Raw genomic sequence first — 72,089 nt, 5'->3', positions numbered from 1 at the left:
TATACCCCTACCATTTACTCTCAAATAATCAATTGCTTAGTTGTCGGTGACAAATCGGAGCCACGTGTACAAATCATCGCCTTAAGTTGTTTTAGGGCCAAGTTTTACGTGGGCTACAATAATAAAAGTCACACCTCTCGTTACGGAAATTAGCCCACAACACGAGGCCTAAAGCCCAATTCCAATATTAATATTTTAGTTTTTGACCCAAAAATTTATTTATTTTTAGGGAGAATTATTTATAAGTCCTATTTTGGAGGCTTATGGTACAATGGTCTTAAGTAAAAACTTATGTTCCCATAAGTATTATGGGAAGTTACTTGACACACTTACCTTTAATGGTAGTTGTTAATATCATAAATAATATAAAAACCATATATAAGAAATTGAATGTTACCATAGATCATATCCATATGAATATGAATTTGAAATTCAAAATACAGGTGATATGTGGAAATTATAGGTTCAGTTAGGCAAAATTTTAGGGAACAAAAAGAAGTAGATATGTTTTGTGGCTCTACGCTAATGTGAACGACTGATTCAGTTGATAACATTTTGAAACCCATCACGAATAGGAGAAAGGACGCGATTCGAACGACACGTTCGACGGGAAGGTGCTAACGAAATACCGTTTCCGGTAAACGAGGAGGAATAATGGCTCCAAAACGTAAGTGTGGATTTGCCCTCTGTTTTGCAATGTTCATTCATTTGATTTTGATTAACAATCCAGAACTAGGGTTTATGTGAATATGGGGTTTTTGATAATTTCGGTTAACTTCAGTCATAATATGTAATGTTAGTTGTATGTTTTGTGAGTTTTGTGAGGAATAAAGGATTTTATAGTTTCTGATTTTAAAATAATATGTATGCGGGGGTTAGATGGGGGTTCAGCGGGTTATCCAGTATGGGTGTTTTGTGCTTGATTCGTTGTTGTATTGCCTAGTATGTGGTCTATTTGTTTTTGTTTTTTTTCGAACCACACAAAGTATCGTGTTTTGTAGACTGTTTTTGGGGGTTTCTCGTTGTGGTAGGATGTCGTTTTGTTGTGCGCATTAACTTTAAAAAATAAGTTGTTAGATGTGAATGGTGCCACATCTTTGTGTTATGTGTTGTACAGTTAATGAATGTGATTGTGACCCAATGTTAAATTACTATTTAATGTGAGTGGAAGCACATGTAGGACTGTGTGTATAGTGCCACGTTGTGGTACAGTGTTGTTTGGTTGTTTTTATTTAGATATAAAATAAGTTGTCGAACGTAGCTGGTGCCACGTCCTATTTTGATGTACTTTAAGGTTTGTGAATGTGTCAAGATATTCGAGGGACAGTGTTTGTAAATTGTGACATGGAGATGAACAATGAAAGTAACATGATTTGAGGTGTGTAGTTGTCGTTTCATGTTAACATATGAAGAGGTCACGTTCGTGTTCGTAGTGGTTTTGGTTGTCAAGCTTCACATAGCACATTTTTGTTTATTTTTTGGTTCAGATTTTTGCATTAAGCGGTATACGTGACATTATTCATGGTTACGTCGAGTACTTCACAGTCACATTTGAAAGCATGTCCATGTATGTGGGTGCATAATTACTTCTAAATTTCTGAATTGTGTGACGGTAATTTTCGTTATAATGTCTATTGGAATTCGCGGGAAGAATATTACATGTTTGAATTGTGAATGTGCAACTGAATATTTAGGACAACGCTAATTGATTGTCACAGTTAGTCGAATAATGCGCATAACACAACATCGGGATGTGGTTATGGTTTCACTTGAACATTTTAAATTATCACGTTCGTGTTCGTGTTTGTAGTTTGTTGTACATCAATATTCACGTAGGTCAGTCTTGTTTACATTTTGACATTATTTAGCGAATTGGCATGTCTCCCATTATTGAAGTTCACGTTGTATACTATACTGGCTTTTTTGTGAACAGGTGTTTAGTTATGTGTTAAGGTATGAAATATTTGTTGGAGCAATTTCTATATCATCATAAGTTGGTGTTATGCGGGTCGAATAATATGCCTACGGGTTGTGGTTTGTGTTGGGTAGATTTGGTTCATGTTTGAATTTGAACATGTTGCATTGTCTCACACAACAACACATGCACAAAGTGGCACGCACATACACATGTCCTTTAAATGTTGTCACGTTCGTTTTCGGGGTGTGTTACATGGAAATTGACTCATTTCACACTATGGCTTTTATTGTGACATTAGTTGATAAAATGGCATGTGCCACGTTATGCTAGATATTGTGTTTTGGGCTGAAGACGTTAACCTCCATGTTTGTTATTTTTTAATTTGTTGTAATGAAACAACAGTGTTGTGGTGCTTTGAATCACAATGCTATTGTGTCATTTGGATTATGTTTACATAATTTATAAGTACATTCATACTAAAGAATGATGTGAATTAAATGGTGTCTACTCAGAAAAGACATGTTAAACTAACACAAGTGAAGCGTAATGGAATGTGAAAATGTTGTAATTAATTTTAGCGTTTATTGAATGAAGTAAACACAGTTGTTGAGGCATACGTAGAGAATGTTTTGGTCTTGACATGTTGTATTGTCATCCAATTAGAATGTTAATGTACGGTGTGGGTATGTGAATAGGTTTGAATTGAATACATGTACAACCACATGTTATTGTACCACATTTTAATATTCATGAGGAACATATTAACATATATTGTTACATATTGCTATTAATTTACATATTCATATAAGTTACTAGTGGGCACTTGTTTGTATACAAAATGTGAAATATTTGTGGCATGTTTTTCAGGAGGAACAATTAAAGGTACACCACAAAAGGGGTCCAAGGCGAAAGTGAACATCTGTGAAGGGACTACATCTGGTAAAAGACGACAGTGTCTAACTCCGTCACGGAATGTAGGACAAAGTAGTGTTCGAAAAGGAAAAAAGTTGAAATATGAGCCTCAATAACCACTGACCAAACAACCAAGATTTTGCTACCATTCCAACATCCCTGGAATTGTGAAGCTGGTGGCAACGTCAAATCTGAAAGATGAGCATTTGCATCATCTTCAGAAAACACCGTTTTGGTTTCTGTTGGATGCAATGTGCAAAACTGATCTAAACCAACATGAATTCCAAAAATGCGATGACATTATAATGAGGATCATTTAAACATTTGTTCCAAAGAGGTCTGCTTTCATGATTGGTGGTAAACACATTGAGTTGACGAGCATCGATATACAACTAATATTTGGAATTCATGGTGGGAAGAAGAGTTTAGATGTATCACATGGGCTAAGACTTCTGACTGACTTCATCCAATGAAGGTGTCCCAACATAGCACACATAAACTTGAAGACCATTAAAGAACTGTTAATGGATGCATTAATCGGGAACACTAGTCAAGACCACCAGGTTGTTGCAAAGTTACTGTGTTTGTACTTATGTGAAAAGTTATTCTTTGCCACTTCGGGCGAGACCGTGGGATGGGGGTTCGTCCGAGTTGTTGAGGATCTAGAGAACATGAAAGCATATGATTGGGTTAGAGCAATCTGCGCAACTTTGATAAAGTCAATTAAGGGATTTTACTCTAAGCCTGAGAAAGTTACTGGTTATGTAACTGCCCTACTTGTAAGTGCTCTGGTTTTTTGTTTTTCCCACATTATAATTTTGATTTTGTTTGGTAGCTTTGGTACGTGTATTTGTTTCGAATAAACTTGACAACTTATGTTTTTAACCCATGGTTACGTAGTTTTGGATATGTGAGCATACTAACTTGATACATACTGATCGTAGAGATGGATTTCCGAGGTTTATGAAATGGAATATCAGCAAGTTGGTCACAAAGATAAGAGCAGTGGACATCAATCAGCCGTATGATGTTGAAGTATGAATTTGTGTACTATTAGCATAAATATGAGATGTGGCAATTTCTATTTGTGATTTTTATTTTTTATTTTGTTTGTAGGTTGTGGTAGGAGAGCTGCACATGAGTCATTCTGAACGGAGTATCACGAAGGCGAAAGATGTTAAGGAAATTGGAGCAAATGCCGAATGTTCGTATCGCAGTGGAGTTGGTGGGAATATGGGCTCGACTATTAGGACAATTGTAGATGGCAGCATTTTGGGTTCAATTGATGGTATTCGTGTCTATGGACTGGACAACGTAAAGCAAAATGTACAAAATGAAAGAGATGTCAACAGAGGTGGTGCTGATAGTAATGGTCATTGTGGTCAGTGTGCGTCTACATCTGAAGAATACCAGAAAGCATTGGTAAAAATTGGTGTGCTCGAGATAGAACTCCACTGTAAATCTGATGTCATGTTTTCTTTAGAGACACAACTGTCAACAATGAGGACATTATATGAAGAAAATGTAGGAAGTTAGCACATGAAATCACACTGACCAATAACCAGAAAGAATATGACATTGAAAGGATGAAGCAGCTAGTGGATGAGATTAATGACAAAAACGCGAAGCTTGTAGAACAGTTGAAAGAGTACGCAGTGCATGAATACACGCAAGCAGCTGCTGGTGTACAGAAGATAATGCAAAGTAATCAGGACATGTACCATTGTGAGGCAAACATACTTGACATTATGCCATTGTCAACGTCATCTCCATCTGATGTGAATGAGAAGACAGAGTTACGAGGGGTGGATACTCATGTGACCCCGACCACCGACATTGGGCATGTGGCGTGTGATGTGGATATATTGCCTGGGATAAGTCAAAATACTAGAACAACAACTGCATTGTAGAACTCGCTTGTGAAAAACATTAAAAATAAAAATAGGAAAGAGCACAAACTGCTAGAGTATGAATACCCATTGGTTTTGGGGAGGTTGATGAAACCATCTAATAATGGTGTGGTCAATGGGGGTGAGTGTGCCGATAAACAAATAATACAAGATGAGATCGTAAAGGTTGAAGACCTTGCAGAGCCGAAGAGGACATTTTCTTGGTTCGATTGACTAATCGTTTGCCGATCTGGAAGTTATTATCAACGCAAGAGAAAGACAAGCTTAAAGAAGCGTACGAGAAAGGGGGGGACATGTAAGTTTCGCAACTTACTATTACTGTTTTGCATTTGTACATGAATTTAGTGTTCAACAAATGTCTTGTTTAACTGGTAGTGTGCAAGTCTGGACTGGGCAGAATGGTTCATATTCTGTCTTTCAATGACATACGGGCAATCGTTGAGGGGCTGACGTTACGAGGCAATGTAAGTATGGTATCCCTAATTATTCTTCAAAATTTTGAAGCTTCTTAACATGCGTATGCAATTTATGTAAATGTATACGAAGGAAGCAAAATCATAAATGTTTTATTTGTGCACGTAAGTGATTGATGTATACGCGAAAATGCTGATGTACGAGCAGCAGATCAAGGCGTCTGCATCCACGGATGAAGAAAAATCATACATTTTCAGCACGTTATGTTTGGTAAGACGTGGCCTTTGATGAATTGATTTTAGTCATTTTGTGTTTGTGCCAATGAACACAAAAATGAATGTGTGCAGCCTACGATTAGAGATGTGGGCAAAGATATATGTGACAGGTACGTGCGTGCCCCTCATGCCCTCAAGACCAGATATATTCAATTCTCAATCCACTTAGATAACCATTGTACACTAATGGTTTATGACACTGAGAAGGGGTTTTGGATGCATTACAACTCAATGAAACCAAGATGTGGGAGGGAAGACAAACATTACTGGGAAGCGTGGTTGCTAGTTAGTAAACGTGAATTAGTTAATTGCAGTGATCTTTGTATTTTATTTTGGACAACTAATAAGTTGGTAATATAAATTTGACAATGACGTAGAAGGGATACTTTGAGGATTACATAAAGCGGAGATTGAAGGTTGGCACAGTTGAAACACAAGCCTTGGTGAAGGAACTTTTAGTGATTGATTATTGTCCGTAACAAAAAGCAGACTCGTAAGTCTGTGTTACGTTTCTTTGCAATGTATGTCATTCATGCTTCCATACATTGCACGTGGTCTGTTTTGACGTTGTTACTAATGTCTTTAATTTTTCTAATAAGAATGATTGTGGAATTATAATATGCTTCATTATGAAGCAACTTGTGCGTCACCTAGATGTGGACAAGTCAATGGGAGGGGAGAGCTGCAAAACGATGCGAGCCGGTATGGTGAAGTCATTTGTGAATGACCGGAAAAGGTCATTTGTTGCTGCCAATTGACAATCTTCCAATGGTGGTAAATGGATGCATCGTTGATATTTTTAGTATAAATTCACGATTAATTAGTTTTTGAATGGTATAGTACGTTTGTCGGTAAACAAATTTTTGGAAGTTTTTGATGTTTTTGGTTGCATTGTCAATATGGATTGAGGATTCGTACATTTTGTTTTGGGAATATGTTACAATAGTTCATTCATTATTTTTTGTATGCACTTGGTTTTGGTAATGTGGCTTTATGTGTCATTCACTAATGTCAGTAGGAAGTTAAGGGCAGTAGGAATGTTGGGTACCTAAATGTGAATGTGATTGTGTAAATATGAATGTGAATATTAATGTGACTAAAAATGTGAAGGTGAATGTCAATGTCAATGCCAGAAATAATGTTGGTTGTTCATTTATAATACCTAGATTGTGATTGTGAATGTATGACAGTGTTTGGTACTTGTCTTAGGGAGTGGGAAAATGCAAATGTGAATGTGGTTGTGTAAATGTGAAGGTGTATGTTACTGTGATTGTGAATGTGAATGTGAATGTCAGAACGGATCTTGGTTGTCTACCTATAACACCCAGATTGTGATTGTGAACGTATGACAGTGTTTTGTACTTGTCTTAGGGGGTCGAAAAATACAAATGGTAATGTGGTTGTGTAAATGTTAATGCAAATGTTAATGTGATTGTGAATGTATAGGTGAATGTGAATGTGAAGGTCAGAAGGGCTCTTGATTATCCGTCTCTAATACGCAGATTGTGATGGTCAATGTATGACAGTGTTTGGTACTTGTCATAAGGAGATTGAAAATACAACTAAAAAGATTAAGGATTGATAACATGGCTTTTGTTGTCTACGTTGCTGAAATTGTTGCTTTGGACATTCACGTTACGTATCGATGGTGGATTGTTGTAACAAAATTTGACTTTCCATGTATACTTTAAATATTATGAAAGTGAATGTATTGGAGTGTTTACTACTTGTGATAGGTTGTTTAGGGTGGTGGGTTTGGTCAGATAGATATGGTTCAATTTTCATTTACCAAATGTCACTTTGTCTGTAGATGCCTTACATTTTGAAATTGTCATTCACTAAGTATGTATACTGGCACATTAACGTTGGGGTGTGCTTTGTCAATTTAATCTGTCAAGAATATGCTGCAATTTAAGATTGATGAACTAGTTACAGGATAACTATGTCACACTAAGAGAATAACACCAACGTGACCTGGCTTCAAAAACTGTGTCTTCTCACATACAAGGCCAGTGTGCAACGCGCTACCCAAACGTATTTTGTTAGTTTGAAAAATACAGTTGCATGAACAAATAAATAAACATGTAAACCTAACATATGAATGAATGCAGTGTGAAGGAAAAAGCTAGTTGAATGATCACTTACAAATAATGAGTTCACTTATTAACATTTGTCATCATTTTGTTTCGCTACATTCTACTACGACAATACAATGTTGCTATTCAAAACTGATTATAAAACTTTCCCACTAAATGTCTATTACTAAATTGGTTCTTTACATGTCTTTCGATTGTAGCTGCCCATGCGGCCATATCGACTGCACCTGATCTGACTTAATTTTTCTCCCCGGGATGGTATCTGATTCTTCTTCGATCGCCCTGGAGGACGTTTAACTGCCGGTGGATATATGATGAAGTCATCTTCCGAGAATGAGGGTTTGTCAATTGTTGGTATTAGCTGAATGTATCCGGAATAAGCTGCTTTGTACTGATCGACGATGAAAAATTGTTCAACGCATGTACTAAAATCCCTTCCACTGTTCTGTATTGCAACCATCGCATGTGCACATGGGAATCCATTTAATTGCCATTGGAAACATGAACATGAATGCTTGCCAATGTCTACTAACACCGTTGGAAATGAATTGACCTCATATATGTCTTCATTTTCCTAGCTAACAATCCATGTACAACCATTGGAGTACGCCTCCCTAACACAGCTTTCCATTTTTGGACAAAGTAACCCATTCCAATTAGTAGCTAATAATATACGCTCAGCCCTCATAGTCATTATTTGATTTCTGATTGTATCAACCAACCTTGTGATTGGGTAATTACGGACATCAAGTATCCATTTATTAAACGATTCTGCAGCGTTCAAGGTCATCTCCCAATACCATTTGCCCCTGTTGACATTATGAAAACATAATAAAAATGTTATCACATATTGGGAACTTTCAATGTTATCACATGTAAGTATCGTACAAACCTGAAATAGCATTGGCCCAATGGTTCAGTGGCATATCTTCCAAGAAATTATTTATTCCAAATCATCCTAATCCTTTTAGCTTGGTCAAATGGTGCTGAAACAAAGCCTCAGTTGGAGCATATGCACATTCACGCAATTTGGCCATTAAACCAAAATGGACACGGTTGTCAACCCATCGTAATTTGTCCCTCAAATTTGCTTGGATATGTTGTAACCAGTACGCATGGTGTGCAGATGGGAATATAGTAGGCAAGGATTCAAGCAACCCAGCATTATGATCAGATACGAAAGTTAATGTGCGAGCACTACTGACAACGTTTGTCAGATGGTGTAAAAACCAAGTCCAATTTGCAGTCGTTTTGGAGTCAACAATAGCAAAAGCTAATGGGAATAAACCTGGCAGATTGGACAAGTTTTACGTTAAATGTGTAATATTTTTAACAAAGTTTATGTTCACATTAACAATTGTTCACAATTCAAATCGCACCATACACAATGATATGAAAATAACATTAAATTGGAAACAATCTTGCCATTGGGGATCACCCACTGCTATAGTGGACTAATAGAAATTGTTTAGTGACAATGTGATGCGTTACTATATGGAATTTTGAAGTAATCATCATAAGACACGTACCTTTGTTGCCATCCTTTCCCGTCGTTGCAAGCAAATTGCCTTTAAATCTCCCTTTCAAAAAAATGTCATCAAAAAACAATAATGGACAGATATGGTTGAATTCGTCAATGCAAGATTTAAACGATATGAAGAACCGCTTAAATCGACCGATTGACTGCTTGAAATCCAAGTTGACATAACTCCCAGGGTTGTACTGCATAACCGTATCCGCGTACCATATAAGTTGATCAAATGAAACATGTTAGTCACCATACACTTCGCCTCTTGCCTTCTCCATACCTAACCAGGCTATGTGGTAACTAACATTCTGTCTGTACTCCTTTTGTAGGTCAAACACAACGTCAGTGGGATGTGTAAGCAGCTTATCACGTAACCGATCACCAATAACATTGCAAACCAATTCAGAGTTGAGTCTACTATTCTTCCCAGTGCGAACAACAGCACCACAATTATGCAAGTTGTTCAACCTCTTCAAGTAAAAGTATCCATTGCATGTTTGAACCCTTCCATGTATCAACCATGTACACCTTTTATGCTCTCGCAACGTGCACACAGCTGTGACCCGCACGGAATCGTTTTTCACGAATTTGAAGTCAAACCCACACTTAATAGCATATTTGGACAGAAACAAACGAAAAGCAGCAACACCCCTCTCGAAACATTGGCCTATGTGACTAATGTCGTGTGACCAATCAACTATCATCAACGTTTTCTCACTGTGGCGACAATAATTGGGCAACAAATCTACGTTAGTTTCGGGACTCGGTAATTGTTCAATGTTAGGATCCATTTGATTTGCAGATATAGTCCCATCGAATTGATTACCTCGAATCAAATAATCCACCTCATTTTGCGAGTCAATCGCAACGTTGATATGGGTAACACCAATGGACCTTGCAATGGAAAACATGTTTTCCATGTCCACATCATTACTCATCATGAATTGGTTCTCGTGACACGATTGTTTGTAAGATATGGAAATCGATGATAGTGTCACATCTGCCCACCTGTTACATCAATTTTCTACCAATTGTTTGAATGTCAATCCGTTAACACCCTTGATAGCAACAGTGGATGAACTGAAGGTGAAAAATAGCATGATGTCCATATCCTGCGCAACAAAATAAAAGAAACATTAACTATGTCACGACATTCTACAAAAAATCAAAAAAACAAGGCATGGAAGACATCTGATATGTAATCAAATGTGAGCACAGTAATATCGACATCGTACAACGTGGTTCAACCCACATTCAATCACAATCAATCATAAGAAATTTTACAGCTGAACAATAAAAACCCAAATTGAATAATATATAATGAAAAGTAAAAGTAACATTAAAATACATTCTAATACTTTCCATCAACCAACAACATTGTCACATTCAATTGGAAAAAATAGAAACCAAAGAGTTTGCGAAACGTAATGTGACACATACGTCCATAGTAAATACAACAATGGGACAACACAATACAAAAACCATGCTCATATCCATGTGTATGTGAGTTACATTCACATACATTCCAATACTTTCCACAAATAAGCAACATTGTGACATTGAAATGGAAAAAATAGAAACCTAATAAGTTTGTGATCTGTAATGTGAGACATATGTTTTCAAAAAGTACAACAATTGCAAAACACAAACTAAATACAAACGAACATAACACAGATCAAAAATGACAAACATCGCAAGTATGGTTTAACATTACAACCTAAACGTAACGGCCTTTGAGGCTAATGGAATTGTGCCAATGTATGGCTGTACCACTTCGCATAACCCAACAACATTCTCACATTCTTACTTTCTAATTTAATGAGCAAGCGTAATGTACTTTTACGAAACGTAATGTGACACGTATGTAAACATTACAATACAATAACGTTACCACAGAAGTTGATGCGTGATTACCATTACAAAGTGTGCCAATGGATGGCTATACAAGATTGCGAAATCCATATGATATATGAGGACATTGAAAACAAAACAATCGGGAAAAACACAGAGCAACACTCACCAATTGAAGAAGCAGACAACTTTATCTCCTTCCCTTAAACAATCTGAGTCCAGATCGACAAGATCAAACAACAAAAGCATCCAGACCAGTAACATTTTGAAAACCCACCAGCCTCCGCGATCATGGCACAGATCATGGCACCCAACAATTTGGAAACAATACGGTTAATAACTTATAACATGGAAACATATATAAAGGGTATAATAGTACACTGATACCATTTAAACACAATTTACAGGACCTTGTGGAACACTTTCTAATTTAAATAGGACTTCAAACTCTATAAGAAATTTCACAGGACTTTACATTACATAAGTTTCCCTAATAGAACTTATAAATAATTTTCCCTTATTTTTATATGTATTTATATTTTTTGCAGAAACAGAAATACCCCTATTGTTCTCTTGAATGAGATAATTTTCCTCAAATCTTCTTCAGATAAAACACAACCAAGTCCAAATCAATTCGAACACGTTTCCAAACCTAGAATCCTATGAATAAAGATTACACAAACTGAAACTCAAATGATCAGCTAGCGTTTGGTAACGTTTACATTTTTTGTTTATGTTTACAAAAATTTTATAAACTGATTTTTGTTTATTTTTAGAAAAATATAAACTACAAACGCGTTTGGTTTGAACGAAATGTTTGAAAAAATTTAAAAACATAAACTAAAAAAAAATATTTGTTCAGGCCTGTGAAAACCCATCTTTTAATTATTCTTTAAAGAAAATTTATTAATTAATTTTGTCTACAGTCTATCTGAATTATACATTAGTGTAAAAGTTAGTTTTAAATTGACTCAAATCAATCACTAACAAGACATTATTAAGAATAATAATTTTGTGGGTGTTCAATATTTGTTGTTTATAAATTATTTTAATTATGATTCAATATAATAACTATTCTTACTAAATACCTTAGTTAAAAATCTTAGTGTGTCAATTTTCAGAAACCCACACACAAAAAAAAAAAAAAAAATACAAACAAACAAACCATGGGCAAACAACCCACGGCTCCTACCGAACCCACCATCCTTTATAAAATTTAGGGAAGAACTTATAAAAATTAGAGAAAGTTTGCTATTAGAAATTGGAGAAAGGGAATGGAATGTTTTTGAGGAAATAAGAAAGAATGAGAGGGAGAGAGAGATGTCTTCAATATTTATATGCATGCAAGCCTTCCTTGTGCATGCAAGCATCCGGTGAGAAAGAAAAAAAAAAGAAGAGAGAAATCCCCAAAGCCACCAAGCTTGGTGTTAGGAGAGGAAGAAGAGTAGGAAATTAAAGAAGCCAAAATTCTCAACCATTTTGTCACTCTATTACTAAATAAGAAAACCCTTTCAACCCTCTCATTTTGTTTTTATATAATTGAAATTTTTCAGATTACGTACATTTGATACATTGTCTGAAACTGTGTTGAGAATAATCTGTCTTGAATCTACCAGCATGTTACCCGAATTTTTAGACAATTTTATACTCAGAATTTCGAGATGATTTCTTCTATAAAGTTGTTGATAATGATGTCTAGTTTATCCAGAATTTTTTGGAAATAATTTTTGAGCTTTCTACGAATTTATACAAATTTTTAACTAAATCTGAAACTGTGTTGAGAATAATCTGTCTTGAATCTGCCAGCATGTTACCCGAATTTGTAGACAATTTTATACTCAAAATTTCGAGATGATTTCTTCTACAAAGCTGTTGATAATGATGTCTAGTTTATCCAGAAATTTTTAGAAACAATTTTTGAGCTTTCTACGAATTTATACAAATTTTTAACTAAATCTGAAACTGTGTTGAGAATAATCTGTCTTGAATCTGCCAGCATGTTACCCGAATTTGTAGACAATTTTATACTCAAAATTTCGAGATGATTTCTTCTACAAAGCTGTTGATAATGATGTCTAGTTTATCCAGAAATTTTTAGAAACAATTTTTGAGCTTTCTACGAATTTATACAAATTTTTAACTAAATCTGAAACTGTGTTGAGAATAATCTGTCTTGAATCTGCCAGCATGTTACCCGAATTTTTAGACAATTTTATACTCAGAATTTCGAGATGATTTCTTCTATAAAGTTGTTGATAATGATGTCTAGTTTATCTATAAATTTTTGGAAATAATTTTTGAGCTTTCTATGAATTTATACAAATTTTTAACTAAATCTGAAACTGTGTTGAGAATAATCTGTCTTGAATCTGCCAGCATGTTACCCGAATTTTTAGACAATTTTATACTCAGAATTTCGAGATGATTTCTTCTACAAAGTTGTTGATAATGATGTCTAGTTTATCCAGAAATTTTTGGAAACAATTTTTGAGCTTTCTACGAATTTATACAAATTTCTAACTGAATCTGAAACTGTGAGACAGATTTTACCATGTATTTGAAAATTTATTTAAAATTCTATACTAAGCCAAATCTGGTAATTTCTGACTAGAAGATGAAATTTAAGAAGTCTAGTTTCATAATAAATCCTTAGATTATGGGTTTGATCTATAAATTTAAGCATGGAATTAAAATAAGGAAATGTGACAAATCTGTGTCATAAACACCCTTGGAATTTGTTTAGAATTATTTATAAGTTATTTTTGGGAAAAGCTTTCTGAAAAATAACCATAACATGTTTATTGAGTATCCTGTAGATTGATATGAATTTTAGAGTTGTATAAGTAATGTATTTATAATTTTATTTGCAAGATATATACTCTGAAAATTTTCTGGACAGAATAAAATCACCACTTTAATATTATGCTAGTCTAATTTTGTAAATCAAAAATTTGTGCATGTGTGTGTTTAGGGTTTAATTCTTGTATCTAAGTTATTATTTCATACCATGGTTTAAATAAATTGTTTATTTAAATTCTGTACTTTTATTTAGTATTGTGTGACACATGCAATATTTTATGATTGGAAATTTTAATGAGTTGGTATAACATTATTTGTAATTAAAAATTTGGAGTTATTTGTGATTAATATCAAAATTAACTGAAATGATTAACGACATATACAAAGTTAACAATTGACGGTTAATACCAGTTGTTCGGAGTGAGTCTTGGTTTAAAGACTATACGGAATTAAGAGTTGACAGTTAACACCGGTTGTTCAGGGTGAGCCCTGGTTTTGAGAATTCTCACGTAAATTGTGTTGCGAAACTCTAAGATGGCACGGGACTTATTTGAACCCTTTTCGGTATTCGGTTTTGGAATAAGGGTGGATGTGCAGGTGGCACACAGGGAGGTTGCTTACCCCTGGCAGACCGTTTCCTTGGGGCAGACCACGGATGCCACTACTTGGGTATATAACTCCGGGCGTGGGCATCCTTGGTAGTTACGGTTGGTAACACTTAAATATTTGACCAAGGGAGGGTTTCAAATTAACCGTTGCCATGCTTAGTGGTTGGTGAGTTAAATCTCTTTGGTGAGATTTCGAGTGTCACCTAAATTATTAAAATTACTGAAACTATTCTAATGGTTGTAATTTCTGTGTATAATTATATTGTTATCTCATGTTTAGAATATTATTATTTGTCTCTTAAAAAGAATGGTAGGTTGGTTACGTTTTCTTACTGTGTTGCAAAACTCATGGCATATATTTTGTTGCCCTGGCGTTTCATGCCAGATTATGTTGAAGAAGGGACTGAGGCTGAAATTGGAGCTGCTGCCAATATCGAACCTTGGCTGACTTAGAGTCAATATTTTGTCAGAATAAAATCCTGTTATCCCTTGTATTAGGATTAAACTATGTTGTGACGTTGTGTGTGAACTTGTAGTTTTATTCTGTCGTTGGACTTTGGCTTTGTAAGAACTTAAAAGTTCCTAACTAGTAGTTAAAATTTTCTCTAGCAAGTTATTGTTATTTAAAATCTTATGACGTTTCAAAAAAAAAAAAAAAAAAAAAAAAAAAAAAATTGGGGCATCACAAGGCCTAAAATATTTATATTTATTTTTATTATTTATGACAATGTAATCATACACATTATAATTGAAAAAAATAATTGAAAAAATTATTTGAAAAAATTATTATTTGGAAAAAAAATTTAATTGAAAAAAAAAATAATTAAAAAAATTATTTGAAAAAAAGATTAATTGAAAAAAAAATGTTAATCAAATTTTTAAATTTCTGTTTAAAAACCAACGTAAAGTCATTTTTTTAATTTACGTTTTTTCCTCAAATTTATAAACTGAGACAACTATTTATAAACCAAAAAAATTATAAAACAAGTTTTTATGACAGTTTTTAAAATTTTTATAAATATAAACTAAAAATTAAAAATAAAATGATTACTAAACAGGCCCTTAGTATTTAAATTACATGTATTAGCCAATGAAAAAAGAGAGGTTAAAAAAAATAAGGAAAATTTTCAATTTATCATCCTGTGAATTAATGCTAGAGCAGTTTACCTTCCTTACTTTTAAAAATAGTCAAAAAACCGTTTTGCAACTTGCGTCATTGCTGTTAGTAGTTCAGTTAGCTTTGATAGAATTTGAGATACACTCGCCAAAAAGTAGAGTTGACATAAAAGAAAATAATTTTAAAGTCAAAAAATAATATCAAGTCATATTTTCCCTTAGTTCTTCGTCCCCAATATATAATCCTAAATTTTAAAGCCCTAACCATAACCACACCCTCTTACAGGGGTGAAAATTTGGCATGTAACTCGTTACCATGACTCAATCCTACACATAATTAGAGGGTTAGGATTAATTATTTTTTTATTTGAACTTGGATATGATATAACCCGAAAATGGGAATATTAAATAAGTCATGTTTGAGTTGAACATACGAAACCCGAAATGGGCATGTTTGACCCATGTAAAAATTCGTGTTGACACATTGACATGAACCTACTCTTGACTCGCATGTAACTCGAATACAACTTGAATATAGTAATCATAAGATATTGAGTAATTCATTCTCATCTATTAGATTGAAACTTAAATCTCTATATAATATATATACTTAATAAAGTGCAACCTTAATTAGTGATAAATCGACTGGCGGTTGTGATTTGATAAATTGTTTGCCTCCCCAAAATCTTGAAGAACTCTCTAATCAAGTAAAAGTCATAAAACTTTTTTTTTTTTTCTTGGCATACAAGTTACAACGGTGAGACAATGTAATTGATAATTATAATATCTTTTGTTAGTTTATTAATATTTTTTGTGTTATAATTTTTATTCACTTCGTTTAATTTAGTTAATTTATAATATTTTTTTGTGTTATAATTATTACTCACTATGTTTGATTTAGTTTTTAAAATTGTTCTTTGAATTTTTTTACAAACTATAAATTAAATTAGTTTGATAAAATATAAATAAAAAAAAATATTCACCTCAAAAAATAATAATATAAAAATAATTAGTATTTGTTTTTCGAGCAAACTAATTTTTATGTTTAATTAATTTTTATCAAAAGAAAAAAAGATTTTAAAAACCAAAACATCATATTTTTCAGATTTTTTTTTTATTGTATTAAGCGTGTTATGTTAGGGTTAACACGATTACAAATAAGTTACGCCAATGTCAAGATAATTGATTAATTAAACAGATCATGATAGTGTTGGATTGTTTTAAATATTTAACTTGATATGAAACGACACGAAAACTTTACGACACAATTCTCATCTCTACTCCTACCTCCAGCCACCTCTCTGGCATTACCCACCTCTACTACTACTTGTCATTCCTCTCCGTCCATCCCCTGTGACCATTGCAGTCCCCCTCTCGCTACCTCAATACCGTTGCACTTCCTCTTCCCTTAACCACAGGGACAGAACCAAGATTTTATCATTAGAGAGGTCAACAGACAAATAATATTTTTTCACCCTATATATGAAACACACATGTATGTACAATACGATATTCAAATTATATATATACACATAAAAAATAAAAATTTAAAAAAAATATCAAAGAAACAATCTCTAATAAGATGGAGAAATTTTTTAATAAAAAATAAAAAGAAAATGCAAAATGAGAAAAGAACGAGATATATATATATATATATATATCTTTTTATACTAATAAACCATTTTATTTATGAAATAATATATATTTTTAGATGTGCTATGACAAACAGAATTTCTCATAGAAATAGAGAAATTATGGCCCCATATAATCTTCTCTTAGTTCTATGCTTACACATACAACCCCTCACCAGCTCCCATCATCCACACCCTTTGCCTGGGACCAAATTTATTCATGTTCATGTAAAATGATGCTTTTGGACTGGAATAATACTATATGCACTAATTATTATACTAATTAGTGTATTAATTGATGATGTGAAATAATTTAAGAGATTTTTAATATTTATAATTTGTATAATGAGAGGTCAATAATAATGTCATAACTAATGTTAGTACACTAGTTAATATACTAATTGGTACATATAACAAAACCGTTTGGACTTGGATGGATTCTTATAAGATGGAAACTTGATCCAAATACCCACGATTTGGAATTTGGACGGCGATAACTTATTCCAATCAATGCCCAATCTGCAAAATGTATAATAGTTATACCACTACAAGAAAATACATTTTTGGCGATCATTTTTGGCGACTAAAAAAAAATTAGTCGCCAAAAGTATAGGAATTGGCTACCAAAATAATATTAGTTGGCAAAAGTCAAATATTTAGCTACTAATTTTTTTTGGTCGGAGAATATTGATTATTGGTGACTAAAAAAAATTTAGTAGCTAAAAATATTACAATTGGCGACTAAAAAAGCTAAAAAATATCACAATTGGCGACTAAAAGAAATTTTAGTAGCTGTAGAGCTAGTTTTAGCTACTAAAATTGTTTAGTAGCCGAATGAAAAGAAAAAAATTATTTTTATCTTTGGCGACCAAAAATTTGGTCGCCAAAAGTATATTTTCAACGATAAAAGAATATTTTTGTCACCGTACAATTAGTTTTAGCTACTAAAATTGTTTAGTAGCCGAATGAAAAGAAAAAAAAATAGTTTTATCTTTGGCGACCAAAAGTTTGGTCGCCAAAATTATATTTATAGCGACAAAAGAATATTTTAGCCGCCAAAAACCTAAAATATGTGGAGGGAGATTTCAAATTTCAAACGGATTAAAAAAATAATTATTAATTATATATGTATTCTGTTTTCAACCCAAACCGTGGGTAAATCAATTCCCCCATCTCCTCTCTCTCTAGCGAGAAGAGAGACCTACTGTCTTCTCACTTCTCTCATTGACCTCCAATTCCACCCACCAATGGCGCGGCTGCGGCCACAGGTCACCACCACCACTACTGTCTTGATCCTATTTCTCGTGGCCAAGGTCATTTCCTCTGGCGAAGCAACCACCATCGTCCTTCAACCACCCCACGGCGGCAGCAATCGCCACACCATATTCCTTCCCCTCTTTCTCTCTTCTCCTCCTAGCAGCTCTTCCGGCAACTCCTCTCCCTCTGTCCGCCACCAGATTTAGGGGTCCGACCCTCTCCACCCTAACGCTCGCATGCTCCTCTATGACGATCTCTTTCTCAACGGGTAATAAATCTTCACATCTTCTCCGATCTCTTTCATATGTAATTCAATGGAATTAAAACTTGGTGTTGTTGCAATTCCCTGCTCTACATGTGAACAGTATACTTTTCCGATCTTTTCGATTTATGCTCACCATGTGTATGTAAAAATGTCATAGAGAGATTTTGAGGACTGGTATGTTGGTTCAGTAATTAAGTTGACTACATGCTTTATTGTTAGTTGTAGAACGATTTTTTGTCCCCTAGAAATATAGGGTATCATGTTTTGATTATCTGATCAATTTTTCAATGTGACTAGAATTGTATCTTTATGTGATTGTAGAAATGCACAAAGGCTGAGGTCAAATCTTTAAAGGATGTTGCGAACAGTTCATATGCACCTAAGTATGACATCTCTGGGATTACAGATCCTTTCCTCCATATCAGATTACTCAGGTTTTTACGCATATTGGGTCACAGAGATGCAGATGCTAGCGATTGCATGAACGACATTCTTGCTCAAGTCAGCTGCTATTTGTACTCCCCCGCCCCTGCAATCAATTCATGCTATATTAGTTGAAAAAGTGTATAAAACTATTGATAATTTCTTGTATGTTATTATTTACTATTTATTATTACTGTGTGATTATTTATATATTTATTTTTTAACCAGAAATTCATTTGTGGTTGAATTGGCAATTCGCTATGATGCTACTTTTGGTGAATGAAATCTAGGTTATTTTTTTACTATTTTCTTTTATTGCTTATTTTTCAACATATTATCTAGATTTGTAACTATCCAAATGATTTACATGCATTCTTGCCTGTTTTCTCAACCGCTCAGTACCTTGGTCTGCAATTACACATACTCAATGAGATATATTACCTAAATGGCAATCTTCTCTGTTTTGTGTTCTTGCATACTTGTTTTGTTTATGCTCCATGTGATTGATGACTACTGTTTCTTTTGATCTGATAATGCATGATTGTGCTCTTGCATGCTCGATAAAATAAATTATCCTGTGGTCTTGCAAAGATGTGCATTCGTATGTTTTTTTATGCTTCACATGATTGATGAATACTCTCTCTCTCTTTTGACTTGATGATGCATGCTCTAATCAGTTATATGTAACATTTTTCTATGGCAATGATATTTATACTACACTTTAAGCTTACCACACTCCTTTGTTTGTGCTTTGCCTCTCCCAAGTGGAGGGTGAGGCTAAAAGTGGAGTGTGAATATCATTATTTTTCTATTGTTTCTCTTACAATCTCAAAGTAGATGAGCATATTTATCTTGAACATGAATGCAGAGAATGTACCTTGTTCATAGGACAAAGTCTGATGGTACTAGTGACATTGTTGTATTCTTTTTCCAGGTTGCAACAAAAACTAAGTCGAACAAAAATGCTGGGAATGCCATTTTATATGAATGTGTTGAAACAATTATGAGCATTGAAGATAACAGCGGCTTGCGGATGCTTGCCATCAATATTTTGGGAAGATTCCTGTCAAACCGTGACAACAATATGAGCATTAAATTTATGCATACCCCTTGACTGTGGTGCATTCTTGTTATCTTGACTTTGCTTATATATTTTTCAGGATTCAAATGGTTCTATTCGGAAAAGGGCCCTTGAACTTGTGTATCTTTTTGTAAATGAAAGCAATGTAAAGTCTCTAAAAAAAGAGCTTATTGAATATCTGGAAGTAAGTGATCAAGATTTCAAAGGAGATCTTACTGCCAAAATTTGCTCCATTGTTGAAAAGTAAGTAGTATAAATGTTTCATTGAAAATTTTGAACCTCTTTCTTGTTGAAACCTTGCAGAGTGGTATGAACTTATTTCTGTAATGTAATCTTAACATGTAATGTATGGTTGGGCTTCGATCAAGTAGGACAAATTGCAACCTAAGATTTATCAATATGATTGGCTAAGAATCATAAGTAATTAAAGTATATTAGTTTTCTCGTCTAAGATGCTTCACTTATTTGTTATGAGATTTATTGACTTGTATTGTTTGAACAGATAGGTTAGAATGAAAATTAAACCTGTCTGATTCGCTAATGTAACAGCCTAAGAATTTGAGCCAAGTTTTTCAAATGTGTTGAACAACTAATCTTTGAGCCAAGTTAGTGTTAATCACATTGAAGAAGAGGAGAATAGAGGTACAAGATAAACAAAGATGATGTGGTATTATTGAGTCACATTATGGAAAATTATGCCTAGGTAACAGCTAAAGTGGCCATTGTTATCATGAATCGACCATTTATGAACATTGCTAATATAGTTAAAGCAAAGTCGATGAAGTGGAGAAATTCATTTAGCGTAGTGTGTGAATGATAAATATGTTCTGAATTGCATGGAAATTTCATATAATAGGTAGACACTGCTCATACTTTATAGAATAGTGCGCTAGAGAATTCTGGAATTGATAGGTAGACGCTACTCACGCTTTTATGTCTGAACTAAAATGGAATATTTTACAATTCTTTAAGTTTAAAGAATTTAGTACATTTTACAATTCTTAAAAACTGATGTAATGAGTAAGTTTCTGCTTCGCGATCTGTAAATTATCAATGTGTATCTGTTTTAGGCTCCTTTTCCTTATATCTATGGCATACACTTGACTATACTAGTTTCATATCTTTGTGTTGCTATTAAACCTTAAAATCCAATTATTCAAAGTTTTGGGATGCATTTGTAATGCTGCTTGGTTCATGATTTATGGAATGCCAATAGAGAGTAGCACATATGGGTTTGTAGTATGTTTTTTTTTAACTGATGTTTCAGTTATTATGGGTTCTTGAAGGACTAATATGTATATATTAATCTATGTTGTATGTACTCAAATTGAACATCAAATAGAGCAACTAGATTCAAGTGTTTGAATTTCCAGTTATTATTAGGATTACTTTTATAGCAACATCAATTTATTAGCAACATCAAATAAAACAACTAGATTCATATGTTGTATGTACTCAGATTGAACATCAAAAATTTTATTTCATATATATTCGAGTATGCAAAACTAATGATTAATTTGAAATGATTACTTAATTTCAAGTTTTGTATGTTTTTTTTATAATTTTATATTAGCCAATATTTAGTCAATACTAATGATTTTTTTTTTTTTTTTGCAGATGGTTTTTGACGTACAAATGTGGATATGACTTTTTTTGACAAGTACAGAAGGGCATTATTTTTATATCATCGTCCATATATATAGTGGTTCATACAAATTAGTTTTTTAGCGTGGTAAATATCCAAAATTTGGCCCGATAGAAATTAGCATTGGACGTGGTACAAATTAGTTTTTGGGGCGGTACAGAATAAATTTTTGGTGCGGTATAGATTTTCTTTTGGATATTAAATTTGGTTAATCCTCTATTATGTATGGAATTAAATTATTGGGGCTGAATTATACTTGGTTCGTATGGAATTTGTATTAGATTTAGAATTGGACGTTGAATATAAATATTTTGGATGGTTGGAAGTGAAATGTGTGCACGTTGTTGAATGGTTGATAATATATTCAGTATTGATGGATTATATTGTTTATACAGGGTACAGGTTGCACTAATAATGGATACAGGTGGTTCAGAAATTAAAAAAAAAAAAAAATCAATATAGTATTTGATGACTAAATATGTTGGTAGCCAAAAATATAAGCAAATGTTTTGGCGACCAACAATTTAGTAGCAAAAAATAACCAAATGGCTTTTTGTGACCAAACCACATAGTAGCTAAAACAAATCAAAATGAGGGAAGTTTAATTGCCGGTTAAATATTTTAGTCACTAAAAACATGTCATCCTTTGGCGACTAAAGTGTTTGGTCGCTAAATGTACGTATTCTATTAGCGACTAAAATTTTAATCTCTAATAGTTTAATTTAGTTTTCTGTGAGAACTTTTGGCGACTAATATTTTAGTCTCCAAAAGATACCTTTGCCGATTGACCAAAGTTTAGTAGCTAAAAGTTCAATTTCGGCGACCAATAATTTAGTCATCAAAAGATCACCTTTCCCGACTAACCAAAGTTTAGTAGCCAAATGTTTAACTTTCGGCGACCAAAAATAGTTTAGTCGCCAATACTATCGCCGAAAGGGTATAGGCGACGAACTTGGTGACAAAAAAATTTAGTCGCTAATTACATTCGGCGACCGAAAATGGGACTTTCGGCGACCAATATTTTGGTCGCCAAAACTGTCATTTCCTGCAGTGTACATTGTTGGCACCATAAATTTACAAATTTATTATTTATTATTTATATAATTGCAAGATATGTGGCACCCTCCTACTCATTTGGAGGTTATGAGAAGTTATGAAATGTGGAAAGATGATGGAGAACAAAGTGGAAAGCATGAAATATGAAATGGAGGTTGAAGGAAGTTATGGAAGATCATGGAGTATGAAATGAATGAAGTAGAAGAGTGGGTAGTTTTAGGTAGTTTTTTCCAACAAATATTTTCCTATAAATAGCTATCCATGGCTACATTGTAAAAGTATGGAACTCAAATCAAAAACAATTGATTTCGATTTTTCTTGTCATTTATATTTCCTACATTTTATTTTATGCACTTTTTTTTTGAAGCATTTATTTTACGCACTTCCTTTTCGAAGCATTTTATGCACTTCCTTTTAAGGGCATAGTAGTAGAGGTAAATAATTGTTACTTTGATTATTTACTCAATCACCTTGATTGTTCACTCAATCATCTTTTTTTGTCTCCCTCCTCCTTCTGTTAATTTTTCTTTTCTCCACACTTGACAATTTTGAGGTCCTCTTCATTGAGACAAAAGAACTGTTAATACAATCGCTTGATAATTGGCTTGAATTTAATCTGTAAGGATTTTTCAATCGTTACTGGCACGCTCACATTTATAATATTTTCCTTTGTAGGAAAAATAAACCAACATATATATATATATATATATAATGTTTATATATGTATGTGTATCTAAGGTATTTAGATATTAATTTGCGAACCCACTGTGTGTATACGCACGTATGCACTGTGTGCATCTACACTGATATATAAACATATTATATATTATATTTATTATATAATTAAATATGAGATTATATTAGAATAAAGTCCAAAAGCTAGATAAATTAAGTAATCATACGATATTTAATTGGTAAATATGTGATTAAATTAAAATTAATTGCATATATGTAAACATAATATATATTATATTTACTAAATAACGCAACAGCAACATCAGAATAAATGAGAAATAATGCTAAAAAGTTAGACAAAATTAATTAATTATGTGTGATTTAATTGATTAATATGTGATTAAATTACAATTAATTGCATAATACAAGATATAGAAGTAGAAGACAAAAGGAATAGGCAAAAAAAGAGAGGGGTAATTAGGTCATTTTAAATTTTTCGTTAGAGTGATTCTACTTATACCACTATTTTACCTACTTATACTCTCTATCTCATTACACTACTAAAAAAAATGTAATTCTTATTACACCCATTATACTATCAAAACTAATTACAAACTAAAAACTTTTCCAAACCCTTTCAGTTTTGTCTCTTTACACCGATAGATTTTGGTAATACAATATTAAAGAATTTGAATTACTCCAGTGTCGTGTTACCAGACAAACTATTTTTTTTAGCCATTTGTTTTCATTCGATTGGATGATTTTGCTTTACTTTGCTAAGAAAGTAGTTGGAACCCGTTTATAAAATGCATATTCAATGATACATTAGCCCCGTTTGGTGCAGCTGTTAAAATAGATTATAGATTATAGCTTAACAGATTATAAATTATGACTTTAATCAGAAGTTGTTAATCTATTTGGTGTAACTGTTGAATTATAGATTTAAATTGCTGAGTAATGTTTGTTAAATAAGCTGTGAAGTAGCTTTTTCATTTAATTTTTATTTTTTGTTATTCACTACTTGTCTACATTTCTCATAAAAAATAATAATAATATTCTATAGTCCATTTGGGTTTTTTTTCTATTTTTAAAAAAATAAAAAATAAAAAAATCTAAGAGTGTAACCATAAATTAATATGTCCACAGCATAAGCAAATAATTAGAAGCAAGGGTTGAGCAGCTTCTCAGAATCAGCTTTTTTTACTTAAAATAAGCTGTTAGAATCAAAAGTTGTTTGAAATAAGTTTAACCAAACAGTCCAAAATAACTTTTCAAAAGCCAGAAGCCATAAGTTGGCTCAAAAAAGCCCAAACAAACACCCTCATTGCTATACAAATTAGATTACTCCAATGTCATGTTGCCGAACTAAAACAAATTTGTCCAGCCACCTGTCGCTTTATGTACGTTGTAGATTGTCTTCATTATTGTCACATTAAAGATATCCATTCATTTCAATTGACATGCCAACTAACAAAGATGTTTCTTTTTCAGATAATTTACCAGCAAATGAGTGCCCTTTAAGATGTTCAGCAGCCAAATGATTGTACTTGCATTGTTGCAATGAATAGAAACATAATCCTTCCAAGTGAACAAATATAGAAAAAATAAAAATAAATAATAAATAAAACTAGAAATGCATAGCATTGAGTAACCGAACAAATTAATACGTTTGGCCTTGGGTTACTGGAAATATATATTTTGTTCGTGTAGGGGGGTCCAAGATTAGAGGGGTGATTAGAGAGGCAAAACTATGCTAATAGTCCACTGGTGATGGAAGTGGCTTAAGAATGAGCAGCAGCAACTATTCGGGAATTGGAAAGTATGTAGCTGGGTGAGAGTGAAGCAAGTGGCTCAAAAAGAAGTGTATGGCAATACCAAATTGGGCAGCATCTCCCCCAAATCTCCAAAATTCCTCTTGCTGAACCTTGGGAAATGGGCCCTATTTATAAACTTTTCCTTGGTGCCAAGAAGACATTGAGTGGCCAAATAGAGAGAAGACATGTGTCCTAGAAGATCACATAGAATATTCTGCCTTGAGCCACCAGGCTGAAGGTGCCACGTGTCCCTCTGCATGTACTGTGTACTATCTGTTTGCCTCCGCAACAACCTTTTTGAGCCTCAGCAAGTGTAGTTGCGGCGTGAGTGTTTGCCTTTGCACTTGCCTTCTCAGCTTGAACCTCAGCAAGTGCACTTGCAGCGGTGAACCTCGCCGCTGCACTTGCCTTCTCAATTCTACTTGGCCAGTACATGCATTCTCAAGACTCTATTAGTGTGCTATCGACTATGTTCGTGCTTACCTCAGTGAAACCTCCACCCTTAGCCACCTAACCACAAATTCCCCCAGCTTCCGAGGGCGAAGGCCACAGCTAAGCCTGCTATCAGCCATGTTGTACCTTAATACCAAGCCCAATGGGGCTTCCTTAGTCCTGTCTGTGCAACTAAGGCAGGTCCATGACCTGGGTAATGGAAAGGGAGTCCCTTATGTTCGGGCTACCCTGCTCCCATCTTCACAAAGTTGCCGTGGTAAACTGGTATTTCTGGGCCTGCTATCAGCTCCAACCAGTAAGTCTTGGGTCCTGCTATCAGTGCCAAGTTAATAAACTATGGGGCCTGCTATCAGCCCTAGGCTAGCAATGCTTTGGGACCTGTTATCGGCGCCAAGCATTAGCCTCTAATTGTAGAGGGAAACCTCCCTCAAAGGCTGCTATCACCTTGGCAGGGTATTCTCTCTGCAACTTAGTTGCTATGGTAGTAGTTGCTGCGGTAGTTGTTTCCCATGGCAAGTTCAGACGGCATGACCGAAGATATTAGAGATGGCGGCGCCGACAGAATGCCTCCGCAACTTGGGCACTGCAAGTATTGCCTCAGCAACTTAGTTGCCTCAGTCTTTTCTTTCCCTCGGCAACTCCAGATGATCGTGACACCGACATTACTTGGAATGACGGAGGGGCCAAAGGTACTTGGACTGGCGGCGCTGAGACAAAGTGCCTCAGCAACTCTGCCGCTGCACATGTTCCCTCGGTAACTTCCAGTGGCGGTAGAACCGAAGTTAATAGGAATGGCGGTGCTGAGACAAGCCGCTGCACATGTCCCCTCGGCAACTTCACCGCTGCAGGTGTTGCCTCTGCAACTTGACTTGCGCATTTTTTCTCGCTGAGTCCATCTGGACCCTTGGTAGGTCAAACCAGCCTCAGCCCACTTGTTGGCCCACTTCCCTTGGGCTTTGGCCCACGCTCCTCTCTTATCCTTGGTCGCCTTCTCAGGGCGATCTTAGTGCTTAAGTCCATACTTAGTTTGGGGTTCAATTTCTGACCCTCTACATTTTGCCCCCTGCACGCATGGGAGACACGCTCCCTGTTTCCCACGCGAGTATGACGTCAACGGGCAGCCCAAGGGTTGTATCGATTAGGTCAGAAGTTGCGTCGTCTCTGAAAAGGTGCCCTTTTGACTACCAGGTCATAATGGACCTAGGGCAGTGTGCTAGCACCCTTTTCTGATTTTCTTTATAAATAATGCCCCTTGGGTCCACCGGTCCCCCACTTCTTCCCAACATACCTTTCTGTCTCATTTGTCTTCTTCTCTCCCTTGTGCCCTCTTTCCAAAGCTTTTTGACTTTCTTTACTCTCTTTCAGCACGAGGCTTCTTGCTGACAAGGCTACCCCACCCCCTACTGAATGGAGGCGGGCCCCTTACTTCGGGGGGTTGGCCGACCCCTTCTGGAAGGTAGTTGATTACTTTGTTCCTGACACCCCTTCTCTAGAGGAGCCTCTGCTTCCTTTTGGGGAGGCCGCCTTAGAAGATGCAGACATGGTGAATCTGGTTTCTGTGCTGCGGTTTTGTGTGAAGCGTGGCGACTTCCCATATTCTTACATCTACTATCGTACTCACTCGGGCCCTCCAGCAAATTGGTCCCTTTAGGTCGATAACGTCATGGCAGATGGCGGCTTCGAGCAGCGTCTGCGTGATGTTCGCCTTTTCAACGCCATTTTAATCTCAAGAGAGTTATCAGTGCGTAAGGTGCAGACCAACACAAATATGATTGTCCCCCGTTAGAGTCGCGACACCTTTACCTTGGCATAGGGGAAGATAACCCCGACCTTGGAAGATGTTGCTGTCCTCTTGCGCCTTAGCACCCGCGAAGATTTCCCCTTTGATCCAGAGTCTCTGACCCCTGTAGAACAAGTCACTGTCACTACTCTTCAGACAACCTTTCGGGAGGCGCGGAAGTTTGATTCCTGGTATGACCTTAGAACCGAGGAATTGCTCCAGGAGAGGCCCAAAAGGGATAAGACTACCTATCTTTCTTGGCTAAAGCATTTCTTTAAGGACTTGCAACCAGTCGTAGGGGACATCAGTGAGGAGAGCCGCGAGTCCATAGTTAGTCCGGGCTACCGAGGTAACTTGTATTTGGGGGCGTTCATCAGCTATTTTATCTCATTCTTCGTCCTACCCAGTAGCCCTACCGAAAGTATCGATCCCCTGGTATTTCCTTTGGCTGTAAAGCTTTGCAGCGGTAACCAAATCCCTCTGACTCCCCTCTTTCTGGGTAACTTATACTTTCGTCTTGACCTTAACCATTCGGACATGGAGCGATCCATGGGCCGCTATGACGTGTGGAGTTTTGTGCATACTCAATTCCTGGCTGCCTTCTTCTATGAGAGATTTCCTGCATTGGGTCCCACCCCTAAGGAACACGAGTCCTTCTTTACTGGTGAAGTCTTAGATGCAGAGGGCCACCCCATCCTAGATGCAGAGGGTCGGCCTGTCACGAGGCAAATGCGTCAGTCCCGCCCTCTCATCTCTCGGTGGTCTGGTCTTGGTACCAACGGGCCTTTTTCAAACTATGTTGACCATATGGAGGAGTTCGTCTTCCGTCTTTTCACTCAGCCTCTCCTAGGCATTTTTGTTGTACCTTCTATTTTTCAGAGTCCCGCCATATCAATTTTTATCTCGACAGCATCCAGGCTAATTCTCTCCTTATTGCCACCATGATTCGCCCTGGATTCCTGCCTCATGTGGAACGAAGAAGGCATGCCTAGTGTCGTCTATCGACCGAACAGGGTCCTTATGCAATTCGGGATGGATCAGGGGGTCCCATATGCTCCTCCGCCTAATACTAATTTCCACCAAAGTTTTCAACGATTTACCCGAGACTACACTGCTCTACTTGTGGAGGGCTTAGAGGTCATGGAGCTTCCTTCACTCAGGGAGAGAAAGTGTCTGTACTCCCGACAACAGGCTATTCTGGCATCGCAATCTTAGTACTTTCCTCAATTTTTGCAATAGCGCCGCGGTCGTCCCAACAATAGAGCCTATCCTGCAGCCCGACCTTTCCTTTCCCTTACCTTCTGGTTGAGGGAAACAATCTAGCATATTCTGTCGCTTCAAGCTTCTGTCCTCGCGCGTTGTGGAGGAGCCTCATCCGTCTGGGGCGATGTCTGTTCAACCCTTGTAGATTGCTCCCCCTGAAGTGAGTGCAACAGTACGCATGACCCGTTCCAGGCTAAGGGCAGCCCAAACAGCAACGACATCAATTCCCGAGGCACATGCCTTGCCCAACAGAAAGAGGTTATGAAAGGTATGCATATTTAGACAAGTACTTTTCTGTATTATCTCCTTGTACTTATCATGTTTACTATAATAACCTCATGATCTTCTTCTTCTTTTAGGGGCCACGGAGCATATTGCCCTCCGATCCAGGGGGTTTTTCTACTGTCATCGGCATTTCTTTAAACATAGAAGATGATGACAACCTCCTCATTGCGACTAGGGTAACAAAATTCAAGACTCGCAGGACAGTTCTTCCAGACGTTGAAGAGGAACCAATTGTGGGAGGTGATCCGATTGCTGAGGCTGAGGCTGAGCCAGTTGTGGAGACTGCGAACAACGTGCAAGTTCCCCCCGCTATGGAAGTTGCAACGGGTGATATAGCCGCTGATGGTTTAAAGCCTCTGCATCCTTCTAACTCTATGCACTTTGGCCGTTCTTTTGTTGGTGGGGATGACTTTGTACCTGAGACCCCTAGAGGAAATCGCAGCATGAGAGAGCCGCTGGAAGTTGTACCACCTACCCTTGGAGCTGCATCTGGTGGTTTCTCCCAATCTACTGAGTCCCTGCTAATTCAACAAACTCCACTCTCAGACATTCAAGCGGCTGGAGAGAGTGCAAGTGTAGTGGCTGCTTCTACTATCTTTGTTGTGACCCCTCTGGACTTAGACAAGCTTGCAGAGGTAGCTGTCACTTTAGCCGCCCACACTATTACTACTACTGCCGGGGCCTCTGATCCAGTTGTTTCGGCGACCTCTGGATAGCTGGCAGACTTGTACCCCACCCATTTTCCAGAGGTGCCAGCTGACCTTGGGATGTCTCGTGACTTTTATACTGGGATGGATACTACTGCTATTCCAAATCTGAATGTTGGGGATTATTAGATAAACGACCTTTTTTTGGAACGACGCAATGGTGCAGGCAATTTTGGTCTTTCTCGTGAGGCCAGTTCACCCGGTCGTCAGCCAGCATCTACTCACTCCATTGCCGCTGGGCAGTCATCTTCAGGGAAGGTGCGCCGCCCTTAGACCTTCGATCGCTCCGTCAGCCTCCCTCCAGTGATCAAAGCGGGCGGTGATGTGAGAGAGTCTCATCGGTCCTCAGAGAAAGTATCCTTCCTAAGTTACTGGTTCCTTCGAAGTTGCTACAACCCTTGCCCATATCCAAACACTGTATCCGGACACCTTTACCGCCTTTAATGTCCCTGGATCAATAGTTCAGACGGCACTACTGGAGTCACTTGCTGGCTTTATTCATGATCTTGCCACCAAACAAATCCTAACCACTCTTAGCAAGTTCGTGGAGAGTGTCGAGGCCAATCTGAGCGACTTTGAGAGGAGTGGTTTTGACTTATCATCGATGAAAGCTAGGCTCCAGACGGTTAATGGCTTCCTTGAGCACACTGACAATGTGGCGATCATCGCGTCCCTGGAGGAAACTATTATGGAGTGCAAGGGTGCCCTGGAGCAGCACCGGCAGAACCTGGCTCGACTCAAAGAGAAGGACTTTGCATTGGTTGCCCAATTGCCTCAAGATGTAACTCTGATGGACTCCCTTTTGAAGGATTTAGTTTGATGTAATTTTGTGACGTTGCTACGGTTTTTTCCATTTTTCTTTATTTTGTTGTTGCATCGCACTTGGTGCGTCTTTTCTTCTCTTTTTTTTCTGTCATAACTTCTTTTTCAAACACTGTAATCATGTTCTGAAAGTTTGACTTCAATGAAAAAAGTATGGATGCTTGGTAATACTCTTGAGTTTCATTTCATTGCTTCCCTTACATTGCTTTCACATAGCTTCTAAAGATAAGGCAAGCTCTTTACAAGTGTAAAATTTCATTACGACTAAGCTTTTACAAGGATAAACTTTCACTAAGTATGGAAAACTTTATATGTCCACTAAGTGTACGACCATTTCTTTACACTTTGCTTTAGAAGTATTAACACCGAAACTTACAACTCTTTTCAAAAGAAATTAAGGAAAATATTCTTTAACATAATTGGCGTTGACAGAGCCAGTTTTGAATCCATCATCTATTCTTGTCAACTTGTAGTACCCGCTGCTGCTTGCCTCAGCAACTTTGTAGGGGCCTTCTCATCTGGGTGAGAACTTGGGAATTGGCTACCCCCTCATGATTGCATTCACTGTCTTCCATTCTAAGTCCATTTCTTTGAACTTTCTGTGTTGAATAGATTGATTGTAGGCACGAGTTATGGATTAATGATACTTTTCCATTGCCCGTGAGGCCCGATCTCTTATTTCTTCAACTACTTTGATGTCATTCTTCCTACTGTCTGGAACTAAGTGCGCTGACATAGCCATTCTTGCTAACAGTACTGCCAACTCAACTGGTAACACAGCTTCAGACCCATATACTAGGGAAAATGGGATTGCCTGAGTTGGCTTTCTTCTTGACGTTCTATATGCCCAGAGTGTTATAGGGAGTTGTTCAGACCATGTGCCTTATGCTTCATCCATCATCTTGCTCAGTATTCGAATGAGGGCTTTGTTGGTCGCCTCAGCTTGTCCGTTCCCTTGGGGATAGTATGGACTAGACTTATGATGCTTAATTTGGTAGGCATCCAGCAGTCTTCCCACATGGCGATTTACAAAAGGAGTTCTATTGTCAGACAGCATCACTTTGGATATGCCAAACCTGCAGATTATGTTCTCTCTAATGAAGTTGGCTACCCCTGCCCCATCTGCCTTCCTCATTAGTATAGCTTCTACCCACTTGGTGCTAACTTCGGTTACTACAAGTATCCATATGTATCCTTTGGACTACTGCACTATAGGACCTACCAAGTCAAATGCCCAAGTATGGAACGGATAAGGAGTCTTGATGTTATGCAGTTCAACTGCCAGTACATGTATCAAATTCCCAAACTTCTAACAGGATTGGCATCTCCTCACAAAGTTTTTAGCATCCTCTTCCATTGTTGGCCAGTAGTAGCCGAGGTGAATGAGATGTCTATATAGGCGCTGCCCTCCTTGATGCTCTATCTTGTGGGCTTCCCTCAACACATCGTTTGCCTCATCTTTTGAAAAACATGCTAAAGGTTCCCCTTCGAAGCTTCTTCGGTATAGCTTGCCTTGGTCAATATATGGCTACCTCCATTCTTCACTGCTTAAGAAATGGGCTTCCTCTTCCTTAGGATGGGACTGACATTTTGCGCATTGCCTCTGCAATTCGACACTTTCCTTTTCCATCTCTGACCAATAGTACCCTTGCCTCCGTATTCGTCGGTATAGGCTGATATCTCCATCTCCACAAGACTTAGCATAGATCTGCTTAAGTTTGTCAGTTACTTCTTGCCTACCACCGCACCTTGCCAACAAGTTGTTGGGACCGTGAAAATACAACTCTCCTCTGAGGAGCATAAATGGTGCAAGTTCTGCTGGTTTGATTGCTCCCTGGCCAGTTTTCAGCTGCTGGATTATACCTTCTTTCCACCCCTCAACATCTTGCTCTGCATGTTCTTCAGTTAGCACTGTTGGTGTTGTCATTTTCTTAATGACGATGGCTATACTATCGTCTGGTATCTCCACCTTTGCCGCCAATTTAGCCAAGGCATCAGGAAAAGGGTTATGTGCTCAAGGGGTATGCTGGATTTAGACATCGTCAAACTGAGCAAGAAACTTTTGGACTACAGTGCGATATAGGGCTAACAGAGGTTCCTTCAAAACGAAATCACCCATTGTTTGTTTGACAACTAACTTGGAGTCGCCCCAGATTCTCAACTTACGGAGGCCCTTCTTTCGGGCAGCTATCAGGCCCAGTATCAACGCTTCATACTCAGCCTCGTTGTTTGAACACTCAAAATCAAGCTTATATGATAGATGAAACTTCTCTCCTTCTTGACTGGTTAGTGTGACACCAACTCCACATTTCCCAGCTCTGGAAGCTCCATCAAATTTTAAGTCCCAATAAGTTTCAACTGCAGCTGCTAAGACATGGAATTCACCTGGTAGAGGTACCTCTGCAGGTTCATGTTCACCAGATGGGAACTGGGCCAGTAGGTTTGCGAGTGCTTGGCTCTTAATAGCCTTAGGAGTGATACAAGCAATATCATATTCTGCTAAAGCCAAGAGCCATCTTGCCATTCTCCCAGTCAGAGCGGACTTGCTTAGCAAGTAGCAGACTGGATCACTCCGGGTCAAAACCTAGATCGGGTGTGCCAAGAAGTAGTGGCGCAACTTCTGCGCTGTAAAAATTAAGGCTAAACAATGTCTCTCAATTGGAGTATATCGTGACTCGGCATCATTGACTTTGCGACTTATGTAATAGACTGGCTTCTCAATTCCATCCATGTCTTGGACAAGTAGGGCTCCAATAGACCAAGGAGTAGAGGTCAGGTATAGTAGCAGAGGTTTTTTAGGTTGTGGGGCAATCATTGTAAGTGGTGAGATAAATGTTTTCTTCACCGTATCAAATGCCTATTTGTGTGCTTGCAACCATTCAAACTTGTGATTCCCTTTCAGCAGTGTCCCAAAGGAAAAGGTTATCTCAGCAAGGGCTGGAATAAACCTTCTGAGGTATGACACCTTGCTTAGGAATTTCTTCAAAGCCTTTTGAGAGTGTGGCGGCAGCATCTCCATGATTGACTTGACCTTATTCCCATCTACTTCGATCCCTCGTTGGTGTACAAGGAAGCCAAGGAACTTGCCAGCAGTAACTCCAAAAGCACACTTGAGAGGGTTCATCTTGAGGCAGAATTGGCGGCAGCGTTGAAAAACCTTTTCCAAGTCGCAGAGATGGCAGTTTGCCTTAGCATACTTGACCACCAGATCATCTACAAATACTTCCACTTCATGATGTAACATGTCATGGAACACTGCAATCATAGCCCGTTGGTAGGTTGCCCCTGCGTTTTTCAAATCGAAGGGCATCATCGTATAGAAAAAATTTCCCAAGGATGTCCTGAAAGCTGTCTTTTCTGCATCTTCTGCTGCCATTTGATCTGGTTATAACCACTGAACCCATCCATGAAGGAGAACATCTAATGGCCCGCAGTTGAATCGACAAGTGTATCAACATGGGGCAATGGAAACTCATCTTTCGGGCAAGCCTTATTCAGGTCACGAAAGTCTACGCAGACCCTGATCTGACCGTTCTTCTTTTGTATAGGAACAATATTTGCTAGCCAAGTTGGGTATTATATAGGCTCAATGAACTTGGCCCTCTGCAACATTTCTACCTCAACTTTAATCTTTGTTTCAAGATCAGGGTGATACTTTCGAGCGTGCTGCTTGATCGGTTTAGAATTGGGAAAAATGTCCAAATGATGAGTGACAAGGGATGGGTCAAGACCAGGCATCTCATCATATGTCCAAGCGAAGACATCACTGTATTGCTTTAGTAGTGCTATCAATTCTGCCTTAGCTGCTGGAGCCATTGTAGCACTAACAAACATCGGCTTGCTCTGCCCAAGTAACTCACTAAGGTTGACATCAGCGAGTACCTCTTGTTGGGGTTTGGGTCTATCTTACATGCATTCAGGGGCGGGCTCAGGCGTCTCCACCAATCCTTCTTGGGACTCACTTCTGTCACATTTATTTGTCTCTGGGCTATCCTCCCAGGGTATGAAGTTTGACCCCAAGACCGTCATAGGTAGTAAACTGTCTTGCCGCCCTTACGTACCTTGACAATCTTGGGCGGAGGACTTGTGGATTCGCTGTTCCTTTTCTGTCCACTGCTTTCTGGAGCAACCTCTACATCTCGAATGTCTTCCCACTTTGGTAATTTTGCCCATGCAATTTTACCAGTCCTTGGAGCTTCATCCATGGACAACTCAGTAAAGAAAACTACATCCGAGTAGTGTGCCTCTTCCACTCCAAATGGCTTTTCAGACTCGTTTATGGTAACTATGTGCTCTCCCAACTTTGCCTTCACACATTGGTAATAGATGGACGGGATAGCCCCATATCCGTGCATCTAGGCTCAGCCAAGTATCATGTGGTAGTTTGTGTCTGCTTCAATCACATGGAATTTGGTTGCGAAACGAATCTCGCCAACTGCTAAGTCCACCACAACATGGCCCTTAATGACCTTTTTCTCACCACCAAAACCGGTTACAGTAATGGGTTGGCGAACCACTCTAGACTCCTGGATGCCATCCTTTGCGAAGGTGTTAGTGGTAATGATATTTATGGACGCCCCACCATCGAGGAAAGCACGCTTGAACTCCTCATCATTGATATAAGCTGTGACAAAAAGAGGTCGGTTATGGGGAAATGGGTATGCTCTGTCTGCCTCTGAAAAGGTAATGGCCCTATAATCTTCCTGGATACGTCGAGGCACATAGTCCTTGGCCTCAACAACTTCAGCATGGTGCACTTTAGAGATGGTGATGAGAGACTTTGTTGCTTCCATCTTGGCGGCTTGGCTCAGTTCCAATTGGTCAAAGAAAGTGCAAAACTTAACAAAATTTTGCAAGGCTTGAGCATGAGTATCCTCTGCGAATTTCGCCTCTGCAAGTGTTGTTTCAGGGAGTTGGCCAGTTGCAATTTCTTCTAACTCATCATAGTAAGACGCCATGTGCACTTGATCGCGCACAGGCCCAAGGTAGCTGATCATGTGTACATTCTTCCCCTTCTCCTTGTGGTTAGGATAAGGGTCTTTTCGTACGTCATGATTACCGGCATCTTTGAACTTCAACTCATTCATGTCAACTTTCTTTTTGAAGATATTTTTTAACGTCCAACAGTCCCTGGTAGGGTGTCTGGTGGTTCTGTGATAGACACAATAATCTAGGCTTTCTTTATCCTTCTTGGTTGGAGTAACCTCAACCGGAGGTAAAGTAAGTTCACCATCAGCGACCCATTCTTTAACCAAGGCCTTAACGTTCTCAAGGCTGCAAGGATATGGATTCTTGTCTTCATAACTCTTCCTCTTTCGAGAGGACGAAGCCTCTGCTTGCGAACGGCTTCCTCCTGTGGAGGTTACTGCAGAAACTCTACTACTGCGGGAGTAGCGGTGGCTGTCACGAGATCTGTATAAAGGACCAGTGGTACTAAGATTTCTAGCTGCCTCAATCAAAGCAAAAAAGGTAGGCAGATTCTGGTTCACCAAGAAAATCTTGTAGTTGCGTATGGCACCCTCCACACATATGCTGACTAAGTGAGCTTCATCCACTGGTTTATGACAGTCAATAGCCTTGTCTTGGAACCGCTTAGCATAGTTCAGTATATCTTCACCTTCTTTTTGGACATCTCGCCCAAGTGTGAGGGTTGTAACTCTCTCCTAGACTTGGAAGAACTTCGTGTGGAACTTGTTCACCATCTCCTCCCAACTCTTGATCGAGTTGGGAACCAAGTTCACATACCAACTATAAGCTCTTTCAGTAAGTGATTTAGAGAACTCCCGAAGGCGCAGAGGGTGGTCACTGCCATGGACACCAAGAGTTTCAATGAACCTGACCACGTGTTCTCTGGCATTGCCTTGTTTTTCATCAAACTTAATAAACTTGGGCACCGTATGCCCAGTTGGGTAGGGCATGGTCAATGTCTTTGAGAGTATGTGGGCTTCACATCTGGGTCTGGGAGAGATGGCAATTGTTTCTTGCTGCGCTCTTGCTCGAGCATAGCTTGTACATCGGCTAGAGTAACAAAGTGAGTGGGTTGGAATGGTCCAGTTTGCTCCTGGGTAACTGAACCAGCGACTGTACCGTTCGCTTAAGGCACCACCAAAGGCACCTAGATCGAAGCCCAAACCTCAGGGAACAAGTTAGGTGCTGGGTTTGGGACTGCTACAGGTGGGGGTGCTTGCACTGGAACTGGTTTAGCAACCATGGCCATAATGGCCTCAGTGAGAGTTTGTAAAGCTGCCAGGATCTCCCTCTGCGTATCCTGTAGTGACTGAACTGCCTCAACCACGATACTGTGGTCATGGTCTTCCGCATGTGCTGCTCCGCCATTGGCAAAGCCTTGCTGTCGTGGGAGTTGCTGAACTTCATCTTCTGCCATTTTTTCCAGTGAAGTGTGTAAGCCACTACGGGTATGAACCATCAACAAAGCCGTCTCCCCAGTGGAGTCGCCAGAAATGTAGGGGGTTCAAGATTAGAGGGGTGATTAGAGAGGCAAAACTATGCTAATGGTCCATTGATGATGGAAATGGCTTAAGAATGAACGGCAGCAACTATCTGGGAATTAGAGAGTATGTAGCTGGGTGAGGGTGAAGCAAGTGGCTCAAAAAGAAGTGTATGGCAGTACCAAATTGGGCAGCATCTCCCCCAAATTTCCAAAATTCATCTTGCTGAACCTTGGGAAATAGGCCCTATTTATAGACTTTTCCTTGGTGCCAAAAAGACACCAAGTGGCCAAATAGAGAGAAGACATGTGTCCTGGAAGATCACATGGAATATTCTGCCTTGAGCCACCAGGCTGAAGGTGCCACGTGTCCCTCTGCATGTACTGTGTACTATCTGTTTGCCTCCGCAACAACCTTTTTGAGCCTCAGCAAGTGTAGTTGCGGCGGGAGTGTTTGCCTCTGCACTTGCCTTCTCAGCTTGAACCTCAGCAAGTGCACTTGCAGCGGTGAACCTCGCCGCTACACTTACCTTCTCAATTCTACTTGGCCAGTACATGCATTCCCAGGACTCCATTAGTCTGCTATCGACTATGTTCGTGCTTACCTCAGCGAAACCTCCACCCTTAGCCACCTAACCACAAATTCCCCCAGCTTTTCAGGGCGAAAGCCACAGCCAAGCCCGCTATCAGCCATGTTATGCCTTAATACCAAGCCCGAGGGAGCTTCCTTAGTCCTGCTTGTGCAACTAAGGCAAGTCCATGACTTGGGCAATGGAAGGGAGTCCCTTATGTTCGGGCTACCCTGCTCCTATCTTCACGGGGTTGCCGCGGTAAACTGGTATTTCTGGGCCTGTTATCAACTCCAACCAGTAAGTCTTGGGGCCTGCTATCAGTGCCAAGTTAACAAACTATGGGGCCTGCTATCAGCCCTAGGCTAGCAATGCTTTGGGACCTGCTATCAGCGCCAAGCATTAGCCTCTACTTGCAGAGGGAAACCTCCCTCAAAAGCTACTATCACCTTAGCAGGGTATTCCCTCTGTAACTTAGTTGCTGTGGTAGTAGTTGCTACAGTAGTAGTTGCTGCGGTAGTCGTTTCCCGTGGCAAGTTCAGACGGCATGACTGAAGATATTAGAGATAGCGACGCTGACAGAATGCCTCCGCAACTTGGGTGCTGCAAGTATTGCCTCAGCAACTTCATTGCCTCGGTCTTCTCTTTCCCTCAGCAACTCCAGATGATCATGACACCGACATTATTTGAAATGGCAGCGGGGCCGAAGGTACTTGGACTGGCGGCACTGAGACAAAGTACTTCGGCAACTCTGCCGTTGCACATGTTCCCTTGGCAACTTCCAGTGGCGGCGAAACCGAAGTTAATAGGAATGGCGGCACTGAGACAAAGTGCCTCAGCAACTCTGCCGCTACACAAGTTCCCTCGGCAACTTCTAGTGGCGGCGAAACCGAAGTTAATAAGAATGGCAGCGCTGAGACAAAGTGTCTCAGCAACTCTGCCGCTGTACATGTCCCCTCGACAACTTCACCGCTATAGGTGTTGCCTCTGCAACTTGATTTGGGCATTTTTTCTCGCTGAGTCCATCTGGACCCTTGGTGGGTCGGACCTGCGTCGGCCCACTTCCCTTAGACTTTGGCCCACACTCCTTTCTTACCCTTAGTCACCTTCTCAGGGCGATCTTAGTACTTGAGTCCATACTTAGTTTGGAGTTCAATTTTTTACCATCTACAGTTTGATAATAGGTTACCAGACATATATTTTTTGTTCAGCAATGTAATTCTAGACTATTTTATTTTGTTCAATTTTGATACACTGAGCAAAAGTCAAAGAATTCTCTCAGAAAATAAAATGAAAACCTACTAAACAAATAAAAAAAACTCATTATTTCAATTTTTTTTATGATATTTTATCACCGTTTCTTCATCCATTGATTTCTTCTATGATTAAAACACTATAATTCTTACTTTTTGAAAAAAGATATGGAACGGAAAAGAAAAACTGAGAAGGAAAGAAGAACAGTAGGGATAGAAAAGCAATAGGTATAAAGAGATAATAAAATATATTTAATTTTAGTCTTTTGTCCTTAAAAGTACACCAGATAAAAAAATAAAAAAAATAAAACAGACGTCTCATGTGAAGGGTCTCATATGAAGGGTATAAAAAAATAAGCTAATAGTGTAAATAAAATCACTCTTTTTGTTAATGGTGTTACTATTACTCTTTAGTCCAAAATTACATTTGGCTATTTTTAAAAAACAGGAGGTGAAGTGCACAAGGGCTAAACTAGAGGATAAAATAAATTTTGCCCAAAAAAAAATGTTGTCCAAAGAGCATGCTGTTTTATAACTGCCTCACCAATAGGAAACATATTATACTAGCTGAACGAGTGTTAGTACATGCTTGCTATTAAATATTGCAAGACATGATATAAAAACCAAATAAACACACTACTTTTCAAGAAACAAAAAATGCACAGAATGCAGTGTTTGTGGCATTCCTTTAAAGTGCCAGTAAAGTATGTTTTTGTAACATTACTGGACATGATAACACACATCTAAAATCTGCTATTATTTCCATCCGAAAAAACAACCCTAACATTGCGGGGCCTAGCAATGCAAAAACATACACTTCATTTACAGCTAAAAACCTGATCTAAAATCACATGTAACGAGAATATAGGTCAGGCCAGGGACGAAGACACAGCCACAACACCATTTACAGTACAACCCTTCCACGATCCGATGATGCCTGGCTTACAAATTTTACATTACAATACACTTATCTTTAGATGATTTTGCTTCCTGCTTGGGAGACAAAGATGAGCTCTTGTCACTGTTCCTTGACACCTGCACAAAGTTCCATTGACTTGTTAAAGTACATTTTGCTTCCCACTTACACGAGACTAATCCAAATATAGAAAATACAAATGCAAAATGCTTTAATTTGTTTTGGACTCATCTTTGAGTGTTGGTGTAGTTTCCACTAGTTGGGTTCGGTCAAATTGGAATCAAATTACTTTGTTTCTCTCCCTAATCCTGTGTTTGGTTGAGGGATTTAGGGAGGGATTTGGAAAATGAAAGAGAAATGGTGTGTGAAACTAGATGAAATATAGACATGTTTTATTCACATTTCGCCTTCTTTTTTCATTTTCCTTTCTAAATCCCTCCTCAAATCCCTCAACCAAACACAGCATAACAGTTTCAGCACAAAATTGATAGAAAAGCCACCATCCCAAGAAATCACACCAATTGTCTCCTCTTCTAATTCCCAGCAATAAAATGCTAGAGAAGTTAGTAAAGGGAAAGTACAAATGCAGTTTAATACAGTGCCACAGACATCTCTACCTCCAAAGTAAAAAACAAAAAATTTTGGCACACTAACTTAATTTGAATGACCACACCATCAAGTATATCCATCATAACAATGGTTTACCATAATATTTCTCCTTTGCAACTTTCAAACCCCAAAAGGCCTCAACTCAACTAATTCAACGTTTCGATTAAAATAAAATAAATAAAAAAATAAATAAAAACTACTTCAATGTTAATATTAACCATAGACATCAAGCTGTATCAATCACTAGTACCATATATCCCTTTTTTCTTTTCTTTTCTTTTTTGATAAATAAAATTTATTAAACCGAAAGCATCAAGAAGATATTAAAGAATACAAAAACAGAATAACCAAGAATAGGACACAGCTAGCCAATCACAACATCTATAAAATCTAAAAAAGAAAACAAATTTTGATCCCACCCAGACACCCAACTGCACAAAACTTGGAGAAACCTGTTTTCTAACCAAGGTAAAGTCCGAACAACCCCCTAGAAAATACAATGATTCCACTCCATTTATAATTCAGGCTTTAAACCAAAATCAATACTTGACAACTAACCACAAAATCAAAGATAATACAAAAATACAAACATTTTCCTGAACAATTTAGTGTGCAATCAATATTAGTTATTAGACTACTTCTTACAATCAACAACCATCAGTGCCTCCACATTCAGATTTCACAAGTCAAGCATTGGAAGAAAATAGTTTCTTCATATCATTAGTCAGTAACATCCAAGGTTCTAATTACAAATAAACCTGGAAAAGGATGAAATGTATATATATATAAGCATTTTTTGCTAAAATCGTAAAACACACGACTCAAATGATTCACCCACTCAAAGCTACATCCAGACATTTTAAGAGAGATGAAATCTACAATAAAATATAATTGGAAGTAACAAACTACATGGATAAATTACCTCCCACAACCCAATAAATCCTGCCCATGAACCACCGACACTTTAAATTTGGTGCCATAGCAGTGTCAGACACAGACGGAGGGGACATGAGTCCGACACACAACATGGAGTTTCTAATTTAAGAACTTCAAGGCTGACCTGTTACCCAAAGCCCAAAAAAGAAATGCAACTTTGCTGAAAATTTTGTGGGTGTTTTATGACACTAATGTTGTGTCCTTTTCATTCTGGATACATGATAGTTGTCATTATTTTCCACTAAAATGAGTTCTCAATCTTTGCTCCAGGACAAACCTCAGAACCTTATTACAGCCTACATTTTCAATTTACTTTTAGCAATAAGTTTTCTAAGCTAGATGAAAGCTTAACCTCAGCAAAAACAGGTGTATGCTATGGCCACCTTAACACAAGACCTTTATCAAATCTTCATCCTCAACTATGCCACATGATTAAACCAACCAATCTACTCTTAAACATTATCTTTGTCCAATATCAACTGAGATTTCTAAAAGGAAGCTGGAAAAATGTTTTTATAAGTTCTTAAATAGTTTCAAAGGCTGAAAATTAAACGAGTAGAAAATTAAAATTTGACCTGGGGTCCTGTGACCAGCCTTGAACTGCTACTTACAGTTGGTTGCTCCACATTACGCTGTGGCTGTTGTTCAAACTCCTGTTGTTGAAGAGCCATTGCCAATTGCAGATCAGAACTGTCAAGAAAAAGAAAAGCGAACAGAATAATGAGTCACAACTAAATAAGGTTAACATGTAGAATCATTTAGCCTCCATTTGGGTAGTTGGTTTTGAGGCTTTTTTGGCTAAAATAGTCACAAAAAATAAAATAGGCTTTTTAGCCCAATAAGACAAACCATTACATCCAACCCATAATCATTACATTCTTTCTCTCACAAAAAAGTCAAAAAAGCCAAACGCTCTTCCCAAACCAGGCTTTTTAGCCCCAGGCTAAAATAGCCTAAAAAGCCAAAAACCAACCAACTTCCCAAACGAACCCTTAGCAATCCAAGAAATACAAAAATAAACTTGACTTAATAACAGGTTTGAACAGGAAGTTTCCAATGAAAAGGAAACTAGAAGTTTAAACTCCAAATTAATATAAAAAATTTAGCATCTTGTTCCAACATTAAACAGGTAACAACTGATGACAAGAAAAATGCCAAAAATTTCATCCAAAGTTTTCATAAATTAGTTGAACCAAGCAAAAAAAATTTTAAAAAGGGTATTCAAGCAAGTGCAATAGAGTAGACTAACAAAACCAAAAGAAAAGCAATTAAAAATAAAGAAAAATAATAATTTGACTGATAATACCAACTGAAAGGATCCAACAACACAAAAAAAAACGACATTATCCCATCAGAAGGGGTCTACCATGTCCCCTTATTGTACTACAAATCTATTAATCAATGCATAAGCAAGAAATAATTAGAACAATTACTTGAAACTTGAATTGACATCTGCTGAATTGTCCATACTGGCAAGATATTCCTGAAGCACATAAACTAGAATTAGTTCCCCAAAGCATGAGTGACAATGACAAATTTCAAAAAATGGTATAAAAGAAGAGCTACACACAGCAGTATTGACCATTGCATTTTGTTCATCCCATGTATTGTTGGCATGGTTTTCCACCTTGAATTCCTTAAAATTACAAGTCATGAACAATGTATCTCCATTGACCTGAAAAAAATCAAGAAACAAACTGAATTTCAAGCTGGCAGAATTATAAGCATACAAAAAATAATATTATCATCTTACCACAAGGTTTCTCAACTACAGTTAATGAATTTAGTAAGTACTTGGAGAGTTCAGAAATACAAAAATGGATCATAATACTCTGAACGGTTTTTGCAGCAAAACTTGGAAGTATCAAAATTTTTCCCAGGATGTTTAGCAAAGACATTAGTATTATATTTCAATTGATCATATAAAAAAGCTAAGAAATAAGCTATCAGCAGGCTGCTCATAAGAAGGGTCAGTCAAAAGGATCTTACCTCATTTAGCTTTTCCCACACCAAATCAGGCTGATTTATGTAACCTTGGTCAGTAGCCAAGATATACAATTCACCATCATACTGCAAAAAGGATAACACAAGGTAATATCCTAAAAAGTAATGTTGAAGGAAACAACATAATGATGCTCTAAGTTACACGGACGCGGGTGCGGGTGTCGGATACGGGTATGTGTTTAGGTGTCAGATTCGCCTATTCGTGAAAATAAGGATACGGGGACTCGGCTAAAAAGTGTCCAAAAAGTAGATACGGATACGGGGACACGGCACATAAAATATTAGTAGAATTTTTATATTGTACTAACTAACTACATAATCTATGCATCATGATTTTTTAGTTTAATTTTTTGATTTTATTTTTAACTTTTTGACTGATTTTTGATATTCTTAAATCAACCCTAAATAAAAAATATTTTTGTATTTATTTTCTATATAAATATAATAATGCTACATTGAATTAATTATATTATAGAAGACACAAAATAAAGAAAATATCAAAAAATAAAATGTGCACACATTACCTGTATACCATCATACACACTTCCCAATTATCTCGAGTCATGTGCAGAGCTCATAAGACCATTATTTTTAAATGAGAAATGTTATGTATCTCAAATATTTTATTAAATATTTTACCAAACCTTTCATATGGGGTGTGATTCACACAAATTTACATGTGTGTGAGTCCTACACCCATATAAGAAGTTTTGTAGAATATTTGGGATCCTTAACATAACTCTTTTTAAATAAAATCTTTCTTTTTTTCTTTTAAAAAAATCACAATATAAAATTAAAAAATAAAATATATTAAAAAATACTTAATAGATTAGTGCTATAAATAAAAATTTTATGCATAATTTTATTCGATAAATATTATTGTTCCCATGGCACTTGTTAATATTGAGAAAGTGTAAAAAAAATATAGTTTCAAAAATATAAAAAGTGAATTAAATTAAAAATATATATTAAATTTAATAATAATTTTTTCAGAATTAACATATTTTTTTATCCTTATTATTCCTTAGCAAGTGTCCCATTCACTTAAAAATAAAAACCTATTGAAGATGCATTTATTTATAATAATGATATTATCACAAAATTTATATATATAATTTTATGCATGAATAGAATTTTTTAATTAATATTTTATTTTTTATTCACATTATCTTATTTTGTAGGTAAAAAATATCATAGAAATAAAAAATAAAAGATTTAATAAAAAAATAAAAAAATTGATTTATTTTCTAAATTTAGTGATATGTGAGGAAGATGATTGGTTAATAATTAAAAAATATTTAATTATTGACTAATCATCTTTTAAATATATATAAAAAAATATATAATTGAAAAATGTTATAAACTCTAGATAATTTATTAAATTTTCTATCAAAATTCTCATGTACATAAGTGTGAGACCCACACAAATTCACACCACACAAATTCACTTGTATAGATCCTATATTCATATAAGAATTTTAATAAAAAATTTAATAAATTATTTAAAATTTCTAACATAACTCTATCTAATTTTTAATTATGACTAACTATAACATATATATATATATATATATATTATGTATACATCCATTCCCTCTTATTATAATTGTAATTTATACACACTGTCCCAGTCCAGCTATCTCGAGCCATGTGATGCTGGACCATATCTCTGGAGACTCTATTTACAATCTTCATCTCACATTTGAAAACTTCTCTTACAGAGATAAAAGAAAAAAAGAATGAAGTCTCATTCTCATCTCTCTCTACCATGTCTCTCTCAGCTCCTTTTCTCATCTATCAGTTCTCCGGCGAAAGGCTTGCAACCTCCGGCGAAAGGCGTGCGATGACGGAGCAGAGGCTTGCGACCTCCAATCCAACTACAAAGGCTTGCGACCTCCGGCGAAAAGGCTTGCGACCTCCGGCGACCATTGGTCGACTGTAAGTTTCTCTACCCTTCTTCTTTCTCCTCTCCTCTCATGTCAGCCGTGTCCGAGGAAATCATGCCGAATCCGACACATATCTCACACCCGCACCCGTGTCGCGTCGTGTCGACACGGGTACTCTGCCCTAAACCGGCGAGTCCATGTAACACAGATGATGCTTTAGGGAACAATATAATAATGCTTTAGGGCCTGCTTGGATTGTGTTTGTTTCACTTTTTTGGTAACAAGTAAAAACATGTGCATTAACATTAAATTGAAGCCCATTCCATATTAAATTCTCTTGGAAGAAAGAAAAACAAAAACACATATCCTGTTTTCTAGAAAACATGTAACACAACCAAATAACCTCTTTATTGGCTTCCATTGCTCATCAGCTAATAGTATTGTTGCCACCTCACACTGGTCTCAGTTAATCATTAATTTACAGTAACAGAAAGATATGATTCCCACTAACCTTAAACATGGTGTTGAAGTGATTATTGCGGAAAAAGACACAAAGCTCACGTTCTTTCAGACCATCTTGTAAGGAAAATAGGCTGTAAGAAATACAAAAAATTACTATAATGAGAGTAATGATACACAAACAAAATACTCATACAGAATTTCTATACAGAATGACGTGGCATAATGCAGAATTTTCACTTCAAAACAGAACATCCATAAAGATGGATTTTATTTACAGCAATGGAATTGCCATATCATTCTTGTGGTATTTTTTCTATAATTTTTTTGTATGAATAGAATTATCCTAAACTGAAAAACCTCCTTACCTGCAGAACAATAATGACACTAAACAAATATGTGAGAAAATCTACAGCTAAACAAAAATCTAGCGTACCCATGGATGGTCAACTGACTAGCATTGTTCTTCAAAAAATCCCTGATCAGTTCCCCTATACAGAAGAGAGCAGATAGTAAGCAAACCATTTTGCATGAATTCATTAGCACCAACAAACACGTTGAAATGCGCTACAGAAACTAAGATATCTACTTGTTTGATACAGAGCATTTGCTACCTTGTCTTGGAGAAATTTCATCCTTGGACCTTGCATCATAGGCATCTCCAGTACCTTTGTCCACTTGTTCTGCAAGAACCACCTCGCCTTCATACATAGGTTCTCGGTCTTCATAAATTGTGGTTCTTGATTCCAATATGCATTCCTCCCCTTCATAAATGGGCTCACTGCCTTCAGCACTTGAAGTAAAAGCATCAGGAACATCTGTATGTTGCCTTCTGCCGCTGGATGAATCTAAATCTGCACCTGGTGCAGATAAACTAGAAAGTTCTGCTGTGTCACAACCATGTTTATTATCTTCTGGCACATGCATATCAGATGTGGAAGTGGATTGCTTCTGACTTTCTTCATCTCCTCCAGATTCAAGCATATGGTTTTCACAAGCAGATGAAGTATCCTGTCCAAAAGAGTCAGAAGGTGCAATCTCATTCTGGACCAAAACATCAACACTGCTTTTTTCAACTATATCTTTAGATTTTACACATTTTCCAGATTCATCAGAAGTTGATTGATCAATGTCACTTACTTGATCATTTTTTGCACAACCAGCTTCCCTTGGAACTGCTTCATGAGTTATCACCTCATTACTCGAATTGCTCAAGGCACTGCAATCATGGGATAAGGATAAATCAAGCAGAAAAGACTTTTGGTTTTCAGCCTCACTATACCCTTCTAATGTTTCTACAGGAACTACAGGTTCAGAATTCTTGAGAAATGCACTTTCATTTGAACTGAAAGACATGTTTTGCCCACTAGTATTCACTGGAGGTGAATCATTCACCGAAGTAGGCAATTCGTCCTCTGACATTTTCAAGGCTCTCAACAACTCCTCTTCTTCCTCCATATCTCCTTTCCTTACTTTATGATGATCAGCGACAGCAAGTAGAGAATCATCAAAAGATATACCTCTTGAAAGGCAAGGAGAAGGAACTCCTAGAGTAGCAGTTGTTGCAGCAGCAAAATCAATAGAATCTTCTTCAGAATTCTTTTTTTGTTCACCCTCCATATTTCTTGTTTCAAGGGCAACAAGCTCCTCCATGAGAGTATTATAGGACTTTGTTCCAATTGCATTTGCAGTATCATAATCCTGGCATACACAAACAAAGAGGTGGGATCATCAAACCAAAGTAAGTTGCCTTGACCATGCTCAAGGAGCTAATCAAAATATAAAGTTTTAGTGGCTCTCAAAAAGAAGATTATTGATCATCAAAAAGCCAGGGATAAGAATACACAAATCTACTCCACCAATACCTGCCACCTGCTTATTTTATCCAACATCAAACTAACGATGTTCAATGTATGAAACATGTTTGAAAACTTTAAAGGCAATTAAAAAGAAAAAAATTGACATACATAAATGGAACACACCATAATGCAAGTAACAAAATAAATAAGAAATATGTTCTCTCTCTACAATTCTTGTAAAAAGTATAGAGTCAAAAGAATTTAAATTAACTTGGGACCGAAGAAAACGCCAATAAGATGTAAGAAGTAAAAATCCAGAAACTAATGGCAGAGTTAATAAGGGAGCACAACTGGACAAGTATTGAAATCTTAGTTTAAAGTTCTGCTGCTTCATGCAGTTTATGTTTTCTCTAAAGAAGTTCCTGTCTGGCTTCACCTTGGTTTTGGTTCACGAAAATTTCAAATAGTGAAAGACAGGGTAGCAAGGAAATTAATCGCCCCACTGCAGGAAGGGCGGGACATTGGATGATCTCATTCATCCAAAGCATTCAATGAAAAACAGGATTCCACACTTCTCCGCCCTAAGGGTAAGGATGTAAAAGGCACGAGGTTAAATCTATGTTACTTGGATTCAAGTACAAGTGCCGGGTGTAGATGTGTTAGCGTCAGATAAACCTCATACTCATGCCTGAAGACTCCAGGACATGGCTAACTTTCATATTTCTACAACATTTCTTTCATTTGTTTAGGGTAAAATGGTGTTCCTGTTTACAAATTAACGTAGAGCTTTTTTATGTATAGAATGGGAATATTTTTCATAGCTCAATAGTAAACACTACTACTTAAACATATTTGTTTGGTTATATCGAAAGAAAAAAATATTTGATAGGTGCATGTCTCCAACTAGACATGATAGACACATTTCATACCCCAACCCATGTGTCAAGTGTCCAACATGGATACTTCACAAATTTAGAAGAGTCCGTGTAACACAGGGCTGGATATAGAGTGTGACACATTGGAACACAATTCTCCTAATATAAACATGAAACAATTCCGAATTGAACACAAATCGTTTACAATGGTGAGGTTTGAAGCCTAAAAAGAACATACCTGGGGATCAACTATCCAACCATGATACAGTGGAATGTCCAAAAGATCAAATATTGCACACTCACGAGTAAACTCAAAATCATCAATTCTGCAATAATTGTGCACGTGTAGTGGTCAACATTAAGACAAGTAAACAATGCTAAGCACCACATCAAGAATACTCCTGAAATGTGAAGTGGATGATGATAAATGGTCACCACGGGCAAAAATATAGAAATTTTACCTCCTAAATTTTATATTTACATCAATTCCTGTCGCAAGCCGAGGAAGCAAATCAATTGCATCAGCAATGTTCTGTTGTTGATTTTCAACATACCCTGCATCTTTGTTCTGTACCCCAATTAAAAAGGGTCAAATTTAATACAAAACAACAAAGAAAAGGCATTTTCCTTCTGTATGGTTCTCAGTAGATATGCGAGAACAGAAAAAAGAGTATTATAAACAACCAAGAAATGAAGCCACTTTTATCAACTTCTACCATTTGCTTTTCTGTCCTCTCATCCTAAGAACCAAACATCGCTATAACATTCACCAAACAAACAGAGAATTACATCGACATTACTGTTTGAATCAATTAACCGCTCCGCAACAAGTGAGAGCAATTTCTCCTGTGATACTTCTGCAATGTCTGGACTCAAATTCAAGTTGTTCTTTAACAGAAGAACATTACCTATCAAACACAGAACATGTTGGTAATCAAAGCATAGCTCAAACTCTAATTTTGAACACGAAATCACAATAAATATAAATAATAATAAATAAATAAATAAATCAGAATAGCATACTTTCTCAAAATTTGAATCAAGGAAAACATTAAACTACATTAAAAAGCAAATCTTTTGATTAACAAACCTTTTTATCACTAAAGCATTAACTCTAATTCCCAAAATCAAGAACAACAAAGACCTAGAATTAATTTCAATTTCACACAATTCATCACTATGAGGCATAATCTTTCAAATTGAATTCTGAATCGTACATGATAAGATTCAAACTTTAAAATGATCATTTCTTGATTAGAAGCCAAAAGAATACATGGAATGCTTACAAAAACACAAAACCCTAGGAGAGAGAAAGAGGTTTACAGATAGCGAGGAGAGGGCAGGGACCATTGTCGTTCTGAAGGATGATAGGAGTGGTGCGTCCCAAGAACTGTACGGCCTTGGTCTTGTGTTCCATTTCCTTCGCTGGTTCGTCTCGTCGCTCTTCGGAGGGAGAAGCCATAGGTGGACCTTCTTCTTCGATGTAGCGAAAGGATATATGTATATGTGTGTGTATAGGCAGAGAGAGAATTACAGACGAATGACGAGAAAAGTTTTAGAGAGAGAGAAAGAGGGAGAAGTTTGATGGCGCAAGACAGCCTCTTCTACGGTCCTTTTACTGCTTTTTTCCGGTACAACACGTGAACGTATTGTTGATGTATCTATACATCTCCCAGCTTCTTGCAATAAAATTTGCGTCCAAAAATTAAAATCAAAATTATAATTGATTTTTTTTATCTCATTTCATTTTTTTTTTTTTTTTTATTTTATTTTATTTATTTTATTTTTTTTTTTGAGATACAAACAAAAATACAAATTCTTCTCTTTAACAAATCTTAGGCAAAATGAGAGTTGATATATAGTTGACCAGGGATGTAACTCGGGCTCAGCCCGGCTTATGTCGGATTGCGCAAGCACTCACTAAAATTTGGACTAGGTCAAACCGGCTACAAAATTAGGCCCAATCTCATAGAGTATTCGGGCCTTGGTCGGGTCGTTGGGCCTGCATGAGCCTAAACATTTTTTTTATATTTTTTTACTTTTTTCTACTAAAATTTTATTCTTTCCCACAAAAAATAACATTAGGCCTCGAGTGGGTGGGACAGGCCCGGCCTCAGGCCAGGCTTTGAGTGGGCTTTGAGAGGGCCAGGCTCTAAGTGGGCTTTGAGAGGGCTAGGCTCATAGGTCAAGCTGGACTCGAAACACATGGGCTAAGCCTAGGCTAGGGCCCCATGCGAGGCTCGAAGTCGGGCCTAGTCATAGGTCAGGCTGGACTCAAAACACATGGGCTAAGCCCAAGGCAGGGTCCCGTGCTAGGCTCGAAGTCGGGCCTAGTCAAGCTGCGAGTAGACTTCAAGTAGGCTGCGGACCATTTTTACACTCCTATAATTGACCATGATCGACTAGACTAAGCTAGGTTGGGCTCAAATAAATCCGACTCTTGGCAGGGGAAGTAAAGTGTGAGAAAAAGGATTTTTTTTTTTATAATTAGAAAAAGGGTGCTCTTTGGTGACATCAGTACAATCCCTAAGTTTCGGTGTATAGGCCAAATTTACTCTAATCCAAAGGATTACCTACCAGTGGAATAAGCTAGGAATGCACTAACCCCCAGCACAAGAGGCAAAGTCATAAGCAGTGTATAGGCCAGATTTACCCCAATCCAAAGGAAGAGAGCCACCATTGGAATAAGCGGGGAATGCACTAACCCCCAGCACAAAAGATAGAGTCACGAGCAAAGTATAACACTATCAGATTCACCAAATAAATAGGTCACTATTCGTGTTTCCCCAAGAATCGAGCCCTGCTCATTTGTGTGGAAGGCTAGCGCCTTTCCACGCCACCACCATCCCCAATGGTGGAAGAAAAAGGATTTGATTCTTTATATACATACGTATTTCTAATTATCTTCATTCTTCTCTCTATTTTTTTACCATAATTCTCACTTCGGCATTAGAGGGTCTTTTCCAACAATAAGGTTGTTAAATAAGTTCATAGTCTTTGTCTTTGTAGATATTGTTTACTTGTTGAAGGTTTGAAAGTTAGAGTTCTGCTAACTTTACATTTACATGAGAAAATTATCTTTGTACAAATCAGATTTTATATATGATAGGACCTAAATATTTTTCTTAATTATCATAATTTATTGTTTAGTTATACTACAAGACTCTGGATATAAAAGTGATAGATATTATATCCCCATATTAGTGGGATATATAATATCATTTACATAGTATTACATATCGACCAGATATAAAATTATCTTACATTATATATCGTGGGTCTTACAAACTTGTACTAAAAAGGGTGTGATTTCCAGTAATCTCTTTGGGGAGACCTTGAATCCCCTGATCTAACAAGCCCGATCTTCTCGTCTTTTGCAGGGGGAGATGGATGTCGTTGAGGTAAGATTTATTAATCGGTTGTGTTTTGAACCACTTTCGGTTTTATGTCCGTCGGTAACCCGATCTTCCTCTCTCATTTCCCAATCTTTTTGTGCAATTCCTTTTCTTATAAGCCCGATCCCGATCCCGATCCCAACAATTTTATACTCTATTAGCTTTTTATAGACTTCTCTCTTATGGATTTTTGGGTTGTTTTCTATATTTAGCACTTGTTCTTTTGTTTAGTTGCTAGAGGTCTTATTTTCTATGGTCTTTTTGTGCTTGATCTTGAAACTACATTGTTTGTCTTTTACTGTTGTGGATGTGGTTTTGTGGTTTCTATGCTTCTACTTTGCTTTTCCTAATTTGTTCTTGGTGATTTTAGAGTGTTACTAATGTTGAAAAAGGGCTTCCTTCTCAACTCTACGTCAGCTATTAGGTGATTCTCTAAGGAAAAGAAAGGTAAAGGTAATGCAATGGACACAAATTTAAATCAAGACAAAATGAGATGTCGTCGCCACTCGACTTGTTTTCTGGTTTGGACCCTCTTGAAATAGCTTTAATCAAAGGTACTCTTTGTGATAATTCATCTTTGATTGGGAAATTATTGCGCAAACTCTTAAGAATGGAGATTTAGGCCTCATTTGGAAACAAGCTATTTTAGTAAATTTTTGGCAATTTTTGGCTTTTTACAAAAATGTGCAGAAAAGTAGAGAGAGTGATGTGACAACTTATAGTGACTTTTTGGCTTTTTTACTAAAATAGCTACTCCCCAAACGAGGCCTTAAATGTTATGGATGAAGACCCAATCAAGAACAACACTTTACCAAAGCAGTGCTAAACAATGCCATGGGGCCCAAGTAGTGATTTGAATAGCTGTGTTGTTTCTGATCCATCTTCTAGTTTTTGATTAGTTTTTTTCTGGTAAGGAGGCTCTATCTAGTGAATTAGGAGAGAGTCTCACAAGTGGATCTACTTGATGGAATAAAGAGTGACCACACTATAATGTGGTGTGACTCACTTCACTCAATCTTCTCTCTCTTAAAGTTCTGAAGAACCTTCCCGCAAGAATGTTGAAACTATCTATTAGTTAGTTAATGGTTTGAATTTAAACATCAATAGACACAACTCTGATTGAACCATGGTGACTATTATGATATGAAACTGTAAATCATAAAGTATTATAACGCAGCGGATGATTAATTTCAAAGCCATACCTTTAAGCAGAGTCTGAAGTGAAGGATCTCGTGGGTAAATCACGTGCTTCCAGAATCTTGAACAACCAACCCAGCAGTGGAGTGATATTACAAAATAAATATCACCCACGCAAATCACAGTGCAAAATGGCTGGATCGTTGTTTAATGAGAGAGAATCTGGGAAAAAAGGTTATGGGTAAAAACCCCATAACGTATCTGATATACCAATATATTATCTAAAATATATAATAAGATATATAACCACCAATATCTATCTATCCATCTATCCATATCTATTGATATGATAGATATAGATATCCTGAATGGTTATCCAAATAAGTTTTGAATTAAAATTCAAACTTACATGGATAAGGTTCAAAAGGTTCAGGTTCAAAAGTTCAAAGGGTCATGCCATATGGGCGCCTGTAGACGCGCCCGCGGAGGGCCTCATTGCTACAGTTCGGACTCTCGATTTTTGTCACGGTTCTTAATCTGAACCAAAGAGTCCAAATCTGGCAAATCGTTTTGAGAAACAGATTTTTGAAAAAGTAGTGCCAAACATGGACTGCTTTGCCAGATACAGAGTCGCCACCTAAATATTTTTAAAATGGGGAGAATTTAGGAAACCCTGACTCGATGCCGAAGGCCACATGTCCGTCATCACCGGAGTTGTCTCGGCTCAGGAGCTTGGGTACGATCGGGGAAGGTCAGCTATGAGCACCCCCTTTCGCCCGGTACGAAGACCGGCCTCTACTAACCGTGATATCCGTTTTTGAAAACTTTACGTGTTCTTAAACCAATTATTAGCCTAGAATTACTATGTTATGCGCGCAGCAAACAAGTATAGACTAGATTGCCTAATTTGGGAATAAACATTGCATATCCGTTCGGTTTGAAAATGCTTTGGAATTTGCTACTCGCAAGTAGGCTAAAATACGGATTCCAACGAGTTTTTCCAACTCAAACAATCCAACCTTCACCCACAGGCATTCAAAACAGTTTAACACATAAGCATCTAGCCACATGTTAAGCATGTTGTCATGGCAATATTCACACTCATGTGATATGCTAAAGCGGAAATACTTACATAGTACTCCGTGCCAAAACAAAGAACTTGTTAGCAAACATGCATGATCCAAGTCCATGTTAAGTGCCTAATGCGTCGCATACAAAATGTTGCTAAGATAGGCTCGGCTAATCCTAGACATGTCATGTGAAAATGCACAATTATCACATATTCAATTTTTGATTTGAAGTATTGATGCAATTAGCGTGATGTACCAAGCCTAATGCATGCAATACAAATCCATGGATGCACACATGCATAGCATGAGGTATGCTAAATTAAACGTGCCCTAATACTAACCATTAAAGCGGGTAAGTAAAAAGGAAGAAAGAAGTGAGGTTGGAAGACATACACACCACCCACACACACTTATTACAGACTTGCCCTCGCTCGGAGGGACCGAATAAATATTACAAATTAATTAACTACGCAAGCTAATTAATATTACAAATTAACTAATTTAATTAACAAATTAAATAAATTAATTAAAACAGGAAAACGCCTTGGGAAGCGCGCCGCCATGCGCAAGCTGCCTCTGTTTTCTTTCCTCTGCTCCTCTGGAGGCTGTCAAAGCCTCAGGGTTGCATCCCTAGGCACTGGGGAGTACCACCGGCTGGTTGAAATTGCCACCGGCAGTGTGGTATGGCCATCGGCACAAAATTGAATCTGTCGGCAGAGAAAAGGTTGCCGGCCGGCACCTTACACTGCCGGTCGGCAAAGAAAGTCTGCTGGACCTGCAACTCACAGCAACAGAGGGCAAAACAAGGCATGGCAGCACAATTCAAGGCATGTATGCATCAACCATATCCCTTATCATTGTAATGACTCAAAGGGGCATGTGCCTCGATTCTCGGACCACCAATCACGCATTTCCATGCGTGATGGCCCAAAGAACCAAGTATGCAACTTTGATTTCAAATGTATGCAAACCAATCAAACAAAACTCCCAATCCCTATCACCCAAGTCGAGGGACAAGGAATGCATGCAAGATGCAATGCAACCTAGGCATACAAGCTAAGGATGCAACATGGCATGGCAAGGCACTTATGCAAGCATACAAGCATACATATGGCAATGCAAATGGATGGCAAGATGGACTTATACATGAATTAGGCAACTCTAATAAGGCCTAAAACAGTGGCCATAATGACCAAAACAGGAAGCCAAAACACATGCGCACATACACATGATGGAAGGCCTACACTTAGGCACAATTTAAACAACCCTCAAGCACACTTGAAAGGGATAAACAAGAGCAATTAGTATGCAACATAAGCATTGAAATCATGTCATAAAATGATGCCAAATCATATCAAACAAGACAAGCAAATGCATGCAAGCATGGTCTAAGTACTTGAGGCAAGTCATGAAGCTTTGAAGCATGTTTTATCACAACAAACATGACATGCATTAGGCAACCTAAAACAGGTTTTTAGCACATAACATAAGGCCCAAAAGACCACTTAGATGGCATCTAGATGGCTCAAAAAACAAAGGCATGCAAAGGCACCAAAACATGAAGCATTGCTAGACAAGCTTATGAGACATTAAAGAGGCATGCAAGGTAATCAAACAAGCATGGAAATGGGACTGAAATGGCATATAGAATGATCCCAAATCACCAAAACAATGCAAAGATGCTATGCTACACATGCACATGCTCAAGGCCAACAAGCCTAAATACAAAGGAGCTATATCAAGCATGCCAAAATCAACCCAAATACTTATGGACAGATCTAAAACAGGTCAAAATAAGCACAAAATCTTCACAAGACCAAGCCTAAAACATGCTCCAACTAAGGCTAACAACCTAAGACATGTTAAGGTATAAACAAGGCATTACATGGCAACTATGCTAAGCATGCATGGAGTTCCAAAACCAACTTGAAATCATGTTATATTATGGATATACAAGCATGAAAACAAACCAAACATGCTCAACACACACTCAAGCATAGGCTTCCTTAAGAGGCCAAAATATGCCCTTTTCAAGGACAACAAGGAGAGGGGGTGGCTCTCTCCTTCTTAGGACTTCAAAGCATCATCTTCACCACTGAAATCCCTCAAGATTTCAGTGGTGAAGAGACCTCAACACCAAATCCCGGAGCTAGCACAAAATGGCTCAAAATGAGGCCTTTTGAGGCCTAAGGGTGGTCAACAACCCTCAAACAACAAAACACTCTTAATAAACAATAAAGAGGGCCTAAAAACAGAACTTTTTTATGTTATACAATAATCACAAAAACAGCTCTAAGATAGGTATAAAATCAAAGCAAAAATGGGGGAAAAAGGGACTAGTTTCTTACCCTTGTAGTCCTCTTCAACAATGGTGCTCCAATGGCCTTCTTGAGCTTGAATCCAACACCAAAACTTCAAAACACACTCTTTGGAACCTCAGCTCCAAGAGGAAGGTGAAACACTAGGTGTTTGTGTGCAATAGTAAGGCACAAAACACCTAGTGAACAAAATGAGAGGGAAAGAGAGATAGATGTGTGTATCTAATCCTAACCCTAGAAAACCAGAGCCTTGTCTGTATTTTTCTCCCTCAAAAATGTCTAAAAGCTCCTCTTTTTTGCCTTAGAGAGAGACCCTCTCTATATGCCTCTTGTAAAGCTTACAAGACAAGCTTTGCAAGAGGGAGATCCCTCCATACACGTGTGTGGAGGGGAGCAAAAGCAATACAGTTGTCTGAAAATATCTGCAAAAGCAGATGAACAGCAATCGGCCGGCAAAAAATGCCATCTTGGCCAAAAAGAGTGCCGACCGGCACAAAAGAGTGCTGACCGGCAACAAAGAGTGCCGGCCGGCAAACAATATTGCCGGTGGCAGCAAGAACCAGCCGGTGGCATCTAGCCACTGCCGGTGATGGGTGGGGATGGTCTACAAGCCCCATTTTGCCCTTCCAAGGCAAGATGCAAGTGTTTGGTGCAAAACCAGACACTAAACGGTCGAGTTCGGGGATCCTGAGGCAAGGCGCGCGAGCCGAGGCCTCCGGGAACTCCAAACGAACACAAACATGGATAATCACCGAGTGCTCAAACGGTGACGTCCAAGTCTTGAGGACGGTCAAAAATGGGGTGTCTACAGTTGCCCCTCTTTGACAGAACTCGAAAGTCATAACAATGACGGGAGTGAATGTCAAAGCCTAGAGACGACCCATTTTTGACAAGGCCGAAGACTCAGACAAACATACAAGACAAATAAGGTATGCGCCCGGAGGCAAGGGCAAAATGCAAGACAATGCACAGAGCCGGACATAACTTATGATCATACAAAGAAAGCTGTAATGAAGCAAACATGCGACAATTTTAAGCTAGCATACCAAACTACACTACAATGCAGAAAGGATGTAAGAGAATTATGGAATTCTCAATACGTCTCACTCGGGAGATACAATACCTGTGCGGCTCGTCTGGTTGCACCAGCTTCAAATGAACCGTACATACAATATCGTGCCTGAAAAGAAAACAAACTTAACAGGTACAATATTGTTAGCAACATGCACAATAGCATACTTGAAATGCGTGACAGCGCAAGGCAAGTGGGGAGCATGACAATGCTGTGGAAATACAAACATGTAAGTGGAGCATGCGGTCTACGCAGTCAACAAAATTGATCATGAACATGCGGTCTACGCAGGTGATGATATTTAGCAAATATGCGGTCTACGCAGTTGAAACATGCGGTCTACGCAGGTGATGAAACTGAACATGCGGTCTACGCAATCAAGACATGCGGTCTACGCAGGTAATGAAAATAACAATGCGGTCTACGCAATCAAGACATGCAGTCTACGCAGGTATTGAAATTGAACATGCGGTCTACGCAAATAAAGAATTGAGATGCGGTCTACGCAAATAAAGAATTAACATGCGGTCTACGCAAGTAATGAGATGATTACAAACATGCGGTCTACGCAAGGAAAGAATTATCATGCGGTCTACGCAACATGCGGTCTACGCAATCAAAACATGCGGTCTACGCAAGTAATGAAATTAAACATGCGGTCTACGCCATCAAAACATGCGGTCTACGCAAGTATTGAAATTGAACATGCGGTCTACGCAATCAAAACATGCGGTCTACGCAGGTATTGGAATTGAACATGCGGTCTACGCAATCAAAACATGCGGTCTACGCAAGTAATGAAAATTGAACATGCGGTCTACGCCATCAAAACATGCGGTCTACGCAGGTATTGAAATTGAACATGCGGTCTACGCAATCAAAACATGCGGTCTACGCAGGTATTGAAATTGAACATGTGGTCTACGCAATCAAAACATGCGGTCTACGCAGGTATTGAAATTGAACATGCGGTCTACGTAATCAAAACATGCGGTCTACGCAGGTATTGAAATTTAACATGTGGTCTACGCAATCAAGACATGCGGTCTACGCAACAAAACATGCGGTCTACGCAGGTAGTGAAATTAAACATGCGGTCTACGCAGGTAATGAAATTAAACATGCGGTCTACGCAACAAAACATGCGGTCTACGCAGGTAATGAAATTAAACATGCGGTTTACGCAATCAAAACATGCGGTCTACGCAGGTAATGAAAATTGAACATGCGGTCTACGCAATCAAAACATGCGGTCTACGCAACATGCGGTCTACGCAATCAAGACATGCGGTCTACGCAAGTAATGAAAATAACAATGCAAATGTGTGACGCACGACAGCGTGATGTAATGCATCGAAGTGGTGTGATGAACTTGTGCAACACACATGGGGTAACTTTTGAATTCAAAAGGATACAAAAAGGATACACCTTGCATGAATTCGAGTGCCACGCACTGGAGACACGGCCCGCGGTCAGAACGGAGGCCGATTGAATGTCGGAGATGCACTTTCTTGCACTTTCTTGAGCTATGAAGACCACGAACTTCTCATATGGCCTAGACAAGGCTGTGGGAACCCCACCGGCCGAAAGACGAGGCCACCGGCTGGCCATCGGCACAAAAATAATTCCATCGGCACAAAAAAGTGCCGGCCGGCACAAAATATTGCCGACCGGCAAACAGTTGCTGGTGCGGGGCAGTTTTGTCTTTTCACCTCGGGTGTTATAAAATAGGGCTTCATGCCCTATTTTCTCACTTCTCCACCGCCAAAAACCTTTGCTCTCTCTCTCTAGAGCTTTTCCCCCTCCTTTTTCGTCCATTTCTTCGCGTTCTACGCCCGTTTCGTCGTCGGATTCGCGTTCCTCTTCGCGTTTCGGACATTTTCCACCGATCACATTTTCGTTTCGGTGCCTCGTTTGGCGTTCTATCCTTTTCGGGGTTCGTTCCCCTCACTCTGCTCTTCGTTTCCGTGCCTCTTCACATTCCGGCCTTCCCGGCCATTTCTGACCCTCTCGGGAGTTGACTTTTCAGTTGACTCTTCGCATTCCGGCTCGGTTTTCCTTTTCCGGCCATTTTCACACCATTCTCTACATGGCGGACGACATTCCACGTGGCGTGACTCCCCCGGACCACGAGATGGATCCCGGGGTCGAGCTCTTACCACTGAGCGAGCGCCCGTTCGACCCGGCGACCTACCGGCCGGCGATCCACGTTCTGCCCCCAGACGGCCTGCGTCAGTTCCGGAGCTTTGAGAGGTACGCGGCCCCTGAGCTACTACTACGCGAGCCTACCTCCCACCTTTCATTTGGCACTTCCGAGGTAATTTTTCTTCTTTCTGCTTTACTTTCTGCAATGTAGGATACAAAACTGCCATAGTTAGTTGTATTCTCTAACTGCTGAAATCTGATATGCCGTAGACCGTAGTTGACTGTAAACATACATACAACTGATATCTGCTTGAGGCTGAAACATGCACACACACTGCACTAGCCCTGAATCACCCAAACACACGGCACACACTGTATTTCACTGCCTACACATTGGCACCCAGTATTTGTCTGAAGTTGTCAAACTTGCATACATGCCACATCTGTTCTGAAACACCTAAACACGCTGACACAGCACACGTATTTCACTGTAAGCACACCGGCACCCGGTATTTGCCTGAATCTGACAAAGTTGCATACATGCCATATTTGTCTTTTCACAACTGCATTTTGAATGTTGTCTTGCAATTGTCATTGTCTGTTTGCAGGAGGGTTCCCATACCATTCGCGGGTATGGGAATACTGGTGCACGGGAGTGGTATGATGAGCTCCCTGATGCGGTCCAGCGCATCGTGGACCGAGCGGGCTTCGGCACCTTCTGCCGAGGGCTCTCTAGGCTCTCCACATGCAGGCCTCTCCTTGCTGCTTTGGCAGAGAGGTGGTGGGACACCACCGATTCTTTCCACTTCTCTGCTGCAGGGGACATGACGATGACCCCTTATGACTTCTCGATGCTCACAGGCATCGGGGTAGGGGGTGATCCGATCCCCTTCGACACCGACATGGAGAGTGGACCGCCGCTCAGGTCTATTTACTGGGGGAGGCCCCGCCACTAGCTCGTCCAGGCTTCGTGCGGTACTCCTGGTTCGAGACACAGTTTCGGGTCCAGCCCGCTTTGGAGGAGGTGCAGATGACCCCAGAGGACGAGGAGAGGTATGCTCGCGGCTTCCTCATGTTCTTGTTCGGGACTACCATCTTCGCCGACCGGGCGAACACCGTGCCTCTCTGCCTTCTCAGCGCACTGGTGGACGTCCGGGATATCTTGCACTACGATTGGGGCGGCGTTGCTCTGGCCACCCTGTACGGATATATGAGCTCGGCTTCTCGTGGCAGCGGCCAGCTGCTCGGAGGTTACTGGCGAGCTTGGGAGGTACATTTCTTCTCCACTTTTTCATTCCTGTCTCGTACTTTCTGTACTCTGTACACTGCACACACTGCGGTCTGCTTTATACTTGCTGTATACTGTACACACGGCACACACATACATTCTGCTTTACACTGACTGTACACTGCTCACACTGTACACTGCAAACAATACACTGCACAACACACGGCTCTGCCATTTCTGCTTTATTCTGTATATCCTGCTTTATCTGATAGTCATACTGACATCTGTTTTGCAGCTGTGGGTTTACGCCTACTTCCCTAGGCTTGCACCTGTGCCAGTTACGGAGCCTCCCCCGGCTGTCCCGTTCTCGAGTCGCTTCGACGGGAGATGCACCAGGCGACCACGAGAGACTTTCGGCTTCTTCCGCCGATACTTCGATACCATTACCCCTGCCGAGGTATGCTTTACTTTCAGTTTATTTAGCTTCGCTTTCCCACTGCATGTTTCAATAACAGTAGATAACAAACTGTCTGTCATTTTCAGATCACATGGCGGCCATGGGCTTCCTTGCCGTCGGCGATGCGGGGTCGGTTCCCTGGTGCTGAGGAGACCTCGCGTTTCCGGATCTTGCTAGAGGGCCCGGTCTGTCGGGCTTGGTACCTGGGGGAGCGCTTTCTATGCCAGACCCTGGGGTTACGTGAGCAGATAGTCCCGGCTCACCCTCCTGCAGAGATGAGGGAGACCGAGGGGCTGACCCCTGAACAGCTGGATGATTACTCCATCGGCTGGGAGGAGGCCGGCTTCCGAGGCACCGGCGACTATCAGGAGTACGTGCGGACGTACCTGATGCGACCTTTGAGCGGCCGTCGAGCAGAGGGGGCCAGGCCTGTAGCATCGGCGGCTGGGGCCGGAGCGGGAGCAGGGGCTGGATCTTCGAGGAGGGCCCGGGTCCGTGGTAGGGGCGGAGTGCGGGGAGGACGAGGAGCTGGCTGGCCTGCCCTGCCTGCTGTACTGACTTTCCAGGGGCAGGGTGGGTCGACCTATCAGATCCCCTTCGCCCCTCCACCAGCTGGTCACGAGTTCATCGACGTCCCCGACCTACCTCCGGTATGCATCACTGCACTTCGTACAGTCATTTCATTTCATTTTACTTGATATTCCACAGAATACTAATGCATCTGATATTTTGCAGGCCTCTTCTGAGTACACCCGTCAGTCGTTGGCGATGAATGCCTCGATGATGGGGATGCTCCAGCGGACTTTTGACCTCCTAGCCGTCTACAGCATACCGGTATGTCCTTCTGACACTGGCCTCAAACCATTCATACACTGGTTCGCATAATCTGATGCACGGCACAACACGTGATACACTGATCTCACAGCATCTGAACACTGCATACACTACATTCTGCACCGTACCCTATACTGATAAACTGCTCACGGCATCCACACGCTGTACTCATATACTGCATTCTGCACTGATAGACTGCTCACTGCATTCTCATACTGTACTCATACACTGCATTCTGCATTGATAAACTGCTCACGGCATTCATACACTGTACTCTGCATTGCATTCTGCACTGATAAACTGTCTACAGTATACTGATGCATTTCCTTTTCATGTACTTTTCAGCCTCCTTTTCAGATTCCCATGGCGGGAGGTGCTCCAGCTAGACCTTCTGTCCCTGCCCGGGGGAGAGATGAGGAGGGCCGGATATTTCCCCGTACCAGGGGAGGGCGTACTCACGTCGGGAGTAGCTCGCGAGCTCCAGTCCCGGACGATGACGACGACGAGGAGTCAGAGGCGGAGGGAGGGTCATCGGAGGAGGAGACCGGAGACGGTTCTAGTTCGGGCTCTGATGACGACGCTGATGACGCTCCTGGACCCTCGTCCAGGAAGAGGACTAGGACGGACTGACGGCCCCTGGAGTGCTTGACATAGATGCAGATTTTTGCTATCTTTTCTTTCTTTCTTGTACTTTTCTTTTTGTTGGTAGATAGATTACCTTGTACTGCCGCAGGCAGATTTTGTTTCCAAAACTTTGTACTTGAAAAAGATAATGAAATGAAACGAACTTTTTATCTGAAAAAGTGTTTACATTTACACATTTTATGCATTGCATCGCATCTCATCATGTTACACCTCAATGTAAATGAAATTGATTGGTTATCTGAAAATTGAACACTTGCACTGTAATAATCAGATAACTAAACAGCCAACAGCAAAATAACCCAAGCAGCCCACTGCCTGATTCTGGATACACAGCCTTTACTCTACTGGGGATTAATCTGCATTCAGCCCATAACACAGCATTCGATTCATTCTGCACACGGTAATTCTCAAACAAACAGCCCAATCTGACAGGACGGACCTCATAGATGGAACCGGTTGGAGTCGAGACACGTTCAAATGTAGAGAATGGCACAGCATTCTGAGCATAAGCGATTTTTGAAATCGAATGAGGGTTTTTCAAACCGGGATATCGAGCCTACCACTGAACACAGCGGGGAGGACTCAAACAAAGAGGTACACGACCTAAACACAACGAGGCACGCTCGGGAGAGACTCAAAACAAAAGACGAGACCGTCAAATGAAAGAGACACGACACACAGACGCGTAAACGAAGATGGGAGACCTCGGACCACGAGGAGCCAGTTCAATCTGGGTATTGTTTCCCACCCTTTCTGAGTTGTGATCCTCACATCACTCGACTCTCAAGCTCGGATTTTCTCTCAAAACCCTTTTCCTCACTTTTCTCTCAACTTACACCTCTCTATTCTTCATTCTCTCATTTTTCATCCCTCCCCGGGGTGATTGATAAATGAACAGGGAGTTGCGGGTTCACGCCCGATGCCGTTAGCTCACAGCTATTTCTTCTGGCGGGTAGAGCGCTCTTCTGGCAAGTACGTCGATGACGGGGGAAAGACAGAACGCCTGGCTCAACTGTGCCCCTAGTTCATCATTTTAACCATTTTTGTTTTTGCTTTCTACTAAAACAATTTTGATCAAAATGAGAGTCGGATTAACGTACTTGTTCAATTTTTGATTTGAAAAGCATGCAAGTCAGGCAGCAAGCACTGAAAATTTTCCTTTTTGGGTCCAAGACAATGGTCCGGTTTTGGAAAATGGAATAGTTTTCGAGAAAATAGTCAACCTCAGTAAAAATTTTCAAAAACTATTTTTCAAACAGCTGATGCTTAACAAGCATGGAACTTACTCTTTGAGATGCGCAACCTCGGATCGGAGGCAATGGAAAATTGCCCCTGGCTTGAAGGGGGGTGGGAGGCAACGGAAAGTTGCCCCTAGTTTGGATGGCGGCTCACGGTGGCTTGTGGCAACGGAAAGTTGCCCCTTGTTTGGGATGGTGCCGCAGCAATCTGCAGACAGTCTTCATTGGCGGTGGTCGAGCTCTTGGACACAACGATGACGAAGACGGTCACAACACATATATGGACACAATCACCTTGAAAGGTGTTGGCCACTGGACTTTGGGATGAAATCGAAACCATTGCATGGACTGAGACGCTATGAAAGCGTTGGGGGCTGGACTTCATGATGAAGTTGCCTACGTATCCCAAACATGGGAATCAAGCCTTACGTAGTTCCGGTTAAGGTACACTCGGGTATTTTAACCTTCACTTTGTTTGGCTCTCACTTTTGCCTAGGCGCCCAATGCGGGTTTTCGACCTTGCGAGCTTCTTTTCATTTTCTTTTGTTCGTTTCTTTTTCTTTTCTTTTTTTTCTTTTTTTTCTTTTTTCTTCCTTTTTGCATTTTTTGTCTTTTTTTCTTTCTTTTTGTATTTTTCTCCTGCTCTAACTTTTGCCTGGGCCGCCCTTCCGGGTTTTCGGCCCAGCGAGCCTCTCAAGGGGTAAAAGTGTAGCAAGTCCATGCCAAATGGTTTTTTGGAATTGAAGCCCCTCTGTGTCTAGGAGAACGGCTGTTGCACTGATTTGCAGAAGAATCCATCCCGGTTGCTCTACGGGCTTCTTCCGACGAGATCTTCTCCTTCTGATTCGGCTTTGGTGCCTCTTGCTCGAGGGCTACTTCAAAACTGGCCACACGGGCCTCCTCCAACAGTTGACTGTTGAATGTTCCGGATGAGTTCGAGGTTCAAGACAACAGGTCGAATCTTGAGGCTGAGAGCGATCCTAGGCTGCGCAGTCTCAAGAGCGATTCCACACAGGTCTTCGCATGGCCGCGTAAAACATTTGCTTTTGAAAGTTTTTAAGAAAGCGACGAATCGCTCGCGCCGAAGATAGTGTGGAACCAATCTGGATCAGGCCAGGGTCCTTCTTAGTACTCACGCCGACAAGCATGATTTCATTCATAAAAAGGCTTAGCACGCCTTTCTTTCTCTCAAAATGATCAAAATTTTACAAAACCCGAGGAATTCCTTCCTCTTCGTTTTTATCACCGCAGTGTTCAAGAGGTTTGTTTTCTGAAAAACTTAGGTTAATGCAATGAGTTTGGCACACAGGAGAGCAGGCGAGATGTACTGTCAGCCCGATCAAATTCTCTGGTCCTTATGTTGAAAGCAAGCATGAAGTTGAGATAGCAACAGCTGTTTCAATCGGCTCTGTTGGTGCAACTGGCCCCTCGGCAGAAACAGACTCAAGACAAAAACAGATAATAATTACAAAACAAAATGGTGTTCGAGGCAATAACCCCAGAATCACCTGGTATTATATACAACGGGGACTGACTCGATACAATCAGACAGACCCTTAAGCAAAAAAGACTGACTCAAGACAAAGAGACAGACTCAAAAACAAAAGACTGACTCGACATCCAAGCCAGGATTTACAAAACTCGGTCTCACCGATGCTCAAAAATGCGTGCCAGACGCTTCATCCATAATGTACCAAATGTTGCCCGCAGGCGGTTCACTTTACATACTCGCAGTATCTGAGCCCTCGAAATCCAACAACTGAGTGGTGACGGGCTTGCCCGAGGTGGGTGGTAGGATAACCTTGTTATCAATCAAATCCTGCACTTCATGACGAAGGCGGGAACATCTATCGGTACTGTGATCGGACTGTTGATGGTACGCGCAGTACAAGGTAGCATCATGAGTGGTGGGGAGATTCTTCGGGAGTGGCCGGGGCTCCAAAGGCTTAAGATGCCCATTCTTCGCCAATATTAGCAATGCCCTAGACAAAGGCATGTGGAGGTCATGAAAGACCCTGCGTCCTCGGGGCAGGTACTTTGCAGTTTGAGGATTCTTGACAGATGCGCTGGCGAAAGGATCAGCTGGCGCTGCCTTGGCTTTTTGGACCTTCCCCGGTGCAGGGTTGGGAACTACAGGAACTGTCTGGGCATGACGGGGCCCATCCCGATTTTCTGCCTGGCTTGAACTGCCTTTGATTGGAGCGGGGAAAGCGTCATCTACAGCTTTGGTCACTATTGCAGACGTTTGTTGCTTGTTCATCCCTCTAGCCTTCAGAGCCTCGACTGCCCACAGCAGTTGCTCAATGGGGTCGGCATCTATCTTTGCCTTGTCTTTTCCTCTGGCCTCAGCCTGATCGAGGGTTGGGGTTGACGTTGGCATGTCGTGGCTATAGCCGGAAGCCACCTCTGGTTGGCTGAGCTCTATCACAATCCGCCCCAGTAGCGGGGGCTCCTGTGGTACAAAATTCCCGACATACGGCGCCGTTGGCGGTGAAGCCGACATTCCATAGGCGAGGTCTGCCACAGACCTTTGGAGATCGCCTATCATCCCCATTAATTCGAAGGTGGTGGGCTCACGAGCCTGGTATAACTGGGGAGCCCAAACTGGGTGCACAACGGGCATCCTGGGCGGGTGTGACGTACTGATGCTGGCTTCACTCTGCGGAGCGGTCCCCTGCTCCAATGTAGCCGTCATAACCACAATTTCTTCTGAACTTTGTGCCGCCATAAATCCTGCCTCAGCAAAGGGGAGACACTGGCTGTTCTGTATCAACTCTGCAACTCTCTGAACTGAAAGAAAAACAGGCAGCATTTCAGCCCAAACTGATCAAACACGGGTGTAGCCAAACAATTGTACCCTACTGCTGATCACTGTTCCCAGATTTCTGTTCCCAAAATACTGAATCTGATACCTGCGGATAACTGATTCCTGATAACTGATTCTCAACAATACTGATTCTGGCACCTTCGGGCCCGATACTCAAACTCGCAAACTGGTATATGCGTTCCTGTAGAGATACACTCTAAAAGCACATAGCAAGTAAAAGAGAGCTCAATCACCCCTATGTTGGGGTAGGGTTTCCCTGTCCTATTTTGTCAGGAACTAGGGTTTCACTACGCACATAGCGGTTTCAAACAACTTAGCATCGGGTAAGCAACCTGTCCTAGCTTGGAATGGTCACTATGGATTCCGAATATGCACTAGGTCGAATGGTCAAAAGGGTGCCTCGGTAAAGACCGGGGTTTGTGTTCCCATACTGTCAGAGCCCATAGCCGGTCAGCCTTATGGACATGCCTTGACAAGGCAAGCCTCCGGCAAACCGTTCAGGAATGGCAGATGGCAAACACTGTGTTCCTAGGCGCACCAATGCACATGCAATGCAAAGAGACACATAAGTGAAATCAAAACAGGATATCACGAGTTCGAGTCAAACTCTCTAAAACTCCCCAGCGGAGTCGCCAGAAACTGTAGACGCGCCCGCGGAGGGCCTCATTGCTACAGTTCGGACTCTCGATTTTTGTCACGGTTCTTAATCTGAACCAAAAAGTCCAAATCTGGCAAATCGTTTTGAGAAACAGATTTTTGAAAAAGTAGTGCCAAACATGGACTGCTTTGCCAGATACAGAGTCGCCACCTAAATATTTTTAAAATGGGGAGAATTTAGGAAACCCTGACTCGGTGCCGAAGGCCACATGTCCGTCATCACCGGAGTTGTCTCGGCTCGGGAGCTTGGGTACGATCGGGGAAGGTCAGCTATGAGCACCCCCTTTCGCCCGGTACGAAGACCGGCCTCTACTAACCGTGATATCCGTTTTTGAAAACTTTACGTGTTCTTAAACCAATTATTAGCCTAGAATTACTATGTTATGCGCGCAGCAAACAAGTATAGACTAGATTGCCTAATTTGGGAATAAACATTGCATATCCGTTCGGTTTGAAAATGCTTTGGAATTTGCTACTCGCAAGTAGGCTAAAATACGGATTCCAACGAGTTTTTCCAACTCAAACAATCCAACCTTCACCCACAGGCATTCAAAACAGTTTAACACATAAGCATCTAGCCACATGTTAAGCATGCTGTCATGGCAATATTCACACTCATGTGATATGCTAAAGCGGAAATACTTACATAGTACTCCGTGCCAAAACAAAGAACTTGTTAGCAAACATGCATGATCCAAGTCCATGTTAAGTGCCTAATGCGTCGCATACAAAATGTTGCTAAGATAGGCTCGGCTAATCCTAGACATGTCATGTGAAAATGCACAATTATCACATATTCAATTTTTGATTTGAAGTATTGATGCAATTAGCGTGATGTACCGAGCCTAATGCATGCAATACAAATCCATGGATGCACACATGCATAGCATGAGGTATGCTAAATTAAACGTGCCCTAATACTAACCATTAAAGCGGGTAAGTAAAAAGGAAGAAAGAAGTGAGGTTGGAAGACATACACACCACCCACACACACTTATTACAGACTTGCCCTCGCTCGGAGGGACCGAATAAATATTACAAATTAATTAACTACGCAAGCTAATTAATATTACAAATTAACTAATTTAATTAACAAATTAAATAAATTAATTAAAACAGGAAAATGCCTTGGGAAGCGCGCCGCCATGCGCAAGCTGCCTCTGTTTTCTTTCCTCTGCTCCTCTGGAGGCTGTCAAAGCCTCAGGGTTGCATCCCTAGGCACTGGGGAGTACCACCGGCTAGTTGAAATTGCCACCGGCAGTGTGGTATGGCCATCGGCACAAAATTGAATCTGTCGGCAGAGAAAAGGTTGCCGGCTGGCACCTTACACTGCCGGTCGGCAAAGAAAGTCTGCTGGACCTGCAACTCACAGCAACAGAGGGCAAAACAAGGCATGGCAGCACAATTCAAGGCATGTATGCATCAACCATATCCCTTATCATTGTAATGACTCAAAGGGGCATGTGCCTCGATTCTCGGACCACCAATCACGCATTTCCATGCGTGATGGCCCAAAGAACCAAGTATGCAACTTTGATTTCAAATGTATGCAAACCAATCAAACAAAACTCCCAATCCCTATCACCCAAGTCGAGGGACAAGGAATGCATGCAAGATGCAATGCAACCTAGGCATACAAGCTAAGGATGCAACATGGCATGGCAAGGCACTTATGCAAGCATACAAGCATACATATGGCAATGCAAATGGATGGCAAGATGGACTTATACATGAATTAGGCAACTCTAATAAGGCCTAAAACAGTGGCCATAATGACCAAAACAGGAAGCCAAAACACATGCGCACATACACATGATGGAAGGCCTACACTTAGGCACAATTTAAACAACCCTCAAGCACACTTGAAAGGGATAAACAAGAGCAATTAGTATGCAACATAAGCATTGAAATCATGTCATAAAATGATGCCAAATCATATCAAACAAGACAAGCAAATGCATGCAAGCATGGTCTAAGTACTTGAGGCAAGTCATGAAGCTTTGAAGCATGTTTTATCACAACAAACATGACATGCATTAGGCAACCTAAAACAGGTTTTTAGCACATAACATAAGGCCCAAAAGACCACTTAGATGGCATCTAGATGGCTCAAAAAACAAAGGCATGCAAAGGCACCAAAACATGAAGCATTGCTACACAAGTTTATGAGACATTAAAGAGGCATGCAAGGTAATCAAACAAGCATGGAAATGGGACTGAAATGGCATATAGAATGATCCCAAATCACCAAAACAATGCAAAGATGCTATGCTACACATGCACATGCTCAAGGCCAACAAGCCTAAATACAAAGGAGCTATATCAAGCATGCCAAAATCAACCCAAATACTTATGGACAGATCTAAAACAGGTCAAAATAAGCACAAAATCTTCACAAGACCAAGCCTAAAACATGCTCCAACTAAGGCTAACAACCTAAGACATGTTAAGGTATAAACAAGGCATTACATGGCAACTATGCTAAGCATGCATGGAGTTCCAAAACCAACTTGAAATCATGTTATATTATGGATATACAAGCATGAAAACAAACCAAACATGCTCAACACACACTCAAGCATAGGCTTCCTTAAGAGGCCAAAATATGCCCTTTTCAAGGACAACAAGGAGAGGGGGTGGCTCTCTCCTTCTTAGGACTTCAAAGCATCATCTTCACCACTGAAATCCCTCAAGATTTCAGTGGTGAAGAGACCTCAACACCAAAATCCCGGAGCTAGCACAAAATGGCTCAAAATGAGGCCTTTTGAGGCCTAAGGGTGGTCAACAACCCTCAAACAACAAAACACTCTTAATAAACAATAAAGAGGGCCTAAAAACAGAACTTTTTTATGTTATACAATAATCACAAAAACAGATCTAAGATAGGTATAAAATCAAAGCAAAAATGGGGGAAAAGGGACTAGTTTCTTACCCTTGTAGTCCTCTTCAACAATGGTGCTCCAATGGCCTTCTTGAGCTTGAATCCAACACCAAAACTTCAAAACACACTCTTTGGAACCTCAGCTCCAAGAGAAAGGTGAAACACTAGGTGTTTGTGTGCAATAGTAAGGCACAAAACACCTAGTGAACAAAATGAGAGGGAAAGAGAGATAGATGTGTGTATCTAATCCTAACCCTAGAAAACCAGAGCCTTGTCTGTATTTTTCTCCCTCAAAAATGTCTAAAAGCTCCTCTTTTTTGCCTTAGAGAGAGACCCTCTCTATATGCCTCTTGTAAAGCTTACAAGACAAGCTTTGCAAGAGGGAGATCCCTCCATACACGTGTATGGAGGGGAGCAAAAGCAATACAGCTGTCTGAAAATATCTGCAAAAGTAGATGAACAGCAATCGGCCGGCAAAAAATGCCATCTTGGCCAAAAAGAGTGCCGACCGGCACAAAAGAGTGCTGACCGGCAACAAAGAGTGCCGGCCGGCAAACAATATTGCCGGTGGCAGCAAGAACCAGCCGGTGGCATCTAGCCACTGCCGGTGATGGGTGGGGATGGTCTACAAGCCCCATTTTGCCCTTCCAAGGCAAGATGCAAGTGTTTGGTGCAAAACCAGACACTAAACGGTCGAGTTCGGGGATCCTGAGGCAAGGCGCGCGAGCCGAGGCCTCCGGGAACTCCAAACGAACACAAACATGGATAATCACCGAGTGTTCAAACGGTGACGTCCAAGTCTTGAGGACGGTCAAAAATGGGGTGTCTACAGCGCCCAATTTCTAACATCTCCCACTCGCACATGAGTTGTCATGACACTGCCACATCTCTATCTCAATCTCCCCAAAAAATGAACAATCTCATAGTAGCCAATGCACAGTGCGACTGCTGAGAACACCTGCATGTAGGAGTTCTATACTAGAAACTCAAAATGAGCCAGCATAGAGACATCAACCCAAAAAGAATAGAAATAGTGTCTCATATACCTCAGACACATCTAATTACACCAGTCCAAAAAATACATCTCTAATCCCTCAAAAAGAGCATGTTTGACCCTTTCAATTCTTGTAATATATTCACACTCAATCCGCCTCTCATACAGAGCGATGTGAGTTGCCAGCAGTGAATATACAACAGTAGTGTAATACTAGATGATCTTCCATTTGCCCTCATGCCATGTAGTTTAGGATTGACCGTTTTCCCAATGATATCCCTTAAGGCCGAATCATACATGACCGCAGGCAGCATACCAAAGTAGCAGAACATCAACCCCTTACCTTATGACATAGTCAAAAGTCACAAAAGGGTATATAAATGAAAGTCATATCAATAATGGCATGTAAGACTCGCACGGTGAGGAAACAAGGATCCATTGTCTCACCTCATTACTCGGTCTCCAAGCACATATAGTATGAATACATGTTACGGTGGAGTAACTCTTCCAAAAGAGTGACATCATACTCGATACACCGTACAAATCTTAGTCTAGTCGCTTTCTAGCGCCTAACCTGAATTCTCTATTTGCTCGCCTTCTAAGCGCCAAATGAGATCTCACATCTGGCTAATCATAACAGGCACAACATGAAAAGTGGGTACTAACATCCATGTTTGGTCCTTAACACGACCTCATCTTGGTTGTAACCAAGGCGACATACATAGTGGATAATTTTAATCCTCTTTTGGCTCCAAATAAAAATAAACCACTAGTCTCATCCTTGCTCGCTCCCAAGCGCCAAGGGCGATTGCTCGTGTGAGTGAGCCAATCTTGCCTGCTGACATCATCATCT

At 39.6% G+C, this 72,089-nt stretch overlaps 2 protein-coding genes and 1 non-coding gene across 13 annotated transcripts; 1 reads left to right on the top strand and 2 right to left on the bottom strand.

Moving 5' to 3' along the window:
- Positions 1–18,204: 18,204 nt before the first annotated feature.
- On the top strand, positions 18,205–22,060 carry LOC114264047 (uncharacterized). 4 transcript variants are annotated; one of them, XR_014348940.1, is made up of 5 exons: positions 18,205–18,583; positions 18,902–19,144; positions 19,232–19,293; positions 19,938–20,327; positions 21,702–22,060. It is a non-coding gene; the product is annotated as an uncharacterized LOC114264047 (transcript). The 4 variants fall into 4 exon arrangements; XR_014348939.1 differs by lacking the exon at positions 19,232–19,293; XR_014348938.1 differs by lacking the exon at positions 19,232–19,293 and having other exon boundaries at positions 18,902–19,168.
- Positions 22,061–32,616: 10,556 nt separating this feature from the next.
- LOC145805452 (uncharacterized) lies at positions 32,617–33,108 on the bottom strand. Its single transcript, XM_082900590.1, has one exon. The coding sequence runs from the start codon at positions 33,106–33,108 to the stop codon at positions 32,617–32,619; it is 492 nt and encodes a 163-aa protein (XP_082756716.1).
- A 6,404-nt stretch (positions 33,109–39,512) lies between these two features.
- On the bottom strand, positions 39,513–50,038 carry LOC114274925 (uncharacterized). Of its 8 annotated transcripts, none has more exons than XM_082902397.1 (13): positions 49,662–50,038; positions 49,128–49,246; positions 48,800–48,906; positions 48,577–48,664; positions 46,805–47,365; positions 46,279–46,675; positions 46,101–46,155; positions 45,717–45,798; positions 43,305–43,385; positions 42,886–42,990; positions 42,749–42,798; positions 41,927–42,005; positions 39,513–39,889 (listed from the first exon to the last, which is right to left on the bottom strand). In XM_082902397.1, the coding sequence occupies exons 1-13, from the start codon at positions 49,798–49,800 to the stop codon at positions 39,806–39,808; spliced, it is 1,947 nt and encodes a 648-aa protein (XP_082758523.1). In that variant the 5' UTR covers positions 49,801–50,038; the 3' UTR covers positions 39,513–39,805. The 8 variants fall into 8 exon arrangements, with proteins under 8 accessions (XP_082758523.1, XP_082758524.1, XP_082758521.1 ...); XM_082902398.1 differs by having other exon boundaries at positions 42,898–42,990; positions 49,662–50,018; XM_082902395.1 differs by having other exon boundaries at positions 41,891–42,005; positions 49,662–50,001.
- Between the last annotated feature and the right edge of the window lie 22,051 nt (positions 50,039–72,089).

This window comes from Camellia sinensis, chromosome 13 (assembly GCF_055761805.1).
Source record: "Camellia sinensis isolate YWXY chromosome 13, ASM5576180v1, whole genome shotgun sequence".
Lineage (NCBI taxonomy): Eukaryota > Viridiplantae > Streptophyta > Magnoliopsida > Ericales > Theaceae > Camellia > Camellia sinensis.
Note: the sequence above shows the minus strand (reverse complement) of the source record. Positions and strands in the feature narration are given on the sequence as shown.

What these genes read in the sequence shown, in the direction of transcription:
- LOC145805452 (XM_082900590.1), bottom strand. Translation starts at nt 33,108, where the DNA reads ATGGCAAGATGGCTCTTGGCTTTAGCAGAATATGATATTGCTTGTATC.
- LOC114274925 (XM_082902391.1), bottom strand. Translation starts at nt 49,800, where the DNA reads ATGGCTTCTCCCTCCGAAGAGCGACGAGACGAACCAGCGAAGGAAATG. An exon ending in TGTGGGAAAAGCTAAATGAG is followed by an intron (nt 42,991 to 43,304) that starts GTAAGATCCTTT and finishes GATTTTTTTCAG; the next exon opens with GTCAATGGAGATACATTGTT. An exon ending in ATGCAATGGTCAATACTGCT is followed by an intron (nt 42,799 to 42,885) that starts GTGTGTAGCTCT and finishes TATGTGCTTCAG; the next exon opens with GAATATCTTGCCAGTATGGA.